Genomic DNA, 61,789 nt, shown 5'->3' with positions numbered 1-61,789 from the left:
CCTCCTCCTCTACCCTGGTCATGTTATACACCTCCCTCCTCCCTCCTCTACCCTGGTCATGTTATACACCTCCTCCGCTACCCTGGTCTGGGATTCAACCTCCTCTATCCCTACCCTGGTCATGTTATACACCTCCTCCTCCTCTACCCTGGTCATGTTATACACCTCCTCCTCCTCCTACCCTGGTCATGTTTACACTCCTCCCTCTACCCTGGTCATGTTATACACCTCTCTCCTCCCCTCCTCTACACCCTGGTCATGTTATACACCTCCTCCTCCTCTACCTGGTCATGTTATACACCTCCTCCTCTACTACCCTGGTCATGTTATACACCTCCTCCTCCTCTACCTGGTCATGTATACACACCTCCTCCTCTACCCTGGTCAGGTTATACACCTCCTTCCTCCTCTACCCTGGTCATGTTATACACCTCCTCCTCCTCCTCTACTACCTGGTCAGGTATACACCTCCTCCTCCTCCACTACCCTGGTCATGTTATACACCTCCTCCACTACCTTGGTCATGTTATACACCTCCTCCTCTACTACCCTGGTCATGTTATACACCTCCTCCACCTCCACTACCCTGGTCATGTTATACACCTCCTCCTCCTCTACTACCCTGGTCATGTTATACACCTCCTCCTCCTCCACTACTACCCTGGTCATGTTATACACCTCCTCCTCCTCCACTACCCTGGTCATGTTATACACCTCCTCCTCTACTACCCTGGTCATGTTATACACCTTCTCCTCTCACCCTGGTCATGTTATACACCTCCTCCTCCTACTACCCTGGTCATGTTATACACCTCCTCCTTACTACCCTGGTCATGTTATACACCTCCTCCTCTCTACTACCCTGGTCATGTTATACACCTCTCCACTACCCTGGTCATGTTATACACCTCCTCCTCCACTACCCTGGTCATGTTAGAGCAGTATTGATAGTAACGTTAACCGTTACCAGTGGTGTTCTTGTTTCCGTACTGTAAGCATAGTAGTACATGTTGTGCTCGAGAGGCCTTGTTTAGCAACCGTTTCTATTTCTAGAAGCTCTGCACACGGGCGAATTAATGTTTGATGACTGGATTCATAAAGGGTTCTTTGTCTCTGCGTGCCCTTCAGATGACATACTGCTCTTCACTTTCCTTTTAACCCTGTGATCCCCGTCTACGTGGATCATTTGACTGGTTCTCTGCCGCTGGCTGAGGTGGATATATGCACAGGTGCGAAAAAAAAAAAAAAAAAAAAACACATTGCAGCTCTCAGCGTGTGAATGTGTGAGGGGGGGGGGGGGGGGGGTGTGTGTCCTGCTGGAGACGCGGGACGTGTCACGCTAATGCCGAGTGGAGCCGAAGGTATGAATGTCCTCCGTCGCTCCTTCACAAGTCCAGTTACAAGAGGTGCCGTGACTTTTGACTGGAGCGTTAACCCCCCCCTGAGTGCTGGCCCTGGCTAACGGGAGCTTCTGTTTAACAGTCTTACTGTACACTGACCTGTAGAATGATCTATTCTCTCATACTGAGAAACGGAAGGCGTGCGACCGTGTGCTTTACTGTCTTTGTTTTTGTTTGGTGATATTCATCTCATCATCATGACGCAGTGTCTGCTTTTTCTCGCTTTCTAGGTCATCCTTGTGTTTTTTAATGTGACCAGTTAAGTTGTCATGGTCTTGTAGCCGTACCATGTGATTTAATTTTTTCTTCCTGATGAGAGAACGAGAGAGTAAAAAAAGACTGTTAAAACCTACTAATTATTTTATTTTCTGAATTTGTAAACCAATGTATATTTTAAAACAAAATAAAAAATATTTTAAACGTATAAAAGGTTTCGTCTGGTCCCTTCAGCAGAACACATCAGCATCTTCATTCTTACATTAAAACTGCCTTTTCAGGTGTATGTTTTTGTTTATGTTCTCTAGGAATTCTACTATATGGCAACACTGTCGCCCCACAGCTAGAAGGTCCTGGGTTCCATTCTCGCTTGGAGACCAGGTTGCCAGGTACCCAGGTGGGGTATCTCCCGGGCCTTTCTGTGTGGAGTTTGCATGTTCTCCCCACGCTCACAAGGGTTCTCCTCCCGATAAGATAAACCCAATGGAAAAACATGCAGATCGCTAACGCTGTCGCGTCCTTGACGAAGATGGACAGGAGCACTTGGATTGGTCCCCGGGCACAGCCCACGCCGCAGCCCATGTCTGCTCCCGGCTGCCCTTGGGGGGGGGGGGGGGGGGGGGGGGGGGGGAAGGACGACGGGATGGGTGAATCTTACATGTGAGACTGTACACTGAAAGGGTTAAAACAATGGGTTATTGAAATAAGGATTTGACATTCTATGAATTCTAAACCTGCAGTAGCTCTATTTCCATAGACAACTTGCCCATAGAGCATCTCTTGGCACAAGGTTACCAATTGCCACCATTTTGAATAATAAAAAAGATTAGAAAGCACACAGTAGCCTCCCTGGACACTGCCTAGGGCTCATCCTACTGATAGATTGGAACGAGTCTTCCCTTGTAATGTCCACAGGTATTGGTACTTAACCCAAGTGTGCCCCCTATTGGTACCATAGGTGCTGTGCGGTTGTGATTAGTGTGGTCATTTTCAGTCATGGTTGAAAACCTTGTCTGTGACTAAACTTGTTTCAAAGGAAGGTCTCTTTTGAAAGGAATTAGTGAAGAATAAGGCTTCATCCATGATTGTGAAAACGGCTTCATCCGGACTGTGAAAACAGCTGTATGAGTACAGTCCTACAGTGTTTAGTTGAGTACTGTAGTACAGTGTTTAGTTGAGTAGTGTTTTAGTTGAGTACAGTGTTTAGTTGAGTACTGTACTACAGTGTTTAGTTGAGTACAGTCCTACAGTGTTTAGTTGAGTACAGTGTTTAGTTTAGTACTGTAATACAGTGTTAAGTTGAGTACAGTGTTTAGTTTAGTACTGTAATACAGTGTTAAGTTGAGTACAGTCCTACAGTGTTTAGTGGAGTACAGTGTTTCGTTTAGTACTGTCCTACAGTGTTTGGTTGAGTACAGTGTTTAGTTGAGTACTGTCCTACAGTGTTTAGTTGAGTACTGTCCTACAGTGTTTAGTTGAGTACAGTGTTTAGTTGAGTACAGTGTTTAGTTGAGTACAGTACTACAGTGTTTAGTTGAGTACAGTGTTTAGTTGAGTACAGTGTTTAGTTGAGTAGTGTCCTACAGTGTTTAGTTGAGTAGTGTTTAGTTGAGTACAGTGTTTAGTTGAGTACTGTCCTACAGTGTTTAGTTGAGTACAGTGTTTAGTTGAGTACAGTCCTACAGTGTTTAGTTGAGTACAGTGTTTAGTTGAGTACAGTGTTTAGTTGAGTACAGTGTTTAGTTGAGTACAGTCCTACAGTGTTTAGTTGAGTACAGTGTTTAGTTGAGTACTGTCCTACAGTGTTTAGTTGAGTACAGTCCTACAGTGTTTAGTTGAGTACAGTGTTTAGTTGAGTAAGTAAGTAAGTATTTATAAAGCACCTTTCATACATGTCATGTAGCTCAAAGTGCTGTACACAAACGCATATATAAAGCATCACATTAATAAGACAATAGTAATAAAAGTATGGCACAGTAAAGCACAGTAAAATAACATTTCAGTAAAAGATCAATACATAAAATTTAATTAAAATTAAAAACAATAAAAACATTTCAATAAGATACTCGCTTTCCCTAAGGCATGGTACACTATTTGTAAGCTAGACTGTATAGGTACGTTTTTAATTTTCCTTAAAAAATGTGTATGGAGCTGGCTGGTGTTCCTGATGTGTGTTGGTAGTGTGTTCCATAGTGTTGGGGCATAGTTGGCAAATGCCATACTTCCGATCCTCTTTTGGTTTCTGGGTGTGTCTAATAAACCTGTAGTGGATGACCTTAGCGTTCTTGAGGGCAGATAACTAACTAGGGAATTTGCTATGTATTTTGGGCCTTGCTCATTAAGAGCTTTATATCTCAGGAAAAGGACCTTAAAATCAATTGTGAGTTATTGGCAGCCAGTGCAGTGTGGCTAGGACTGGAGTGATATGTTCTCTTCTCTTTGTACGAGTTAGTAATCGAGCTGCAGAGTTTTGGATAAGCTGAAGCTTTCCAATGGTTGCTTTGGGAAGACCAGTGAACAGTGCATTACAATGTACAAGTACAGTGTTTAGTTGAGTACAGTCCTACAGTGTTTAGTTGAGTACAGTGTTTAGTTGAGTACAGTGTTTAGTTGAGTACAGTCCTACAGTGTTTAGTTGAGTACAGTGTTTAGTTGAGTACAGTGTTTAGTTGAGTACAGTCCTACAGTGTTTAGTTGAGTACAGTGTTTAGTTGAGTACAGTGTTTAGTTGAGTACAGTCCTACAGTGTTTAGTTGAGTACAGTGTTTAGTTGAGTACAGTGTTTAGTTGAGTACAGTCCTACAGTGTTTAGTTGAGTACAGTGTTTAGTTGAGTACAGTGTTTAGTTGAGTACAGTCCTACAGTGTTTAGTTGAGTACAGTGTTTAGTTGAGTAGTGTTTAGTTGAGTAGTGTCCTACAGTGTTTAGTTGAGTACTGTGTTTAGTTGAGTACAGTGTTTAGTTGAGTAGTGTTTAGTTGAGTAGTGTCCTACAGTGTTTAGTTGAGTACAGTGTTTAGTTGAGTACAGTCCTAGTGTTTAGTTGAGTACTGTCCTACAGTGTTTAGTTGAGTACTGTGTTTAGTTGAGTACAGTCCTACAGTGTTTAGTTGAGTACAGTGTTTAGTTGAGTACAGTGTTTAGTTGAGTACAGTCCTACAGTGTTTAGTTGAGTACAGTGTTTAGTTGAGTACAGTCCTACAGTGTTTAGTAGAGTACAGTGTTTAGTTGAGTACAGTCCTACAGTGTTTAGTTGAGTACAGTGTTTAGTAGAGTACAGTGTTTAGTTGAGTACAGTCCTACAGTGTTTAGTTGAGTACAGTGTTTAGTTGAGTACTGTCCTACAGTGTTTAGTTGAGTACAGTGTTTAGTTGAGTACTGTACTACAATGTTTAGTTGAGTACAGTGTTTAGTTGAGTACAGTGTTTAGTTGAGTACTGTCCTACAGTGTTTAGTTGAGTACAGTGTTTAGTAGAGTACAGTGTTTAGTTGAGTACAGTGTTTAGTTGAGTACAGTGTTTAGTTGAGTACAGTCCTACAGTGTTTAGTTGAGTACAGTGTTTAGTTGAGTACAGTGTTTAGTTGAGTACTGTCCTACAGTGTTTAGTTGAGTACAGTGTTTAGTAGAGTACAGTGTTTAGTTGAGTACAGTCCTACAGTGTTTAGTTGAGTACAGTCCTACAGTGTTTAGTTGAGTACTGTGTTTAGTAGAGTACAGTGTTTAGTTGAGTACAGTCCTACAGTGTTTAGTTGAGTACAGTGTTTAGTTGAGTACAGTCCTACAGTGTTTAGTTGAGTACAGTGTTTAGTTGAGTACTGTCCTACAGTGTTTAGTTGAGTACAGTGTTTAGTTGAGTACTGTCCTACAGTGTTTAGTTGAGTACAGTGTTTAGTTGAGTACTGTCCTACAGTGTTTAGTTGAGTACAGTGTTTAGTAGAGTACAGTGTTTAGTTGAGTACTGTCCTACAGTGTTTAGTTGAGTACAGTGTTTAGTAGAGTACAGTGTTTAGTTGAGTACTGTCCTACAGTGTTTAGTTGAGTACAGTGTTTAGTAGAGTAGTGTCCTACAGTGTTTAGTTGAGTACAGTGTTTAGTTGAGTAGTGTCCTACAGTGTTTAGTTGAGTACAGTGTTTAGTTGAGTACAGTCCTACAGTGTTTAGTTGAGTACAGTGTTTAGTTGAGTACAGTCCTACAGTGTTTAGTTGAGTACAGTGTTTAGTTGAGTACTGTCCTACAGTGTTTAGTTGAGTACAGTGTTTAGTAGAGTACAGTGTTTAGTTGAGTAGTGTCCTACAGTGTTTAGTAGAGTACAGTGTTTAGTTGAGTACAGTCCTACAGTGTTTAGTTGAGTACAGTCCTACCGTGTTTAGTTGAGTACAGTGTTTAGTTGAGTACAGTGTTTAGTTGAGTACAGTCCTAGTGTTTAGTTGAGTACAGTGTTTAGTTGAGTACAGTCCTACAGTGTTTAGTTGAGTACAGTGTTTAGTTGAGTACAGTGTTTAGTTGAGTACAGTGTTTAGTTGAGTACAGTCCTACAGTGTTTAGTAGAGTACAGTGTTTAGTTGAGTACTGTCCTACAGTGTTTAGTTGAGTACAGTGTTTAGTTGAGTACTGTCCTACAGTGTTTAGTTGAGTACAGTGTTTAGTTGAGTACAGTCCTACAGTGTTTAGTTGAGTACAGTGTTTAGTTGAGTACAGTCCTACAGTGTTTAGTTGAGTACAGTGTTTAGTTGAGTACAGTGTTTAGTTGAGTACAGTGTTTAGTTGAGTAGTGTTTAGTTGAGTACAGTGTTTAGTTGAGTACAGTCCTAGTGTTTAGTTGAGTACAGTGTTTAGTTGAGTACTGTGTTTAGTTGAGTACAGTGTTTAGTTGAGTACAGTGTTTAGTAGAGTACAGTGTTTAGTTGAGTACAGTCCTACAGTGTTTAGTTGAGTACAGTGTTTAGTTGAGTACAGTCCTACAGTGTTTAGTTGAGTACTGTGTTTAGTTGAGTACAGTGTTTAGTTGAGTACAGTCCTAGTGTTTAGTTGAGTACAGTGTTTAGTTGAGTACTGTGTTTAGTTGAGTACAGTGTTTAGTTGAGTACAGTGTTTAGTAGAGTACAGTGTTTAGTTGAGTACAGTCCTACAGTGTTTAGTTGAGTACAGTGTTTAGTAGAGTACTGTCCTACAGTGTTTAGTTGAGTACAGTGTTTAGTTGAGTACTGTCCTACAGTGTTTAGTTGAGTACAGTGTTTAGTTGAGTACAGTGTTTAGTTGAGTACAGTCCTACAGTGTTTAGTTGAGTACAGTGTTTAGTTGAGTACTGTCCTACAGTGTTTAGTTGAGTACAGTGTTTAGTTGAGTACAGTGTTTAGTTGAGTACAGTGTTTAGTAGAGTACAGTGTTTAGTTGAGTACAGTCCTACAGTGTTTAGTTGAGTACAGTGTTTAGTTGAGTACTGTCCTACAGTGTTTAGTTGAGTACAGTGTTTAGTTGAGTACAGTGTTTAGTTGAGTACTGTCCTACAGTGTTTAGTTGAGTACAGTGTTTAGTTGAGTACAGTGTTTAGTTGAGTACAGTCCTACAGTGTTTAGTTGAGTACAGTGTTTAGTTGAGTACTGTCCTACAGTGTTTAGTTGAGTACAGTGTTTAGTTGAGTACTGTCCTACAGTGTTTAGTTGAGTACAGTGTTTAGTTGAGTACAGTCCTACAGTGTTTAGTTGAGTACAGTCCTACAGTGTTTAGTTGAGTACAGTGTTTAGTTGAGTAGTGTTTAGTTGAGTACAGTCCTAGTGTTTAGTTGAGTACAGTGTTTAGTTGAGTACAGTCCTACAGTGTTTAGTTGAGTACAGTGTTTAGTTGAGTACAGTGTTTAGTTGAGTACAGTGTTTAGTTGAGTAGTGTTTAGTTGAGTAGTGTCCTACAGTGTTTAGTTGAGTACAGTGTTTAGTTGAGTACAGTCCTAGTGTTTAGTTGAGTACAGTGTTTAGTTGAGTACTGTGTTTAGTTGAGTACAGTGTTTAGTTGAGTACAGTGTTTAGTAGAGTACAGTGTTTAGTTGAGTACAGTCCTACAGTGTTTAGTTGAGTACAGTGTTTAGTTGAGTACAGTCCTACAGTGTTTAGTTGAGTACTGTGTTTAGTTGAGTACAGTGTTTAGTTGAGTACAGTCCTAGTGTTTAGTTGAGTACAGTGTTTAGTTGAGTACTGTGTTTAGTTGAGTACAGTGTTTAGTTGAGTACAGTGTTTAGTAGAGTACAGTGTTTAGTTGAGTACAGTCCTACAGTGTTTAGTTGAGTACAGTGTTTAGTAGAGTACTGTCCTACAGTGTTTAGTTGAGTACAGTGTTTAGTTGAGTACTGTCCTACAGTGTTTAGTTGAGTACAGTGTTTAGTTGAGTACAGTGTTTAGTTGAGTACAGTCCTACAGTGTTTAGTTGAGTACAGTGTTTAGTTGAGTACTGTCCTACAGTGTTTAGTTGAGTACAGTGTTTAGTTGAGTACAGTGTTTAGTTGAGTACAGTGTTTAGTTGAGTACAGTGTTTAGTAGAGTACAGTGTTTAGTTGAGTACAGTCCTACAGTGTTTAGTTGAGTACAGTGTTTAGTTGAGTACTGTCCTACAGTGTTTAGTTGAGTACAGTGTTTAGTTGAGTACAGTGTTTAGTTGAGTACTGTCCTACAGTGTTTAGTTGAGTACAGTGTTTAGTTGAGTACAGTGTTTAGTTGAGTACAGTCCTACAGTGTTTAGTTGAGTACAGTGTTTAGTTGAGTACTGTCCTACAGTGTTTAGTTGAGTACAGTGTTTAGTTGAGTACTGTCCTACAGTGTTTAGTTGAGTACAGTGTTTAGTTGAGTACAGTCCTACAGTGTTTAGTTGAGTACAGTCCTACAGTGTTTAGTTGAGTACAGTGTTTAGTTGAGTAGTGTTTAGTTGAGTACAGTCCTAGTGTTTAGTTGAGTACAGTGTTTAGTTGAGTACAGTCCTAGTGTTTAGTTGAGTACAGTGTTTAGTTGAGTACAGTCCTACAGTGTTTAGTTGAGTAGTGTTTAGTAGAGTACAGTGTTTAGTTGAGTACTGTCCTACAGTGTTTAGTTGAGTACAGTGTTTAGTTTAGTACAGTCCTACAGTGTTTAGTTGAGTACAGTGTTTAGTTGAGTACAGTCCTACAGTGTTTAGTTGAGTACAGTGTTTAGTTGAGTACAGTGTTTAGTTGAGTACAGTGTTTAGTTGAGTACAGTGTTTAGTTGTGTACAGTCCTACAGTGTTTAGTTGAGTACAGTGTTTAGTTGAGTACTGTACTACAGTGTTTAGTTGAGTACAGTGTTTAGTTGAGTACTGTCCTACAGTGTTTAGTTGAGTACAGTGTTTAGTTGAGTACTGTACTACAGTGTTTAGTTGAGTACAGTCCTAGTGTTTAGTTGAGTACAGTGTTTAGTTGAGTACAGTCCTAGTGTTTAGTTGAGTACAGTCCTAGTGTTTAGTTGAGTACAGTGTTTAGTTGAGTACTGTCCTACAGTGTTTAGTTGAGTACAGTACTACAGTGTTTAGTTGAGTACAGTGTTTAGTTGAGTACAGTCCTACAGTGTTTAGTTGAGTACAGTACTACAGTGTTTAGTTGAGTACAGTGTTTAGTTGAGTACAGTACTACAGTGTTTAGTTGAGTAGAGTGTTTAGTTGAGTACTGTCCTACAGTGTTTAGTTGAGTACAGTGTTTAGTTGAGTACAGTACTACAGTGTTTAGTTGAGTACAGTCCTAGTGTTTAGTTGAGTACAGTCCTAGTGTTTAGTTGAGTACAGTGTTTAGTTGAGTACAGTACTACAGTGTTTAGTTGAGTACAGTGTTTAGTTGAGTATTGAGTGGCCGCCTCAGACCTACTCCTATCCAAGCTCCGGGAGGGTCATCAAAGAGAAGTCGCCTATTCTCAGTCCTTGCCCCACAATGGTGGAATGAACTACCCACCCCAGTTAGGACAGCCGAATCACGTCCAATCTTTCGCCGTCGACTAAAGACGCACTTCTTCAACCATTATCTGAAAAAAAAAAAAAAAAAAACACAATAAAAAAATCTAACCCTAACTAACCGTACTGTCATGCACTTGTCCTAATAAACTAACCTACACTGTAGCACTCAACACTTTGATGAACATTGTTGCTCAGCTGATAGAGTTGTGCCCTTCCTGATGGCTTGTCGTACAGAACTTGTAAGTCGCTTTGGATAAAAGCGTCAGCTAAATGACTAAATGTAAATGTAAATGTACTGTACTACAGTGTTTAGTTGAGTACAGTGTTTAGTTGAGTAATGTACTACAGTGTTTAGTTGAGTACAGTGTTTAGTTGAGTACAGTCCTACAGTGTTTAGTTGAGTACAGTGTTTAGTTGAGTACAGTACTACAGTGTTTAGTTGAGTACAGTGTTTAGTTGAGTACAGTGTTTAGTTGAGTACTGTCCTACAGTGTTTCGTTGAGTACAGTGTTTAGTTGAGTACAGTCCTACTGTGTTTAGTTGAGTACTGTGTTTAGTTGAGTACAGTGTTTAGTTGAGTACAGTCCTACAGTGTTTAGTTGAGTACAGTGTTTAGTTGAGTACAGTCCTACAGTGTTTAGTTGAGTACAGTGTTTAGTTGAGTACAGTGTTTAGTTGAGTACAGTCCTACTGTGTTTAGTTGAGTACTGTGTTTAGTTGAGTACAGTGTTTAGTTGAGTACTGTGTTTAGTTGAGTACAGTGTTTAGTTGAGTACAGTGTTTAGTTGAGTACAGTGTTTAGTTGAGTACAGTCCTACTGTGTTTAGTTGAGTACAGTGTTTAGTTGAGTACTGTGTTTAGTTGAGTACAGTGTTTAGTTGAGTACAGTGTTTAGTTGAGTACTGTACTACAGTGTTTAGTTGAGTACAGTCCTACAGTGTTTAGTTGAGTACTGTGTTTAGTTGAGTACAGTACTGTCCTACAGTGTTTAGTTGAGTACAGTGTTTGGTTGAGTACAGTGTTTAGTTGAGTACAGTGTTTAGTTGAGTAGTGTTTAGTTGAGTACAGTGTTTAGTTGAGTACAGTGTTTAGTTGAGTAGTGTTTAGTTGAGTACAGTGAGTACAGTGTTTAGTTGAGTACAGTCCTACAGTGTTTAGTTGAGTACAGTCCTACTGTGTTTAGTTGAGTACAGTGTTTAGTTGAGTACTGTGTTTAGTTGAGTACAGTGTTTAGTTGAGTACAGTGCTTAGTTGAGTACAGTGTTTAGTTGAGTACAGTCCTACTGTGTTTAGTTGAGTACAGTGTTTAGTTGAGTACAGTGTTTAGTTGAGTAGTGTCCTACAGTGTTTAGTTGAGTACAGTGTTTAGTTGAGTACAGTGTTTAGTTGAGTACTGTAACTGAGGGGTACAATTCCCTGACTGTATTGAGAGTATGGTATCATTAAACCACTACTTAGTTATGTACTTTAATTACTGGCCATACAGTACACGGTATATCTGGTGAACACCCACACAAGAATACGGCTTAACAAAGAAAGTTATATTTAGAAGTATTTATTATTAGAGCAGCAACAATAGGTTACAATAGAGAATTATGAATTGCGCTTATATGGCGAAGAAAACTTAAGTAGGTCAAGAGCGTAAGTCCATGAGCATATTAAGATGGGTATAACTGACACCACCTGTAGCATAAGAATTACATAAGGCACACTCGTAGTCAGCTGGAGATACTAAGGGGGTTCCCTCCGGTTGTAAGCCAGCAGGGGAGAGGAATGGTCGGGAGCAAAGTCTGGATCAACGAGGAATAAAGAGACTCCAGATACAGGAGACAGTGCAATAATCCTTTGGTCCGTAGACAAAGCAACAGCTATACTCCGGTATGCAAGACAGCATGGATGAAAGCTAGCCAGCCTCTGTCGGTCCTAGAGGCGGGCTCGACGGTGCTCCTCACAGGGTAGATCCCACACAGCAGTGGGGTAGACGGTTCTCTGCTCCAGCAGCCACAGTACCAAAGCAATATAATCCAGCCGGAAAAGGCTCTGCATTCGCCGGTGTAGGTTCTCCGGTGTACATATCCAACGGTTCTCGTCTAGGACTCCTCGGATGGCGGCACGAGTTTAGGCCGCCCAGCCTGGATAAGTGCACTAGCTCGGTACGACGAACCGGTAGTAATGCTGGTCACTGTAGAACGGTAGCCGCACGATACACTATAAATAATACAGTCCTACACTGTTTAGTTGAGTACAGTGTTTAGTTGAGTACAGTCCTACAGTGTTTAGTTGAGTACAGTGTTTAGTTGAGTACAGTCCTACAGTGTTTAGTTGAGTACGGTGTTTAGTTGAGTACAGTCCTACTGTGTTTAGTTGAGTACTGTGTTTAGTTGAGTACAGTGTTTAGTTGAGTACAGTGTTTAGTTGAGTACTGTGTTTAGTTGAGTACAGTGTTTAGTTGAGTACAGTGTTTAGTTGAGTACAGTCCTGTGTTTAGTTGAGTACAGTGTTTAGTTGAGTACTGTGTTTAGTTGAGTACAGTGTTTAGTTGAGTACAGTGTTTAGTTGAGTACAGTGTTTAGTTGAGTACAGTGTTTAGTTGAGTACAGTCCTACTGTGTTTAGTTGAGTACAGTGTTTAGTTGAGTACTGTGTTTAGTTGAGTACAGTGTTTAGTTGAGTACAGTGTTTAGTTGAGTACTGTACTACAGTGTTTAGTTGAGTACAGTCCTACAGTGTTTAGTTGAGTACAGTGTTTAGTTGAGTACTGTGTTTAGTTGAGTACAGTGTTTAGTTGAGTACAGTACTGTCCTACAGTGTTTAGTTGAGTACAGTGTTTGGTTGAGTACAGTGTTTAGTTGAGTACAGTGTTTAGTTGAGTAGTGTTTAGTTGAGTACAGTGTTTAGTTGAGTACAGTGTTTAGTTGAGTAGTGTTTAGTTGAGTACAGTGAGTACAGTGTTTAGTTGAGTACAGTCCTACAGTGTTTAGTTGAGTAGTGTTTAGTTGAGTACAGTCCTGTGTTTAGTTGAGTACAGTGTTTAGTTGAGTACTGTGTTTAGTTGAGTACAGTGTTTAGTTGAGTACAGTGCTTAGTTGAGTACAGTGTTTAGTTGAGTACAGTCCTACTATGTTTAGTTGAGTACTGTGTTTAGTTGAGTACAGTGTTTAGTTGAGTACAGTGTTTAGTTGAGTAGTGTCCTACAGTGTTTAGTTGAGTACAGTGTTTAGTTGAGTACAGTGTTTAGTTGAGTACTGTGTTTAGTTGAGTACAGTGTTTAGTTGAGTACAGTGTTTAGTTGAGTACAGTGTTTAGTTGAGTACAGTGTTTAGTTGAGTACAGTGTTTAGTTGAGTACAGTGTTTAGTTGAGTACTGTGTTTAGTTGAGTACAGTGTTTAGTTGAGTACAGTGCTTAGTTGAGTACAGTGTTTAGTTGAGTACAGTCCTACTATGTTTAGTTGAGTACTGTGTTTAGTTGAGTACAGTGTTTAGTTGAGTACAGTGTTTAGTTGAGTAGTGTCCTACAGTGTTTAGTTGAGTACAGTGTTTAGTAGAGTACAGTGTTTAGTTGAGTACTGTGTTTAGTTGAGTACAGTGTTTAGTTGAGTACAGTGTTTAGTTGAGTACAGTGTTTAGTTGAGTGAGTACTGTCCTACAGTGTTTAGTTGAGTACAGTGTTTAGTTGAGTACAGTGTTTAGTTGAGTACTGTACTACAGTGTTTAGTTGAGTACAGTCCTACAGTGTTTAGTTGAGTACAGTGTTTAGTTGAGTACTGTGTTTAGTTGAGTACAGTGTTTAGTTGAGTACAGTGTTTGGTTGAGTAGTGTTTAGTTGAGTACAGTGTTTAGTTGAGTACAGTGTTTAGTTGAGTAGTGTTTAGTTGAGTACAGTGAGTACAGTGTTTAGTTGAGTACTGTCCTACAGTGTTTAGTTGAGTACAGTGTTTAGTTGAGTACTGTCCTACAGTGTGTTCTCAGACTAAACTCTTCCACTACAAGTAAACTCCTCACTGCTGTCAGACTGAACTGAACTCAAGGGAAACTCAAACCTAGTTGTTTCCAGGGAGAGAAGCAAGTAGCAGCAGGGGTCCAATCAAAAGACAGAACCATGAAAAGAACGTCTCAAATCTGCTTCTCTTCATCCTCTGCTTTCATCTCTTCTTTGCTAACTTCCATGTTACTTGTAGGTCATTGCAGTTGTTGACTTCATGGTTGAAAGTACTTAGAAACTTAACATCTCAAATGTAATGTTATTATTAAAAGGTGCTTTAGATGTAATGTTATTAACACATTGAGTGCCACGCCCCTTCCGGGAAGTGACCCCTTCCTTGCCGTCCATTAACCCCATGTAAGCGTAGTTGTAGTTTGTAGAGCTAAACCTATATTTTATAGTATAGCTATGGGTCTAATAGCGCCGTCGAGTCTCAGTGAGTTGCTTCTGGTCAACGTGCAAAAAACAGATTTTTTTTTCCATCGGTACATTTCCGTTTTATACCGTTTTGAATATAGTTTGGTTGCTTCGGAGTAGTTCCATGGAAAAGACGCGAAAACTGCGTTTTTGTGCAATTCAATAAACACGCCATTTTTCGCCTGATTATCGGATTTCCTTAAATCGACGCTAGATCATAATTATTCCCCTCCCCCCTCCTGCAACCCAACGGCAAACAGCCATACACATAAAACACAGATAGCTTCAATCTTTGATGTAACGCAAAAAAAAATCCAATTATTTGATCGCCATTCCAGTTATCCACAGCGGTCCTGTCTCCGACATTGTTGGGCACAGCTCAGACACACCCAGAACAGTATGCACAAGGTGCCCCGCTGAATTTTCTTTTGTGTCTTGATTGTGAAGCGACCTTGGGTTCTATGAAAGGCGCTATAGAAATTTGATCTATTATTATTATTAAAGGTGATATAATATTCTTATGTAGATTAAAAATATGTAAGGGACAATGTATGACGAGGTCATTGTCGCAAAATAATTGACCGACAGAGTTTAGAACACAGAGGCGCCGCGCCGAGGTGTTCTAAACGCAGTGAAGGTGCGACAATGACCGAGTATAGCTATACATTATCCCGCTTATTACATGGCTAACTTACTAACAATATATCTAATTCATTTTACACCATCGACAAGACAAGATCAAATGCAGACGCAGTTGTTCTGTGGCTCCTCTGTCATCGCCGGCAGGTGTGTGGTCTGATTACCTGATGAGTGCAGCTGTGCATATGCTGAGCTTAGCTTTCGTGACTGTCTGCGACCAAAATGCTTGATTGTGATTGGTCAATAGCGCTGTGTTACCCGTATCAGCGGTCATTATTGCGCGTTGCCCATAGCAGCGGTCCGTTATCGAGAAATAACTGACCGCTGTCAGGGGCAACCGAGCGCTATTGACCAATCACAATCAAGTATTTTGGCGAATGTTAAAACGCCATGTAATAAATATATGTAACGTTGTGACGTCACCTCAAACTTCGATGCCCCAAGGGAGTTTCGAACACTGGTCTCCCACGCCGCATGCAACAGCACAGACCGCTAAACCAAGAAGTGAACTCACTGCTTTGTAACGTGTCCATCTGTCTTTTGAGGATGAGAGTGAGTTTAACCCATAGAGCACCGCTACTCACCCCAGCCCTTTGTGACTGCGCTTCACGATACCATCGGTTACATATATATTATTGTTGGTTCAAAATGTATGTTTACATGTTGTGTGCATGTATCCCCTCCCTACTTCCCATTTCCACATGTGGAATGCACCAGGTTGGATGAATGACATGCTGGTGCTCTAGTGTGACATCTAGTGGCTGAATGTTATCTATAGCACCTTTTACCAAAACAAATGCAAAATGTAATGTCATGTAGTTGAACAAACAGGAACTAAGGGGCCTTTATGGAAATATTCTACGTGGCTACACCTCTCATATCACAGCCCTATTCAGCAAAAATATCACCTACAGTCAGGTGATGGAAACTCCATTAATAAACTGGATCCAGTACAAATTGGATTACCCTGCCTGAGATGAGGCCTGCATTGTTGGAGAGAGTGCGATGGAAAGGTGTCTGATGACACAACTGTGTAGCAAAGCTACATTTTCCAGCTTCACAGGGTTAATGCCTGATAGTATAATCAGCCTGCAGCGCTATGGCAAATGAGCTTCAACACGGCACGACACGTCTTCAGGCAACATTCTAATCTACATTTTAGGTAATTACATTTAATTTCCTTTCCTTCAACACTTAAAGGCCAAATCAGTGATCCAAACAAAAACAGATCGATATCCCCACCAATTAAATGTGAATGGAGACATGTTTTCATTGTGTAGATGACTGACTCGGCTCTTGGACTAAATGACTGACTGCTCTTGGACTAAATGACTGATTGATCTTGGACTAAACGACTGCCTCAGCTCTTGATAGCAGGACTAAACGACTGACTCTGCTCTTTGACTAAACGACTGACTTGGCTCTTTGACTAAACGACTGACTCATCTCTTGGACTAAACGACTGACTGCTCTTGGACTAAACGACTGACTCATCTCTTGGACTAAACGACTGACTCTGCTCTTGGACTAAACGACTGACTCGGCTCTTGGACTAAACGACTGACTGCTCTTGGACTAAACGACTGACTCTGCTCTTTGACTAAACGACTGCCTCAGCTCTTGATAGCAGGACTAAACGACTGACTCTGCTCTTTGACTAAATGACTGACTTGGCTCTTTGACTAAACGACTGACTCATCTCTTGGACTAAACGACTGACTCTGCTCTTGGACTAAACGACTGACTCTGCTCTTGGACTAAACGACTGACTCTGCTCTTGGACTAAACGACTGACTCTGCTCTTTGACTAAACGACTGACTCAGCTCTTGATAGCAGGACTAAACGACTGACTCAGCTCTTGATAGCAGGACTAAACGACTGACTCATCTCTTGATAGCAGGACTAAACGACTGACTCATCTCTTGGACTAAACGACTGACTCAGCTCTTGGACTAAACGACTGACTCATCGCTTGGACTAAACGACTGACTCAGCTCTTGGACTAAACGACTGACTCATCGCTTGGACTAAACGACTGACTCAGCTCTTGGACTAAACGACTGACTCAGCTCTTGGACTAAACGACTGACTCAGCTCTTGGACTAAACGACTGACTCATCGCTTGGACTAAACGACTGACTCATCGCTTGGACTAAACGACTGACTCAGCTCTTGGACTAAACGACTGACTCAGCTCTTGGACTAAACAACTGACTCGGCTCTTGGACTAAACGACTGACTCTGCTCTTGGACTAAACGACTGACTGCTCTTGGACTAAATGACTGACTCAGCTCTTGGACTAAACAACTGACTCAGCTCTTTGACTAAACGACTGACTGCTCGTTGACTAAACGACTGACTCAGCTCTTGATAGCAGGACTAAACGACTGACTCATCTCTTGATAGCAGGACTAAACGACTGACTCATCTCTTGGACTAAACGACTGACTCATCTCTTGGACTAAACGACTGACTCGGCTCTTGGACTAAACGACTGACTCGGCTCTTGGACTAAACGACTGACTCGGCTCTTGGACTAAACGACTGACTCAGCTCTTGGACTAAACGACTGACTGCTCTTGGACTAAATGACTGACTCAGCTCTTGGACTAAACAACTGACTCAGCTCTTTGACTAAACGACTGACTCGGCTCTTGGACTAAACGACTGACTCGGCTCTTGGACTAAATGACTGACTCAGCTCTTGGACTAAACGACTGACTCAGCTCTTGGACTAAACGACTGACTCAGCTCTTGGACTAAACGACTGACTCATCTCTTGGACTAAACAACTGACTCATCTCTTGGACTAAATGACTGACTCATCTCTTGGACTAAACGACTGACTGCTCTTGGACTAAATGACTGACTCTGCTCTTGGACTAAACGACTGACTCATCTCTTGGACTAAACGAATGACTGCGCTTGGACTAAACGACTGACTCATCTCTTGGACTAAACGACTGACTGCTCTTGGACTAAACGACTGACTCATCTCTTGGACTAAACGACTGACTCATCTCTTGGAATAAATGACTGACTCATCTCTTGGACTAAACGACTGACTGCTCTTGGACTAAACGACTGACTTGGCTCTTGGACTAAACGACTGACTCGGCTCTTGGACTAAACGACTGACTCATCTCTTGGACTAAATGACTGACTCATCTCTTGGACTAAACGACTGACTGCTCTTGGACTAAACGACTGACTCATCTCTTGGACTAAACGACTGACTCTGCTCTTGGACTAAACGACTGACTCGGCTCTTGGACTAAACGACTGACTCTGCTCTTGGACTAAACGACTGACTCTGCTCTTTGACTAAACGACTGCCTCAGCTCTTGATAGCAGGACTAAACGACTGACTGCTCTTTGACTAAATGACTGACTTGGCTCTTTGACTAAACGACTGACTCATCTCTTGGACTAAACGACTGACTCTGCTCTTGGACTAAACGACTGACTCTGCTCTTGGACTAAACGACTGACTCTGCTCTTGGACTAAACGACTGACTCTGCTCTTTGACTAAACGACTGACTCAGCTCTTGATAGCAGGACTAAACGACTGACTCAGCTCTTGATAGCAGGACTAAACGACTGACTCATCTCTTGATAGCAGGACTAAACGACTGACTCATCTCTTGGACTAAACGACTGACTCAGCTCTTGGACTAAACGACTGACTCATCGCTTGGACTAAACGACTGACTCAGCTCTTGGACTAAACGACTGACTCATCGCTTGGACTAAACGACTGACTCAGCTCTTGGACTAAACGACTGACTCAGCTCTTGGACTAAACGACTGACTCAGCTCTTGGACTAAACGACTGACTCATCGCTTGGACTAAATGACTGACTCATCGCTTGGACTAAACGACTGACTCAGCTCTTGGACTAAACGACTGACTCAGCTCTTGGACTAAACAACTGACTCGGCTCTTGGACTAAACGACTGACTCTGCTCTTGGACTAAACGACTGACTCATCTCTTGGACTAAACGACTGACTGCTCGTTGACTAAACGACTGACTCAGCTCTTGATAGCAGGACTAAACGACTGACTCATCTCTTGATAGCAGGACTAAACGACTGACTCATCTCTTGGACTAAACGACTGACTCATCTCTTGGACTAAACGACTGACTCGGCTCTTGGACTAAACGACTGACTCGGCTCTTGGACTAAACGACTGACTCGGCTCTTGGACTAAACGACTGACTCAGCTCTTGGACTAAACGACTGACTGCTCTTGGACTAAATGACTGACTCAGCTCTTGGACTAAACAACTGACTCAGCTCTTTGACTAAACGACTGACTCGGCTCTTGGACTAAACGACTGACTCGGCTCTTGGACTAAATGACTGACTCAGCTCTTGGACTAAACGACTGACTCAGCTCTTGGACTAAACGACTGACTCAGCTCTTGGACTAAACGACTGACTCATCTCTTGGACTAAACAACTGACTCATCTCTTGGACTAAATGACTGACTCATCTCTTGGACTAAACGACTGACTGCTCTTGGACTAAATGACTGACTCTGCTCTTGGACTAAACGACTGACTCATCTCTTGGACTAAACAAATGACTGCGCTTGGACTAAACGACTGACTCATCTCTTGGACTAAACGACTGACTGCTCTTGGACTAAACGACTGACTCATCTCTTGGACTAAACGACTGACTCATCTCTTGGAATAAATGACTGACTCATCTCTTGGACTAAACGACTGACTGCTCTTGGACTAAACGACTGACTTGGCTCTTGGACTAAACGACTGACTCGGCTCTTGGACTAAACGACTGACTCATCTCTTGGACTAAATGACTGACTCATCTCTTGGACTAAACGACTGACTGCTCTTGGACTAAACGACTGACTGCTCATGGACTAAACGACTGACTCATCTCTTGGACTAAATGACTGACTCATCTCTTGGACTAAACGACTGACTGCTCTTGGACTAAACGACTGACTTGGCTCTTGGACTAAATTACTGACTCATCTCTTGGACTAAATGACTGACTGCTCTTGGACTAAACGACTGACTGCTCATGGACTAAACGACTGACTCAGCTCTTGGACTAAACGACTGACTGCTCTTGGACTAAACGACTGACTCTGCTCTTGGACTAAACGACTGAATCTGCTCTTGGACTAAACGACTGACTCAGCTCTTGGACTAAACGACTGACTGCTCTTGGACTAAACGACTGACTCTGCTCTTGGACTAAACGACTGACTCTGCTCTTGGACTAAACGACTGACTCAGCTCTTTGACTAAATGACTGACTCAGCTCTTGGACTAAACGACTGACTCTGCTCTTGGACTAAACGACTGACTCAGCTCTTTGACTAAATGACTGACTCAGCTCTTGGACTAAACGACTGACTCAGCTCTTGGACTAAACGACTGACTCATCTCTTGGACTAAACGACTGACTCATCTCTTGGACTAAACGACTGACTCAGCTCTTGGACTAAACGACGGACTCAGCTCTTGGACTAAACGACTGACTCATCTCTTGGACTAAACGACTGACTCATCTCTTGGACTAAACGACTGACTCATCTCTTGGACTAAACGACTGACTCAGCTCTTGGACTAAACGACTGACTCATCTCTTGGACTAAACGACTGACTGCTCTTGGACTAAACGACCGACTCTGCTCTTGGACTCTAAACGACTGACTCTGCTCTTGGACTCTAAACGACTGACTCTGCTGTTGGACTAAACGACTGACTCTGCTCTTGGACTCTAAACGACTGACTCTGCTCTTGGACTAAAGGACTGACTCTGCTCTTTGACTAAACGACTGACTCATCTCTTGGACTAAACGACTGACTCTGCTCTTGGACTAAACAACTGACTCATCTCTTGGACTAAACGACTGACTCATCTCTTGGACTAAACGACTGACTCGTCTCTTGGACTAAACGACTGACTCATCTCTTGGACTAAACGACTGACTGCTCTTGGACTAAACGACTGACTTAGCTCTTGGACTAAACAGGTAAATGTGAAATTTTTTTAATTGTATTATTTGCTGTATTTTGTGGCTCAACTACGTTGCCTCAAAGTTCTGCCCGTGTTTCATTGCTTTCATACCATCCTGTGTTTATCTGCAACAGCGGGTCAAGTAGGGACCACTTCAGCTTTAAGACCCAGAGCCTAAGATAATATACTGTGGTTGATTTAATGAGATCATTAATGCGACGAACGTGATAACCTTTGAATATTAAGTGATATTCTATACGCCGGTCCCTCTTCCAGTACCGGGCGAGTGATACATGAGTCCACTCTGTTCATTACAAAAGCATGAAATGCTGAGCTGCTGGGAAGCGGTCTTGCGTTTGTTCCTCCTCACATGGCAACTGTGGAGATTGATCCAAGACGTTCATCAATAATGAATCCCTCTCCCGCTGGTGGGCAGCTGTCCAGGACCACCATATTGTCTGACAATAAACTGCCTCCCAGCTGCCGTTTTCCTGCCTTACGGTCGATGTGTTTAAAGCGCTTGGCAACAAGGACACAGCTTCTCTCCTTCTGGGGTTCTGACTGAGGGTCGCTGCCACCTCATCACCTTCCTCATTAGAGCCCAATCCAGTCTGACTGATGAGGACAATGTTGCTCCGCCACAGAACTAGAAATACTGCCTCCAGTTTCCCCGCTTCTGTAAACCACTGATGGACCCAATGGACTTATCTCAAACCACGCCCTATTTTCTTCATCCTCCAATCACAACTGTTGCTTTCCTCTGAAGCAACAGTCTGAGGAAAGCAAGAGTTGTGATTGGAGGATGAAGAAAAGAGGGGGGAGTTTGAGATAGGCGACAGTGTTCAGGTGACAAACTGACTTGTTACGGAGATTGAGGAGTGATGAGCCTTCATCTTAGACGTGCACAGCAGAGCCTTCATCTTAGATGTTAGGGGTGACAGTGGCTCGGGAGGTAGAGCAGTCGTCTGGTAATCCGGAGGTTCCCGGTTAGATTCCTGGGCAGCGTGTCAAAGTGTCCTTGAGTAAGACACTTAACCCCTAACTGCTCCCGATGAGCAGGTCGGCACCTTGCATGGTTGCCGCCGCCGTCGGTGTGTGAATGTGTGAGTGAATAGGTCAAATGTGAGGAAAAAAGCGCTATATAAATGCAGCCATTTACCATTTAGACGTGCACAACAGAGCCTTCATCTTAAGACATGCACAGCAGTACCTGCTCTCAGAGGACGACTCCATCCTCATGAGCCTTGGTGTTTTGGTATAAAACAATCCTCACATCACAGCACTGAGAAGAACAAGGATGTTTCAATGTCCTGGCATCAAGGAGGATGTTGTAGTGACTCTTGTGGATGAGCCAGGTTGCAAACGTATAGAATTTGATGTAAACGGTTCTTAAATCAGCTTTTTGTGTGTGTGTGTTGGGGGGTGCTTCATATGGAAATACATTACACCAGTGCATTGTTGTGATCTTGCGAAATTGCTCACATTATTATTACATTTCATTGTGATTGCATAAGACAGACTGATCCCATGTGAATAATAAGGTGGTACAAGGCACTCTCTTGGGTTTAATGGTGTTGAAACAATCCCGGCCAACAGGGGGCGCTGCTGAGTCAGAAGGAGAGCTACTCAGTGAGCTGCATGCAAGGCACATTCACTGATTGCATTAATTAGCATTAACCATATTCACACACGGCAGCCATTCTGCTCTCATCGGGTAACCCGAGCGTGACATACAAGCAAAATGGCCACTGTGTGAATATTGTCAACGCGCTGCTTTTCGCCAGTCAGGAAAGGACACAGAGGTGGTGACTTTTTACAAAGATGTAAACAGGTTTATTCTGACAGACCATCACAGCAAACCTATATATAGTCAAATCATCTATCAGAGCATAACATACATTCATTTGGGTTACATTGTCTTAAATATCATCTATAAATACACTGTACATGTCTTTAGGATAAATAATTACCTATTGCCTATAAGTCACTTGGTGTGTTAAGGTATTGTGCCAGCTCCCAAACCGGACAGTTTTCTATGTACAAGTGCTACATTAGGTCATGCAAAACAGTGATTGGTTGCACGCTATTAGGTTGATGTTGCAACTTGACTTGCAGTGCGGGGGGGTGAGGGGGTGGCTGAAATCAAAACATTCAAGTCAAAACAAAAGTAAAAAGGATTTTAAAAAGGAGGCGGGGCTCACATCTCAGTCTCAGCCAATAAGCTCTCACCTAGACCTGATGTCAGCAAGACCATCTGGGGGCCGGAGTCTGTGAAGGGTCAGAGAATGGAGACGTGTTGACAACTGATGACATCATAGCTGAAGCAGTCGTCAGCCAATAAGCATGGAGTGATGAAAGGTTAGAGTGACATCTTAAAATTCTATTTGAATATTCACCCACTGCTAATACATTTGTTAATGGTTCTTCATCGACACAAATAATGGATTACTGAGTAAATGACCTGCAAAGTCTTTATAATCCGACAGTTGATTTCTGTGTCAAGCGACTCCAAAGTCAAAAGGATTCATTCGAGGCCATCGCTGGAGATGAACCAAGCAGAGCCAGAGTCGTTGGACTTGGTTAATGCAGAGAGAAGACTGGATACTTTTAAGTCTTAAAGCCCAAACACACCTATCGACTTACAAGAACTATGAGCCACAATCTGATCGTGTACCGCGTCTTTCGATATATATCGCTGATTTATTTATATATATTATTTATATTTAGCTTATCCGACGCTGCGTGCATTCAAACGTATGATGGCGTTTCGGTAAAGTACACGTTTAGAGGTTACCTTTGGTTTAGAGGTACTCCATTTCTCACTTCGAGTCCAAAAGTGTCTTGAATCAGAAGGCGGCTACGTGGCGTAGTGGGCAAGGCGCTCGCCATGAATGCAGAGACGCTGGGCTCGCCTGTTCGAGCCCAGCGCTCCACATTGCTTTCAGTTTAGCTGGTCGTTCATACTAATACACATTGGCCGTATTAGGGGGTGGGAAACTGATGGGTGGGGATCGGGCGTTGTGGACAGCGACTCCTACAGGTAGGTTGGTGCGCCTGCGCAGTAGAATCAGGAAGTGTCGGGGGCAGCGTGAGCCTCCCACGTGTTACTCCTCGCCACTGAGAGATCGAGCTGCGCAGGTGAAAAGATGCGACTGCTGTTACCTCAAGTACCGGAGGGGACTTGTGCTATGTATGACTTAGTCCACATTGCAGCCGGCTTGTGGGAGGCAAGAAACAGCGTTCGTGACAGGGGAGGGTTGAATTGGATGATACGAAATTGGGATGGGAGAAAATATAGAAAATGGGAGAAAAAGTGGATAAAAAAAAAAAAAAAGTGTCTTGAATCAGAACAGGATCATACATATAACGTTAGGTAGCCCTCATCCGTCTTCTTCATCTGCTCGGGCCAGACTATAGACGGAGCCGAATAGGTTTCCTCATCGGTCGGTTTGATTATAGTTGTTTTACGTTTTACCAGTAGTGTTTAGTCCAACAAATGCACCTTATCGTCCATAATCATCATCCATATAATCCATTCTGTCTTCTTCTTCATAATATCCAATAGTTCGCTCTAGGCGATCGCGATTGTCGAACGTGTCCTGCTCACTGCTGCTCGCAAAGAGTACCTAGTTGTTTTGGGGGCTGTTGGGACTGGTACTAACACACTAATAGCTGGCCCATGATGTTCATAAGGTGGATTTCAATCGTCATTGCAATTCCAACGTTGTGCCAGAGAGCTCCGGCTGGCTGTTTAGAATGGGGATCAACCGCTGGCAAGATAACCCGACTTATCTCGGGTATGGCGCTGAATGAGTTAATGAATAATTGCAGGTATTCTTTTTTTTTAATTTATATATATTTTTTTACTTTTCTCTTTTTTTCCGTTTTTCTCCCATCCCAATGTTAGTCGTTATGCCAATTCCCAATCCCCTACCTGGTCGTTGTGCACTCTACCCCCTACCGTCGGTCCGGGAGGGCGGAGGCTATTGCATGCTTCCTCCGACACATGTGTAGCCAATCCCCACTTCTTTTCACCTGGCAGCGCGGACTCTCACTGGGGGAGTGTAACGTGTGGAGGACACTACCTCCCCCAGGATCCGACCTCGCTGTGCAGGCACCCCGACCGATCTGTAGGAGTCGCTGTTTTACAACGACCAGGACCCACCCTCGCCGGGTTTTCCCACCTTCTAACACTGCCAATTGTGTTAGTATGGACGGTCGGCCAACCCGGAAGCACCACAGCTGGATTCGATCCCACTGTCTCTGTGGTGGTGGGCAGACGCTTAGGCCGCTGCGCCATCTCAGGTATTATTCTTATATACTTCAATGAAAGCCATAGTCAGGCGTCAGCTACCACTAGAATCCTGTTCAACTGCCTTCACCTTCAGGCGTCGCTATAAAACAACCCAAAGGAGAAAGTCCTGCTCTGTGCAACACCTCAGAAGGTTCATATTATGTCCATTTATATATAGTGAATAATAAACCACACATTTAAAAGATATTTAGCTTGTGAATATCTGGCACTTGTTACGTATAGGCATCTATAGGCTCATTCAACATACAGATTCAACCGTGGATTATAGACTATTGTAGACGACCACAGACTACTGTAGACTACCGCAGACTATTATAGACTACCGCAGACTACCGCTGTAGACTACCGCAGACTACTGTAGACTACCACAGACTATTATAGACTACCGCAGACTACCACAGACTACTGTAGAATACTGTAGACTACCAGTGCGAGACACGTGGAAAAAACCTACGGAAGATTATGAGAGATTGTCAGCAGACAGCAGGCTGATAGGTGCGTCTGGGCCTTTGGGAAAACTGTTGAACCCAATTGTATTAGAAGACCTGAGCTCCAGATACGAGGCCTGGGTTTACAGGCAGGGAGGGAAGATAATGCATGTTACCCTTTTAAAGAAAACTGTCATTTACATTTGAATTGCTGGTTTAACATGGAAGAATGATGGGATTTGGATCACATGGTTTAAAAATGTAGATCAGAAGACAGAATTATTTCCCTCCTATATAAATCAGACCAGGAGATCAAAGATCAACACAGTTATAAAGCAGCTTTGACAGGAGAGAGGATCAAGAAATGACCGTCTTTCAAAAACAGAAAAGACCAGATCAGAAGACGGGAAGTATTCTATCTAGAAGATCTAGTCTTTTTCCCCCCACGCCGTGGTTAGTGAATTTGGCCAATCAGCAACACCGGACCTCGTCATAATTTTCACCTAAAAAAGGTAGTTTATAAACCCGATCCGAATAGAGATTATTCAATTTTTTTTCTTTTTTTGTGATCATTGCTTTTTAAAGTTTTCTGCAACCAGGGCTTGAGAAGATAAATTACATCTAGATGATGATCAGGGTTGGGATTGTTACTCTCAAAATGTAATCCTGTACAGAATTTTTTTTAATAATAATGATACATATATACAGCCTATACAAGAGTCCACATCACTTAGATCCATCAGCTGGTCTATCAGATGGTGTATCAGCTCGTCTATTAGGTGGTCTATCAGATGGTCTATCAACGTGCCAAATTGCATAAAAAGTGACTCATGCATTGAGGTACTGAATAATAATAAGATAAGATAAGATAAGATATTCCTTTATTAATCCCCTTGGGGAAATTCGTGTCCTATTATTATTCAAATTAAAATAAAAGCACCCATTACAATAGGGCTTAGTCCCTTCGGGATTTGCACCCTAAAGAGAAGAGAAGCTCTTTACTTAACATTAGATTAACGCAGCAATACAATCTGATTATTAGTGACTCTTGGTTCGCTTTGCGTCCAAAGTCATATTTAAAGGGAACTTCATTCCAATTTACAGACTGCAGTTTCGATGGCCTCGTTATTATCATCATCAATAAAGTTGTAAAAAGTCATGTTTGCGTCTCACGAGCATTCGAAGGCTTTTCACCTTCAGACATGTTTCCGAGTCCGTTCAATAATTGCACACATTTTCAAACGGATTTGTAAGCCGTCTACTGCCTTTGTTCCCAGTAACTGACGGACTACAAGTCACCGTAAAAAGACAAGAACGAAGGTCAGATTACTGACTCCAACCCTGACGATGACCTAGGCCGGAGCAAGAGCAGGGAGGGGTTGGTCCAGTCTGACCGCTAACACAGACAGGACAGAGACGGAAAGAGAGAGGACAGACATGTCTCTCCTGTCCCCATCTAACAACAGCACACAGAGAGAGAGGACAGACACATCTCTCCTGTCCCATCTAACAACAGCACAGAGAGAGAGGACAGACATGTCTCTCCTGTCCCATCTAACAACAGCACAGAGAGAGAGGACAGACATGTCTCTCCTGTCCCATCTACAACAGCACAGAGAGAGAGGACAGACATGTCTCTCCTGTCCCATCTAACAACAGCACAGAGAGAGAGGACAGACATGTCTCTCCTGTCCCATCTACAACAGCACACCGAGAGAGAGGACAGACATGTCTCTCCTGTCCCATCTAACAACAGCACACAGAGAGAGGACAGACACGTCTCACCTGTCCCATCTACAACAGCACACCGAGAGAGAGGACAGTCAGACACCCAGGCTACCTGAATTCTTCCCCCAATACATTTCCAGTTCCGTGTTCGTGTTCTGCGCTCTGATTGGCCACTGACGTTTCTGGTCGTGTGACATCTGCGCCAATCGTGTGACGCCGGTTTCTTTCACTGGTTAAGCTTAGGCGACTCTTTCGAAGTTGGTTAAGGTTAGAGTTTGTCTTAGAGCATGGCGATAGAACACCAGCCCTGATTCCAAACTCTAACCTTAACCAACCTTAACCAGTGATAAACTAGGCGTTAGGTAGTTTGCTGCTCTTCGAGGCGGAAATGGGCACGTCACGCGATTGGGCGCACATGTCACATGACCAGAAACGTCAGTGGCCAATCAGATCGCACCAGAAACATCTGTGGCCAATCAGATCGCGAACGCGGAACTGTATTGGGGAAAGAATAGACGCACCCAGGCTACTACTATAACGAGAGGGACAAGAGGAAGGACTCGTGGCGAGTGTCTGTCTAGACCCGTTAGAAGGCTGTGGGAGGGGAGGAGAGGAGGGGGCGGGGCGGGGTCAACCCTTACTGCTGTGGGGGAACCAGGCGGGGGGCTGACGCTTGTCCCTGGTGGGCATCACGGGACCCGTCTCCTTGTCTTCGTCCTCCTCTCCCTCCGACAGCAGGTCACAGATCTGCTGCTGCAGCTCGGGGCTGATGTCGTTCTCCACCAGCACCAGCACTCGCAGACAGGTGGGGTAGTTCTCCACCATGTCCAGGAAGACCTGCGGGGCGGGGAGGGGAGGAGAAGTGTTACCTTGTTACCTGTATTATTCAGAACTGTAGTCTGGTGCAGGGGAGCGTTCTAACAGAACTGTAGTCTGGTGCAGGGGAGCGTTCTAACAGAACTGTAGTCTGGTGCAGGGGAGCGTTCTAACAGAACTGTAGTCTGGTGCAGGGGAGCGTTCTAACAGAACTGTAGTCTGGTGCAGGGGAGTGTTCTCCTAACAGAACTGTAGTCTGGTGCAGGGGAGCGTTCTAACAGAACTGTAGTCTGGTGCAGGGGAGCGTTCTGACAGAACTGTAGTCTGGTGCAGGGGAGCGTTCTGACAGAACTGTAGTCTGGTGCAGGGGAGCGTTCTAACAGAACTGTAGTCTGGTGCAGGGGAGCGTTCTGACAGAACTGTAGTCTGGTGCAGGGGAGCGTTCTGACAGAACTGTAGTCTGGTGCAGGGGAGCGTTCTGACAGAACTGTAGTCTGGTGCAGGGGAGCGTTCTGACAGAACTGTAGTCTGGTGCAGGGGAGCGTTCTGACAGAACTGTAGTCTGGTGCAGGGGAGCGTTCTAACAGAACTGTAGTCTGGTGCAGGGGAGCGTTCTGACAGAACTGTAGTCTGGTGCAGGGGAGCGTTCTGACAGAACTGTAGTCTGGTGCAGGGGAGCGTTCTGACAGAACTGTAGTCTGGTGCAGGGGAGCGTTCTAACAGAACTGTAGTCTGGTGCAGGGGAGCGTTCTGACAAAACTGTAGTCTGGTGCAGGGGAGCGTTCTGACAGAACTGTAGTCTGGTGCAGGGGAGCGTTCTGACAGAACTGTAGTCTGGTGCAGGGGAGCGTTCTGACAGAACTGTAATCTGGTGCAGGGGAGCGTTCTGACAGAACTGTAGTCTGGTGCAGGGGAGCGTTCTGACAGAACTGTAGTCTGGTGCAGGGGAGCGTTCTGACAGAACTGTAGTCTGGTGCAGGGGAGCGTTCTGACAGAACTGTAGTCTGGTGCAGGGGAGCGTTCTGACAGAACTGTAGTCTGGTGCAGGGGAGCGTTCTGACAGAACTGTAGTCTGGTGCAGGGGAGCGTTCTAACAGAACTGTAGTCTGGTGCAGGGGAGCGTTCTGACAGAACTGTAGTCTGGTGCAGGGGAGCGTTCTGACAGAACTGTAGTCTGGTGCAGGGGAGCGTTCTGACAGAACTGTAGTCTGGTGCAGGGGAGCGTTCTAACAGAACTGTAGTCTGGTGCAGGGGAGCGTTCTGACAAAACTGTAGTCTGGTGCAGGGGAGCGTTCTGACAGAACTGTAGTCTGGTGCAGGGGAGCGTTCTGACAGAACTGTAGTCTGGTGCAGGGGAGCGTTCTGACAGAACTGTAATCTGGTGCAGGGGAGCGTTCTGACAGAACTGTAGTCTGGTGCAGGGGAGCGTTCTGACAGAACTGTAGTCTGGTGCAGGGGAGCGTTCTGACAGAACTGTAGTCTGGTGCAGGGGAGCGTTCTGACAGAACTGTAGTCTGGTGCAGGGGAGCGTTCTGACAGAACTGTAGTCTGGTGCAGGGGAGCGTTCTGACAGAACTGTAGTCTGGTGCAGGGGAGCGTTCTAACAGAACTGTAGTCTGGTGCAGGGGAGCGTTCTCCTAACAGAACTGTAGTCTGGTGCAGGGGAGCGTTCTGACAAAACTGTAGTCTGGTGCAGGGGAGCGTTCTAACAGAACTGTAGTCTGGTACAGGGGAGCGTTCTCCTAACAGAACTGTAGTCTGGTGCAGGGGAGCGTTCTGACAAAACTGTAGTCTGGTGCAGGGGAGCGTTCTAACAGAACTGTAGTCTGGTGCAGGGGAGCGTTCTAACAGAACTGTAGTCTGGTGCAGGGGAGCGTTCTAACAGAACTGTAGTCTGGTACAGGGGAGCGTTCTCCTAACAGAACTGTAGTCTGGTACAGGGGAGCGTTCTAACAGAACTGTAGTCTGGTGCAGGGGAGCGTTCTAACAGAACTGTAGTCTGGTGCAGGGGAGCATTCTGACAGAACTGTAGTCTGGTGCAGGGGAGCGTTCTGACAGAACTGTAGTCTGGTGCAGGGGAGCGTTCTGACAGAACTGTAGTCTGGTGCAGGGGAGCGTTCTGACAGAACTGTAGTCTGGTGCAGGGGAGCGTTCTGACAGAACTGTAGTCTGGTGCAGGGGAGCGTTCTGACAGAACTGTAGTCTGGTGCAGGGGAGCGTTCTGACAGAACTGTAGTCTGGTGCAGGGGAGCGTTCTGACAGAACTGTAGTCTGGTGCAGGGGAGCGTTCTGACAGAACTGTAGTCTGGTGCAGGGGAGCGTTCTGACAGAACTGTAGTCTGGTGCAGGGGAGCGTTCTGACAGAACTGTAGTCTGGTGCAGGGGACGTGAGGAGGAGACATGAGGAGGAGACAGACGTGAGGAGATATGAGGAGACGTGAGGAGGAGACGTGAGGAGGAGACATGAGGAGGAGACGTGAGGAGATATGAGGAGACGTGAGGAGGAGACATGAGGAGGAGACGTGAGGAGGAGTGAGTGGCGGGGCTGTCAGGTCACTAGACTAAACAGATGATCAAAGAGGAGGAGGCGGAGCTCCAGGCCGACCTGCAGGTCACTAGACTCCGCCTCCACCAGTGCTGTCGTCTCTACACTCACCTGACATGAAATACCTGTTTCAGTTGCTAACATGGAGTGGATTGACTTCATAATTAGACAAACAAGTGAAGGGGCTCTGATGCTGGAGGTCTGCTGCCCTGCATGTCAGTGGAGGATCTTAGGTACAACAGCACCACCTGGTGGAGTTACACTGCAAGAGTTCAGCTGTGGCTTAAGCTTAGTGATAAGGTAGATGAAACCAATAACAATGTAAATATCACATTGCTAATCTCTCACATCTTGGTTTCTAAACAACCAATAACATGTCATCATCATGACAACCATGGCCAAAGAGCTGTTAATGGCATGGCAGAATACTAGTAGGAATGCATCCCATGTTATGAGAAAACAACAAATACAGTTTATAAGGCCAGTGGTATTTAAACTGCGGATTAGATATTCCATAAGAAAGCAAGTGTTGCCAAATTGAATGGAACTAAACATTAACATTTCTCTCATGGGCTTTTGCTGTAGTTTGTCACATGGTCCAGACCTGTGCCGACTGATTGGTGAGTCCCGTTCCTTCCAGGTCCAACACCTCCAGAGTTCTGCTGGACGCCACGGCAACCGCCAGCATGCCTGCTACCTGGTCCCCTGGAACCACAGAACAGCCCGTCAGAACTACAGCAGAAGAGAACCACTCTCTGATCCTGAGTGGGGTATGAGGTTGACGTGTTTATTTTCTTCATTCTTCCCCGCTTCATTTTATCATTACTTACAGGGAAAATTCACAGACAAACGTGTTTCCCTTATGACTCCCCCACCCCTTCCCCCAGACTGATTAAATGTTCATAAAAAATTAATTTATTATAGATGTGTTTTATTACAGAACTCCGTCTGTAGATGTGTTATTACAGAACTCAGTCTGTAGATGTGTTATTACAGAACTCTGTCTGCAGATGTGTTTTATTACAGAACTCTGTCTGCAGATGTGTTTTATTACAGAACTCTGTCTGCAGATGTGTTTTATTACAGAACTCTGTCTGCAGATGTGTTTTATTACAGAACTCTGTCTACAGATGTGTTTTATTACAGAACTCTGTCTGCAGATGTGTTTTATTACAGAACTCTGTCTATAGATGTGTTTTATTACAGAACTCTGTCTGTTTTATTACAGAACTCTGTCTGTATATGTTTTATTACAGAACTCTGTAGATGTGTTTTACAGAACTCTGTCTGTACTGTAAAGGGGGACATTGACATTTACATTTAGTAATTTAGCTGACGCTTTTATCCAAAGTTTTGTACAACAAGACAGCAGGAATGGTACAACTCTATCAGCAGAGTAACAATGTTCATCAAAGTGTTGAGTGGTTAGTATATTAGGACAAGTGCATGACAGTAAGGTTAGTTAGGGTTAGATTATCATTATAATTTTTTATTTTCAGATAATGATTGAAGAAGTGTGTCTTTAGTCAACGGCAAAATCTATTTCGGGTGTCGGCAGTCCTAACTGTGGTGGGAAGGAGACATTGTACATTGAGAGGAGAGAGTGACGCCTCATTGTCATTGTGTTCCTTATGGAGGACATCTTAACTATTCTATGTGTTGTCCTGCTCGTCCACATGCAGAGGACATCTTAACTATTCTATATGTTGTCCTGCTCGTCCACATGCAGAGGACATCTTAACTATTCTATATGTTGTCCTGCTCGTCCACATGCAGAGGACATCTTAACTATTCTATATGTTGTCCTGCTCGTCCACATGCAGAGGACATCTTAACTATTCTATATGTTGTCCTGCTCGTCCACATGCAGAGGACATCTTAACTATTCTATATGTTGTCCTGCTCGTCCACATGCAGAGGACATCTTAACTATTCTATATGTTGTCCTGCTCGTCCACATGCAGAGGACATCTTAACTATTCTATATGTTGTCCTGCTCGTCCACATGCAGAGGACATCTTAACTATTCTATATGTTGTCCTGCTCGTCCACATGCAGAGGACATCTTAACTATTCTATATGTTGTCCTGCTCGTCCACATGCAGAGGACATCTTAACTATTCTATATGTTGTCCTGCTCGTCCACATGCAGAGGACATCTTAACTATTCTATATGTTGTCCTGCTCGTCCACATGCAGAGGACATCTTAACTATTCTATATGTTGTCCTGCTCGTCCACATGCAGAGGACATCTTAACTATTCTATATGTTGTCCTGCTCGTCCACATGCAGAGGACATCTTAACTATTCTATATGTTGTCCTGCTCGTCCACATGCAGAGGACATCTTAACTATTCTATATGTTGTCCTGCTCGTCCACATGCAGAGGACATCTTAACTATTCTATATGTTGTCCTGCTCGTCCACATGCAGAGGACATCTTAACTATTCTATATGTTGTCCTGCTCGTCCACATGCAGGATCCAGTAAGGCAGTAGAACTCCATGCAGCTCCCCGGACACCACTTTGAGAACCACTGCCTTACTGGACGCCTGGATGTGGACAAGCAGGGACAACATGTTCCTCAAATGACCCAATTCATCATCTGTGTGTGTGTGTAGGTGTGTGAGTGAGTGAGTGAGTGAACAGCCATCCGTTGTCATGGAGACAGTTACATGTTAACCGACTGGAACAAGGCAGGAGGTGAATGACCAATAAAAAGATGATTAACCTCTGAAGACGATGTCTATGTATGCATGTGTGTATGTATGTATTCATAAATGTGATTAGGCGTGTGTGTGTGTGTGAGATGTACGATGTACCAGTGATTAGGCATGTGTGTGTGTGTTTGTTCATGCATTAGACGTACCAATGACGGGTCGATTCATTGGAATACAGTTGTTTTGCAGCAGGATAACCCAGTTTCTATTATTAGAAGACCACTGCTCTGCGTTAAGAAGACCAGTAGTAGCAATGTAGTCAAGGAGATGAAGGTCAGAGCTATTTTCTTGTTTCAGGATACAGTATGTACAGGCCTGTGCCATCCCAACATTTCTAAACCTGTACAAGTGAAACAGTTCTCCTGTACAAGTGAAACAGTTCTCCTGTACAACTGAAACAGTTCTCCTGTACACGTTAAACAGTTATCCTGTACACGTTAAACAGTTCTCCTGTACACGTTAAACAGTTCTCCTGTACACGTTAAACAGTTCTCCTGTACAAGTGAAACAGTTCTCCTGTACAAGTGAAACAGTTCTCCTGTACAAGTTAAACCTTACAAGTGAAACAGTTCTCCTGTACAAGTGAAACAGTTCTCCCTTACAAGTTAAACAGTTCTCCTGTACAACTGAAACAGTTCTCCTGTACACGTTAAACAGTTATCCTGTACACGTTAAACAGTTCTCCTGTACACGTTAAACAGTTCTCCTGTACACGTTAAACAGTTCTCCTGTACAAGTGAAACAGTTCTCCTGTACAAGTTAAACCTTACAAGTGAAACAGTTCTCCTGTACAAGTGAAACAGTTCTCCCTTACAAGTTAAACAGTTATCCTGTACAAGTTAAAAATGTCTTCCCCTATTTTGCTATTCCTTTCACTATTTGGGCAATTTTACACAATTCCTGTGAGTCTATGACTTCCTGTTGTCTTTGACTTGATTCAACAACAAAGCAGTCGGGGCAATGGCAAGCCGAAAATGGTCGAAAGTGTAGTTATTTGAAGTTTGGATTTTTTTTTTACGACTGAGGTTGGTAGATTAAATTTTTTGAGATTAAAGTACCGAAAAAAAGTACCGTTTGGTACCGGTATTGATTCACAGGTACCGGTACCATATCGGTTCAAATGTGAACGGTACCCATCCCTAGTGAGCGCGCGTGTGCGTGTGTGTGAGCGGCTCGACTCGCGATTGTGTGTAAATGCAGGGGGAGACAGAGAGCCTCTCCGTATGAGAGCCTCTCTCTCCCTCTCTCTATCTGTCTGTCTCTCTATCTGTGTCTCTCCCTCTCTCTCTCTCTTCAGAGGAAGTGACAGGGAAACCGCTTCCGCATTATTCCCACAGCTCCGTTGTTGAGCAAATTGTTGATTGTGGGCTGTGGCTTCAACCACAGAGGGGGCTTAGATATGCAGATCAGCTCCTTGCTACGTAGGATAGCAAGTCAAATCAGAATGGCTTAGTTCACTGGGGGAGGATCTTGTCTCATCTGAACTGGAGCAATCCGCCAAAATGAGAATCTGAGACACAGACATTGTTGATACAACCCCACATTGCTAGAAAACAATGCTAAACACTGGAAAAGGCGATTTATAAGATAGTTCCCATTTAAACATTTCTGCAGCACTTAACTCAAGTTAAACATGAAAACAGAACAAGTTGAAACATGATTAAACAAAGTAAACTGAAGCTTTTTGACTGAGTGTCTTTCTCTCCTTGACTACCATAGGAATACAAAAAGATAAATCAATAATACATGGAGTGAATGGGGGGGAGGGGGGGGGGGGGTACATGTCCGTCAGCAGGACAGACACACTGGCAGATGTAACAAACTGTTGTGGATCTCAAAGAAATATCTAATGGCACAAAAGAAAATGCTGTTGGTCATAATTATAAATAAAAAGATTGGGTAAAAACCACCCATCATCTACAGTGTCAATAACAGTTCAAGATAATTGCAGCACCGTCTAATAGAAGCTTTAACATACTCATTATATAGAGTTCATTCTAACTCAATATATAATATAGAGTTCATTCTAACTCAATATATAATATAATAGAGTTCATTATAACTCAATAAATAATATAGTGAGTTCATTATAACTCAACATATAATATAGAGTTAATTATAATTCAATATATAATATAATAGAGTTCATTATAACTCAATATATAATATAGAGAGAGTTCATTATAACTCAATATATAATATAGAATTATAATGCACTCCTCCATAACCAATAAGCACCCAATTTATAATGACCCAAGACATGTTTCCCGCCTCTGTAATTAAACACACACACACATATACATACAGGTGCAGCTCGATAAATTAGAATATCGTGGAAAAGTATATATTTAGCTGTATTGATGCAGTCATTTGTGCAAAAGGAGCCCCAACCAAGTACCGAGTGAACATACATGAACATACTTTTCAAAAGGCCGACATTTCTATATACAAAAGAAAAATACATATATTTAAAAAAAATTATTGGTGATACAGAATTTTGGGCTTTCATGAGCTGTAACTTAAGACAATCATCCAAATTCAAACAAATAAAGGCTTGAAATATTTCACTTTGTGTGTAATGAATCTATAATCTACGAGAGTATATATATATTGTGGCAGATATCACCCCCCGTCTCATGGATATGTGAAGGACGGGAGGTACTACTGCCACGGGAGGAGTAGAAGCAATTAGGTAGCTGATTAGTACTGATAGAACACACCTGTGCATAATTAGATCTAGGCAACCTTTTTAAACAAACTATTAAAAAACATTGGCATCTTCTGAGTTCTGATCCAACATTGGATAAATCTTTTCAGATCCCCCCTAGACTAGTCTACTAGAGCACATAACATCAGAGACATTGTGGTTAAATCAGACCTGCCTCCTAAAAAAACACACACTTTTTTAGATTACCTGCCAGATGGAAACCGACGTTGTGGCTTATGTGCTCAATGTCACTTTACAGAAAAATGCACTGTTTTCTATCACCCAACAACTGGGAAAGAGATACAAATAAGAGGCAAAATAACATGTACAACTACCAATGTAATCTATATGCTTAAGTGCCCATGTGGTAAGGCATATGTCGGTAAGACAACACGTGCTTTAAAAACACGTATTGCTGAACACTACGATACAGAATGGGAATGAAAAAAGCCAAGTAGCTTTACATTTTAAAAAGGCACACCACAATGTCTCATCACTAAGATACCTTGGAATAGAGAGAGTGCATCTTCCAAGACGAGGGGGAGATATAGATAATCTCCTACTGAGGAGAGTATCCTCAGTATGGTGGATCCATTATCTTAAAACTATGGCACCAACAGGACTCAATGAGGACTTTGACATTAGTCCTTAATTGTAATTGTAACTTATAGAGGGAGACAGTCAATAGACTTTGTTTTTTGTTTTTGTTTTCAGTGGCTAGGACTTGTACCTTACACACTGCTGCCTATCTGTAAATTATGTCTTAATACTGTGTTTAATATAGATATTTCTAAAAAATATATATAATAATCTCCTAAAAAATGTCAAATGAAAAGATAAATTGTTACCTAATCATGTATAAAATGTATCAATCATGCAAGTCTTGGGACCGCCCCTGATCACCAGGTGGGGCTGATATTCAATCTATTTCACTTCCTGTATAAAAATGTCATTTTTGTGTTGTATTCATGCTTGAAGAAGACTGGAAATGTCGGTCGAAACGTCGCATCTACTGCCTTTTTGTCAATTAAAACACCTTGGAACAACAAGTGAGTTGCGAGCCCCGCTTTGTCTTATGTACTACTGTTTTTACAGTTTGGCTTAGCACCAACAAACGGAGGATGTGCGTTATTTATTTTTTCTGATTATTTTTTCATCATTAGATCAGCCACATCCCACACGCACACACCCCAGACACACACACACTACAAATACACTAGGACAGAGAGAGTTGGGTTGAGAGGAGGTGAGGTAGGAGTTGTTGTATTGAGAGAGATTGTTTGTGTACGGAGTTTTGCGAGGTGAGAGGTAGTGGAGAGGAGAGGTGAAGACGAGAAGGTGTTCATTGTGTACTGGACCCTAGACTGGCTGAGAAACCCCCTTGTGTACTGACCCTGGACCGGATGACTAATCTGAGTATTGAACAATCCCTTTTTTGTACGAGAGCCTGTTTTGTGTTTTGGACATCGGACTGTATTACGACCATCCTATTTGCCCATCGGACTATATTCTGCCTATATTCAATAAATATTCGTATTGATTGATATTGCACTTATATATAGGTGCTTACCCAGCGGGTTGTAGTCCAGGTTGAGAACACGGAGCTGGGAGCTGTGGGCCACAGCGATGGCTAGGCGTGCCCAGCCCTTGGTGCTGATGCCTGGGTTAGCGCTCAGGGTGAGCTCCCTGAGACCTGTGGAGATCAGTTCAATGGTAAATAGGCTGCATTACAACAGCTTTAATCCAAAGCGCTTTACAACTTCTGCCTCACATTCACCCATTCACTCACACAACGACGGCGGAGCCAAGCGCCTCAAATAACTGTCCAGAACAGAGCATACTTAACAATAAACAGCAGGTGAAAACTAGACCGGTGCTTAACTAGCTGCATGGTTGCCACTAGTTAGCTTAGAAACTGATATATTTATGAAAATATGACACGCAATACAATAATAATAAATTATAATAAGCAGGACTTCACAGGACTAATAGTAATAACAATAACAATAATGACAATAGAAATGACAATAGAAATAACAAATAATAAATACAGAACATAAAAAACTAAATCAAATTATATTATCACAGACCCCAAAAGACATTTCCTCCCCCACACCCCGACCCCGCTCCGCTGCTAGATTGTGGCTTTAACTTTCTCGGCCATTGAGACCCAAAGTTCAATGCTGGCTTGTCCAACACCAATCACACGTGCAGTAGAGATTTCCATATAAATGACAGTGTCAAGAGACCAATTAATCATTGTGAGTTTCTCAGGTTGTTTCCACCTCATGGCTATCAGCTTCTTGGCTGCAGTAACGCCCGCCAGAATGATAATTTTTTGTTGTATGGATCCCGGTAGTAGCGATATATCGTTTAGGAGTAATGTTGCTGCTGAAAATGTTTCACATTATTTTATTGTCACAGCTTTTGTAAATGTACATGCATTCAGAAAAGCGCGAGATGCTAGTTTTTCCCGGCTCTTCAACCATAGTAGATTTGTAAACAACAATATACAACAATCATTCTATACAATACAAGGTAAATGTATTTTTTTGTACAAGGTATAAAACTGCAGATAAAATATTAAAAAAATAATTATTAGTGCAGCAGTTTGTGTGTGTGCTTGTGTGGTGTGTAAGTCACTTAAGGTGCTTTTGTGTGTATGCTAGGGTGACCAGGTGTCCCACTTTTGGTTGTACTGTCCCACCATTTAACCGAATGTCCCGCGTCCCACATATTGAGAGGATGTCCCTCTTTTTGAAGCAAAAAAAAAACATTGGTCTAAAAGCCCCTCCTTACAGTAAACGTAGCAACCCGCCTCTTGTCCAAACACATTGCTCTGCTCGTGACGCTACCTCATATCGCAGATCTGATTGGTTAGGTAGTAATTTAGTGCTCAGCTCGTGAGATTCGTGACGCTACCTCATATCGCAGATCTGATTGGTTATAGTAATTTAGTGCGCTGTCAAAATGTAGCGCACTGTCAACGTTTAGCGAGCTGTCAAAAAAGAAAACACAACAACATTACAAGCGAACTATGAATCAAGATGGAAAGCAGTCAAAAGAAACGGACCTGCAGTTACAACCAAGACTGGCAAACGACACATGCCTGGGTGAGGCCGATGTCAGGCAATCCTCAGGGAGCTTTCTGTGTTTTGTGTCATAGTTCGTTTTCAATTGCTCATGGAGGAGAATACGACTTGAAGCGCCACAGTGGACGTGAGTCTCACATGAAAGTGGCTCACCAAAAAGAAACATCCAGATCTATGGATATGTTTCTTCTTAAACCAAAAAATTATAGCCAGACGGACAAGGTCACTGCAGCGGAGATAACAAGCGTCTATCACACTGTACAACACTCCCATTCATACAGGTCAGCCGACTGTGGTAGCAAGCATTTGGCCAGACTTGGATATTGCAAAACAAATATCGTGTGGTCGTACAAAAGCTACATCCATAGTTAGCCATAGTTATTCTAATAGAGAAACACAATTTATTTGTATTATTATTTTTGTTCCCTAGTGTTCCCTAGTTCTGTGTTAACAGGGAATATCGAACACAAGACATTCCTGTCAAGTGATAAAGTTTGAATATTTAAAACAGATGTTAGGTGGTAACAAGCCGGCTGCCAGTGCCAAGATGAATGTGGAGAGATATAATTCTGTATTTAATTTGTATTTATTTTGATTTAACCTTTATCTATTCGGTGAAGACCAATTATTCTAATAAAAAAAAATTACATTATCTATCTGTCCCACTTTGTCCCACCAAAATCTTACTGTTGTCCTGCTTTTGGACTTTTTGCATCTGGTCACCCTAGTGTAATGTATGCTGATGTGAGGAGAGTCTTTCCATAGATGTTTCTAAGCTATACATACATATATATAGCCAAAGGTGCTTTGCAGGTGTTTATATGACAGTTGCTTTTGATCAAGCAATTTGAGAGTCTTGTGTTTGCTGTAACATCAAGAGAGGCTAGCAGTTGGGTGGCTGATTGGCGCAGTGGGCAAGGCGCTCGCCTCTAACGCAGGAGACGCTGGGTTCGAGCCCAGCTCTCTGCGTTGCTACCGGCTTGGCCGGTCGTTCATACTAACACAATTCACAAGTGTTAGAGGGTGGGAAAGCCGGTGGGTGGGGATTTGACGTTGTGGACAGCGACTCCTACAGGTTGGTTTGGTGACGCCGGTGCAACGGAAGCAGGAAGTGACGGGGCAGCGTGAGCCTCCCACGCGTTACTCCTCGCCACAGAGTTTGAGCTGCTGCGGCGAAAAGATGTGACAGGCTGCCTCCTCGTGTACCGGCGGGGACACGTGATGCAAGGCTTCTATCCTCACTACAGCCGACCAGTGGTCCCGTTCAAGACAGGGGAGGGAAGAATTGGATACATGAAATTGGGATGGGAGAAAAATAGAAAATGGGGAGAAAAAGTGGATAAAAAAAAAGAGGCTAGCAGTTGCTTAGCAACGCAAACCTACAGAGCTGAGTTAACTCTTCATCAAAAGCTGATATTTCAGTGTTTCTGTCGAGTCTGAGATTCTATTCTTATTGTATTTTAGTGGTGAGAATCTCACGGTTCAGCATCACTTGTCGGGTCACAATTCTATTTAAAACGGATTCCCGGTTCGTCACTATCTCGGCAAATCCATAGATTCGATTCTAGATTGCCATTAATGTTTTTTGGTTACAAAGCTTGTATATTGTGTGAATCTTTCTGCTTGGCTAATCTTGGCAACCTGTAGGATTTAGCAACCTAACGACTTATGGTCATGAGAACATTGAAACCATATCTGAGAGACGTAACAAACATTGGGTTTTAATCTATAACAAAAGAGAAAACTACCATGTTACGCTACTTTAGGTCCCAACCTGCTCAAGTGACTGGATTATGTTTCAGGAACCCAGTCTCAAACTACTACCTTTCAGGGTGTAATTCTCTATTTCTCTCTTGTATCCATTTATTTGGTCTCATTTATTTAACTTGTCTGTGTATCTCATCACTGCAACTACATCACTACAACGACATCACTGCAGTGCAACCACATCACTGCAAAGGAGGGAAAACTTAAAGGGTGAATTAATAAATATCTTGAAAACAGTGTTGCAGAAATGTTGTTGCAAAATGAAAATAACTTTGACTCAATGAGAGCAAATACTTACTGTAACGCAGAAAACAACGAATACACATATACTGCAATACACATATGCAGAGAATAAAATTACAAATTACACACAACAATAGATTGATGCTCATAGCATCTTAATTTGGAGATTCGATGCTAAAGAAGATGGTAGAATCAAACTACCTAATGTTGGATTGAGACCGATTATTTTATAGGTTTGGGTCGGGTTGGGATAGAGCTGTTAAGCACCATAGGACTAGGAGTCAGGTTGGGATAGAGCTGTTAAGCACCATAGAGCTAGGAGTCAGGTTGGGATAGAGCTGTTAAGCACCATAGGACTAGGAGTCAGGTTGGGATAGAGCTGTTAAGCACCATAGGACTAGGAGTCAGGTTGGGATAGAGCTGTTAAGCACCATAGAGCTAGGAGTCAGGTTGGGATAGAGCTGTTAAGCACCATAGGACTAGGAGTCAGGTTGGGATAGAGCTGTTAAGCACCATAGGACTAGGAGTCAGGTTGGGATAGAGCTGTTAAGCACCATAGAGCTAGGAGTCAGGTTGGGATAGAGCTGTTAAGCACCGTAGGACTAGGAGTCAGGTTGGGATAGAGCTGTTAAGCACCATAGAGCTAGGAGTCAGGTTGGGATAGAGCTGTTAAGCACCATAGAGCTAGGAGTCAGGTTGGGATAGAGCTGTTAAGCACCATAGAGCTAGGAGTCAGGTTGGGATAGAGCTGTTAAGCACCATAGAGCTAGGAGTCAGGTTGGGATAGAGCTGTTAAGCACCATAGAGCTAGGAGTCAGGTTGGGATAGAGCTGTTAAGCACCATAGAGCTAGGAGTCAGGTTGGGATAGAGCTGTTAAGCACCATAGGACTAGGAGTCAGGTTGGGATAGAGCTGTTAAGCACCATAGAGCTAGGAGTCAGGTTGGGATAGAGCTGTTAAGCACCATAGGACTAGGAGTCAGGTTGGGATAGAGCTGTTAAGCACCATAGAGCTAGGAGTCAGGTTGGGATAGAGCTGTTAAGCACCATAGGACTAGGAGTCAGGTTGGGATAGAGCTGTTAAGCACCATAGGACTAGGAGTCAGGTTGGGATAGAGCTGTTAAGCACCATATGACTAGGAGTCAGGTTGGGATAGAGCTGTTAAGCACCGTAGGACTAGGAGTCAGGTTGGGATAGAGCTGTTAAGCACCATAGGACTAGGAGTCAGGTTGGGATAGAGCTGTTAAGCACCATAGAGCTAGGAGTCAGGTTGGGATAGAGCTGTTAAGCACCATAGAGCTAGGAGTCAGGTTGGGATAGAGCTGTTAAGCACCATAGGACTAGGAGTCAGGTTGGGATAGAGCTGTTAAGCACCATAGGACTAGGAGTCAGGTTGGATAGAGCTGTTAAGCACCATAGGACTAGGAGTCAGGTTGGGATAGAGCTGTTAAGCACCATAGGACTAGGAGTCAGGTTGGGATAGAGCTGTTAAGCACCATAGAGCTAGGAGTCAGGTTGGATAGAGCTGTTAAGCACCATAGAGCTAGGAGTCAGGTTGGTTCCATCATCTGCTAGTTTGATTTCTGGCACCAAATGGTCCTCTATCTTCCACATAGTACAGTACAGCTGTCATATTATCTCCCCAAATGAAATCTGTTCTGGACCCATGATGTCATCTAGAGGTAATATCAGAGTAGCACCAACATCCCCCGTGTCTCTTAAAGCGTTCTCATGCAGAGCACAGCACACCCAGGGCAGATGTTTGAGAGAGGACCCCCAAAGCTCTTTACTATTTTATTATTACAATATTTGTTCCTCACATTTTACCTATTCACTCACAGACTCACACACAGATGGCGGAAGTAACCATGCAGGGTGCCAACCTGCTCATCTGTAGCAATTATGGGTTAAATGTCTCGCTCGAGGACACTTCGACACGCTGCCCGGGAGGAGCGGGAATTGAACCGGGAACCTCCGGACGACTGCTCAACCTCCCGAGCCACTGTCGCCACATAAGATTGTCGGAACTCTGTTTCAGAGGAGCCCCGGGAGCCTCCACTCCCCTCTCCTCCACCCACCTGACTTAGCTCCGTCCGGGGGCAACATTCCACAGATGAGGCAGAGCGCCTCGTCCCCCAGCATGCAGTCTCCCAGGTCCAGAGACACCAGGGAAGGGTGGGTAGACAGGGCTGCGTTCAGAGTCACCAAGCCTGCGTCCAACAGAGGACTCCCATGGAGACTATAGAGAGACCGAGAGAGAGAGAGTCAAGATTTAAGTTGCAAATAAAGTTATTAGTTGATGAATGATCCTGATCCATAGTAATGGTGAAAATAAAACGACTAACCTTCGTACCGTCTTTTACTGAATGAATGAATGAATTTATTCACACACACACACACACAATATTACATGTACATATCTTCATGTGAAAACAACAACGACGAAATTGTGTGCATGTGCCAGGTCTCCCAAGAAGCTATTTAAAGCTTTTGGAGGGAGCCTGATCACAAATATAAACAATATAAACAAACAGAAACATACAACGTGGGTAGGCTTACACACCTACCTACTAACAAACATACAACATACAGACAATTTATATACCTAAGTATGGATTCTATTAAATAGAATCCATACTTAGGTATATAAATTGTGTGTATTTATTTTAGAGATATGATTTAAGCAGTTCCTCTTTCAGTGATTTTTTTGAAGGTTGTGATGGATTTTGACAGTTTCAGACTCTCGTCGATAATAATATATTACTATTATGCACTTTGCTACTAAGGAATCTACCTTGCCTTTATTACTACCTGCTACTTGTCAACCATGTGCCCCCTAGAACATTACGATCAGCTACTACGGGTTTATTGAAGGTTCTCAACCACAGCCAAAAGAAAATTGGGGACGCAGCCATTGCGAATTATGCACCAAAGCTATGGAACACCCTGCCTATGGACATTAGACAGGTTAGATAATACTATGGAACACCCTACCTATGGACTTTAGGGAGGCTAGATAAAGCTATGGAACACCCTACCTATGGACTTTAGGGAGGCTAGATAAAGCTATGGAACACCCTACCTATGGACTTTAGGGAGGCTAGATAAAGCTATGGAACACCCTGCCTATGGACTTTAGGGAGGCTAGATAAAGCTATGGAACACCCTACCTATGGACTTTAAGGAGGCTAGATAAAGCTATGGAACACCCTACCTATGGACTTTAGGGAGGCTAGATAAAGCTATGGAACACCCTGCCTATGGACTTTAGGGAGGCTAGATAAAGCTATGGAACACCCTACCTATGGACTTTAGGGAGGCTAGATAAAGCTATGGAACACCCTGCCTATGGACTTTAGGGAGGCTAGATAAAGCTATGGAACACCCTACCTATGGACTTTAGGGAGGCTAGATAAAGCTATGGAACACCCTGCCTATGGACTTTAGGGAGGCTAGATAAAGCTATGGAACACCCTGCCTATGGACTTTAAGGAGGCTAGATAAAGCTATGGAACACCCTACCTATGGACTTTAGGGAGGCTAGATAAAGCTATGGAACACCCTGCCTATGGACTTTAGGGAGGCTAGATAAAGCTATGGAACACCCTACCTATGGACTTTAAGGAGGCTAGATAAAGCTATGGAACACCCTACCTATGGACTTTAGGGAGGCTAGATAAAGCTATGGAACACCCTGCCTATGGACTTTAAGGAGGCTAGATAAAACTATGGAACACCCTACCTATGGACTTTAGGGAGGCTAGATAAAGCTATGGAACACCCTGCCTATGGACTTTAGGGAGGCTAGATAAAGCTATGGAACACCCTACCTATGGACTTTAAGGAGGCTAGATAAAGCTATGGAACACCCTACCTATGGACTTTAGGGAGGCTAGATAAAGCTATGGAACACCCTGCCTATGGACTTTAGGGAGGCTAGATAAAGCTATGGAACACCCTACCTATGGACTTTAAGGAGGCTAGATAAAGCTATGGAACACCCTACCTATGGACATTAGGGAGGCTAGATAAATCTATGGAACACCCTACCTATGGACATTAGGGAGGCTAGATAAAGCTATGGAACACACTACCTATGGACTTTAGGGAGGCTAGATAAAGCTATGGAACACCCTACCTATGGACTTTAGGGAGGTTAGATAAAGCTATGGAACACCCTACCTATGGACTTTAGGGAGACTAGATAAAGCTATGGAACACCCTACCTATGGACTTTAGGGAGACTAGATAAAGCTATGGAACACCCTACCTATGGACATTAGGGAGGTTAGATAAAGCTATGGAACACCCTACCTGTTACAAAGGGTCAGATTAAACCGAATATATATATTTATTGCTTGATATCCCTTGTATAATATTTGTATATCGTTTGATATCCCTTGTATATTCTTTGTATATATACACGGAATATCCCTTTACCTGGGTACAAACCAGACCATAATATTCGTTCTCCTATTGGACAGCGACCCCTAGGCGCCAACGGCCATACCCCCAATGGCAAGTTCAAAGGCAACGCCAAGGCATGTCTCAACATGTCCAGGTTTGCGCAGTAATACGAGACAGAACTGAGGTTGGCACTAGATTATTCACCTTACCTATAAATACCGCGCAGGTGGAAACAGCAGCAGTTCGTTCATTACTAGTAAAGCCTTCACCACGAGTCAACGACCAAGTGAAGTGAGCAACTTTGCGTCTAAATAGAGCACTTATAACATGTGCGAATAAGATAGTAAAAGTGTCAGAGTTTAGTGAAATAACGTCAAGTTCGACCTAGTTAAATGTGAAGGATAGTGCACAGGAGAATCTACACCGGCGAATGCAGAACCATTTTCTGGTTGGATTATATTGCTTTGGTACCGTGACTGCTGGAGCAGAGAACCGTCTACCCCACTATCGTGTGGGATCTACCCCTGTGAGGAGCACCCTCGAGCCCACCTCTAGGACCAGAGGCTGGCTAGCTTTCATCCATGCTGTCGGGCATACTGGATTATAGCTGTTGCTTTGTCTACGGACCAAGGGAGTACTGCACTGGCTCCTGTATCTGGAGCCTCGTTATTCCGCGTTGACCCAGACTTTGCACCCGAACATTCCTCTACCCTGCCGGCTTACAACCGGAGGGAACCCCCCAGTGTCTCCAGCTGACTACTAGTGTGCCTTACGTAATTGCTATGCTACAGGTGGCGTCAGTTATACCCATCTTACTATTCTCATGGACTTACGCTCTTGACCTACTTTAAGTGTTCTTCGCCTTACAAGCGCAAGTATAATTCTCAATCTGTAAACCTACCGTTGCTGCTCTAATAATAATAAATCCCTCTAACTAGAACTTTATGTGTCATTGCCGTATTCTTGTGTGGGTGTTCACCAGATATATTCATGTACTGTATGGCCAGTAATTAAAGTACATAACTAAGTAGTGGTTTAATAATACCATACTCTCAATACAGTCAGGGAATTGTACCCCTCAGTTACAATTGGTCCTTCGAGCCGGAGTGTATCAGTGTAATATCTAATATAATATTGATATTAACCATGGCCAGCGGTGAACACTCCCCAAACGGCTCTCCCAAGCGAGAACGCCCGCAGCGCAAACGTCAACCACCTCCCTATCTGGAGGAATACGCTGTCGGTCTAATACCTAGCTTTAAACAGACGTTAAATGCGGATAAAGCGGATAGTCAAAGCATGTCAAATCCTACCGACCAGGCGACCCTGCGAGTAGAGACCCCAGTGGGTTCAGACCAAACCGACTCAGCCCACGGGGGGACCAGGTGGGACATGACACGACTATACCTCCAGACAGCGTCGCCGGGATGGTCCCCGGAGAGCTCCAGGATAAAGAAAGCGCTCCAGGGACAGAACCCGACACACGACCAGAAGAGAAGCGCGCCCAGGAGATGGACCCCGGAGCGCGCCAGGAGAACAGATCTCCAACAAGCCCTGTCAGAAGCCGATCACCTCCGTCAGTGTCATCCCCCAGCGAGGCGGACCAGATGCTGGCGCAGGCCTTCATCGCCACTCTGACAGCCTCCACCGAACGCGATCGACTTCAAGCAAAGACGCTTAGTGAGCGCGAACACTCCGCCACGGAAAGAGAGCGCCTCCAGGCGCAAGAGCGCGAACACGCTGCCATGGAACGAGAGCGCCTTCAGGCTCACCAGACGAGCGAGCGCGAACAACGAAAGCGCCTCCAGGCGCAACAGACGAGCGAGCGCGAACAATCAGCAGCGGAACGAGAGCGCCTTCACGCGCAACTCCAAGCGCAAGCCCTCAGTGAACGCGAACACTCTGCAACCGAGCGAGAGCGCTTCCAGGCGCAACAAAGGAGTGAAGACGACCGCATAAGACTGGAGGAGAGACGCCTTCAGACGGAAGAGAACATTGAAAGAGACCGCGCCAATGCACAGCGCGACGCCGCCCATGCCCAGCGCGAAGCAGAGCGCGACCGGCTGCAGGCGCAGATGATAGAACAATTGATTGCCATGGCGACACCCCCTCTCTCCGCACGGAGCTCCCGGAGATAATCACGACAAGGGTCTAGGGCACATTCCCCTACCCGACGAAGCGACCCGGGACCCGGCCAACAAGAGGATCCTGTCTACGTCTCCGACCCCCCTCCCCGACCGGTCCATACGAGACCCAGCCACCGGGAAGAACCGGCCTACGTCGCCGAGAGACTGACTAGAAGACTCAAGGACCTAGAAGAGGAAGAGGAAGAGGAGGAGTGTCAGGCCCACCAGCGGCAACGTGCTCTGGACCAGGAGGCCCCGTACAGCCCCGACCAGCAGCAACGTACTCTGGACCAGGAGGCCCAGTACAGCCCCGACGTCAGCCCCGAGTCACTGCACTACAAACCCCCGACCCAACTCACGGGTGAGTTTGACGTACAGTCAGCACAGAAGAACAGCACCTGGGTACCCGGCCCCTGGTACCCACCAAGTACCAACCCACAACAACACGTACGGGGAGACTCGCCCAGGAGGCCTATTCCCCTACGCTCACCAATGTGCCAGCCATCCATGGCATCGTACCTTGGCACACCGACGTTCCCAGACTTTACGCGCGAGGACAGAGCACAGTACACGGAATTACGGATGTGCTTGGAGACTATGATGTCCGACGTCCCCGATGAGTCGTACAAATATGCCATCCTCCTCAAGCACCTCAAGGTGCCCAGAGCGCATAATATAGCGCTGGCATATTCCAACTCAAGCACCCCATACTCCGCGGCTCTAGTGGCCCTCGACCAGCGTTATGGACGCATATGGGACTACGTGATACAAGAAATAAGAGATATCGACCGCCTCCCCCCAGCCAAAGACAATAGAGCATTGGATGACCTCTCTATCAAGGTACAATCCCTGGTAGGGATGCTGGGATCCCAAAAGGAGAAAGGGAGACATGAACTATATGCTAACTCTAATGTAGAACGAATACTAGAGAAGCTCCCTCCAGCCCGCCAAGAGCGCTTTCGGCGGCAGAGAGACCACCGCGACCCCAACGGCCCAGAAGCATCCCTCCTAGACCTAGCTGATTTCCTCGCCAGGGAGGTCAGCAGCCTACGACTGGACACGTTCGTGTGGAGTGGACCAAGCCCAAGGGATGGACCTCGGAGATCTGATGATAACCGCCGGTCAGTGACTGTTATGCACCAGGCCGAGTCAGTGCCGCAGCACGAGAACCACAGCAACCCCCTGACCAAAGGGGAGTGGAAGATTGAATGCCAGTACTGTGAACAGGAACATCGGCTGTATCAATGTGACACTTTCAAGAAGCTGACCACTGACGAGGTGAGTCAGTGGATCAAAGCCAACCGCCGCTGCTTCCGCTGCGCGCGCAGCCATATGGCAGCTGAGTGCCGTTTAAAGAAGAAATGCAGCAAGTACGACGGCGCCCACTTGGAGGTCCTGCACGACATCAACAAGCGTCCGCCAGGAAGCCAAAGTGGGCCCGTCACGGTGATGTATCAGGCCGAGGCGGTGGCACCACTACCGAAGATCCATAGGACCGCCCCCTGGTGTCCTGACTGCTGCAGCAGACACTGGGAGTCACGGTGCTACTCGGACGACCGCGAGTCGGCACCACTAGAGAAGATCCAAGGCAACCGACCAACAGGAGTGCTCCACATAGACCAGCATAGCGGGAGCCCCCGAGTGCTCATCAAAGTGGTCAGAGTGCTCCTGAGTTACTAGTACAAGGTCCTGGACACTTACGCCGTCCTAGACGATGGGTCTGAAAAGACTCTCCTCCTCGCTTCCGCCGCAGCCCAGTTGGGCCTGCGGGGTGCCAAAGGAACAATGACAATCCGTACCATTAGAAGAGACCAGAAGACCATAAAGGGTGAAAATGTCTCCTTCACGATAGCAGCGGTCGAGCAGCCCGAGAAGCAGTATAGTATCACTAACGTCTTCACCAGCCACGACATAGGCCTGTCACAGTACACCTACCCCATCCCACAGCTGATGGCGAAGTACGTGCACCTACGTCAACTACCTATACCGCTCATCGACGGCGCCACACCGACCCTGCTCATAGGCTCCGACCACGCGGACCTCATTCTCCCAATTGAGGCGGCCCACATCGGACCCAAAGGATGCCCAGTCGCGGTTCAGACCCGACTGGGGTGGACGCTCCAGGGCCCCCTCTACGGACTTGACAGTCAACCCACGTCTACGCGCTGCCTGCACACAAAGGTGAGCGACACAAGCCACTCTCTCGTACAGCCCGTTGAGAGGCTATTGACATTAGACGAGAGGCCTGTGAGAGAACCGTGGGCCCAAGAAGAGGGAGTTCCGAACTCCACCCCCCTCAGCTGCGCTCCAAGCGACGTAGCTGACCTCGAACCCAGCACCCCAAACGACTTCTTGATGGGGCGGCCGGAACCGGCCCCTCCTCAGACGGGGTACAGACCAAACAAGAGGAACAGACGGAGGATGTGGAGATACAGCCGAGCACAGCCCAGTATACCCAGGAGGGCCGACCTGCCTCACCGCCACACCCGACCCGTGGCGAGGCTGATAGAGTTGCCAAGGCTCCCTGACTCCCTTGATGACGATCATGACCCACTGACTTTGTAGATTGCCCTACCCCCCACAACAGACATTGAGTAGTTGACAGGACTATTAATCTGTCTTTGCTTTATCTAATTAGGTGCGGACTAATTAGGAGGCGGCTGTTACAAAGGGTCAGATTAAACCGAATATATATATTTATTGCTTGATATCCCTTGTATAATATTTGTATATCGTTTTATATCCCTTGTATATTCTTTGTATATATACACGGAATATCCCTTTACCTGGGTACAAACCAGACCATAATATTCGTTCTCCTATTGGACAGCGACCCCTAGGCGCCAACGGCCATACCCCCAATGGCAAGTTCAAAGGCAACGCCAAGGCATGTCTCAACATGTCCAGGTTTGCGCAGTAATACGAGACAGAACTGAGGTTGGCACTAGATTATTCACCTTACGTATAAATACGGCGCAGGAAACAGCAGCAGTTCGTTCATTACTAGTAAAGCCTTCACCACGAGTCAACGACCAAGTGAAGTGAGCAACTTTGCGTCTAAATAGAGCACTTATAACATGTGCGAATAAGATAGTAAAAGTGTCAGAGTTTAGTGAAATAACGTCAAGTTCGACCTAGTTAAATGTGAAGGATAGTGCACAGGAGAATCTACACCGGCGAATGCAGAACCATTTTCTGGTTGGATTATATTGCTTTGGTACCGTGACTGCTGGAGCAGAGAACCGTCTACCCCACTATCGTGTGGGATCTACCCCTGTGAGGAGCACCCTCGAGCCCGCCTCTAGGACCAGAGGCTGGCTAGCTTTCATCCATGCTGTCGGGCATACTGGATTATAGCTGTTGCTTTGTCTACGGACCAAGGGAGTACTGCACTGGCTCCTGTATCTGGAGCCTCGTTATTCCGCGTTGACCCAGACTTTGCACCCGAACATTCCTCTACCCTGCCGGCTTACAACCGGAGGGAACCCCCCAGTGTCTCCAGCTGACTACTAGTGTGCCTTACGTAATTGCTATGCTACAGGTGGCGTCAGTTATACCCATCTTACTATTCTCATGGACTTACGCTCTTGACCTACTTTAAGTGTTCTTCGCCTTACAAGCGCAAGTATAATTCTCAATCTGTAAACCTACCGTTGCTGCTCTAATAATAATAAATCCCTCTAACTAGAACTTTATGTGTCATTGCCGTATTCTTGTGTGGGTGTTCACCAGATATATTCATGTACTGTATGGCCAGTAATTAAAGTACATAACTAAGTAGTGGTTTAATAATACCATACTCTCAATACAGTCAGGGAATTGTACCCCTCAGTTACACTACCTATGGACTTTAGAGAGGCTAGATAAAGCTATGGAACACTCTACCTATGGACATTAGGGAGACTAGATAAATCTATGGAACACCCTACCTATGGACATTAGGGAGGCTAGATAAATCTATGGAACACTACCTATGGACATTAGGGAGGCTAGATAAAGCTATGGAACACCCTACCTATGGACTTTAGGCAGGCTAGATAAATCTATGGAACACCCTACCTATGGACTTTAGGGAGGTTAGATAAAACTATGGAACACCCTACCTATGGACTTTATAGCAGGGATTAAAGCAAAAAAATATCTCCTGACTGAACTTTTTTCAGGCCAAGTCTATTCTTATTTTAACCTCCACTGTATTTTTTTTAATAGTGTTAGCGTTTTAAGGGAGCCTACTTGTAGAGCCTACTGTCCTGACTGTGACTATAGACCCTACTGTTGTGGTTGTTGTGCCAGGCAGGGAGGCTGTGTGCTGGAGAGCGTGAATGCAAGTCTTGTGGCTAGCTTCTGATTGATGGCGAGCTAGCACCCTTTTCCCATTACTTTGAACCATGAACTAAAAAGCTTGTTATCATACAAACAAGGGACTAAACACGTTTCGCAATTATGCCACTACAATGTGGAACGCCCTACCCACAGCCGTAAAAAAATTTGAATCCTTAGTGTTTCCCACAGGATTTAGTGAGACTGTGGTGGTGGGTGAACCTCTGCCCCTCCAGAGGGGTCCGTGGGCATGCCCCCTCAGATTTTTTTTTACATTTTAAAGTTAAATGCATCAATCTGGTGCACTTTGAGAGCAAAATTAAGAGGCTAGATCTATGATGATCTTTGTGCTCAAAACACAAAATCGACTAGACACTAGACTAGAGCATACATTTGAGCAATTTTTTTTTTCTTCTAAAAAATGAACTAATTAAGCAAAAGCTGTGTTGAACTAGTTTATTTTTTAGAAAACAAAAATAGACTGGATTACTATTATGACTACTACCAGTGCCAATACTACTGAAACATCCCTATTGGCAAACTTTATATTAAAAAAAAAATGTAATATCAATTAAAATATTATATACATATAATCAAATAGACGGAAATCCGTCTCAAGACGGAACGCTTTAATGCCTGACTTTAGAGAGACCAGATAAAGCTATGGAACACCCTACCTATGGACATTAGGGAGGTTAGATAAAGCTATGGAACACCCTACCTATGGACTTTAGAGAGGCTAGATAAAGCTATGGAACACTACCTATGGACATTAGGGAGACTAGATAAATCTATGGAACACCCTACCTATGGACATTAGGGAGGCTAGATAAAGCTATGGAACACCCTACCTATGGACTTTAGGGAGGTTAGATAAAACTATGGAACACCCTACCTATGGACTTTAGAGAGGCTAGATAAAGCTATGGAACACTACCTATGGACATTAGTCACTAAATATTTTCAAAAGTAAGCTAAAAACTTATCTCTTCACCTTAGCCTTTTAATACACTCTGCTGCTTGGACTCATTGCATCCAGACTGTGATTGTTGTACTCTAGATGAGAACTATTTTATTGCAAGGCACTATTGCATCTGTTTTATGCTAATTCTGTATTTTTATACTCATTCTATGTCTGCACTTTATGCATTGCTTTTATTTTGCATGATTCCCAATACAAGTGGGGTCTCAGACCCTGGAGGTGGGCGGGGCCTCAGACCATGGAGGTGGGCGGGGCCTGAGACCCTGGAGGTGGGTGGGACCTATGCCAGGAACCCCTCTTGGGGTTGGACATTTTAACTAAAAAATCTATCAAAATCTTTCTTATAGATTTGAATGACAGAAATCTATTAAACCTTTTCTGGGAGGTTTTCATATATTCTCTGCTCATTCTCTATAATCTATATTATACAACAGGTAGTTACGACCACGCATTGTAATTGGTCGACAGCGTTCTAAACAGTGAGTATATTCTTTTCTTTTCTTTTTTATATATGTTTTTGTAGATTTTTTTATTGGTTTGTACTACCGGGCAGTCCGGTAGAGAGAGAGAGAGAGAGGAGGAAATGGGAGACAGAGCAGGGGAAGACATTCGGCAAAGGACGCCGGGTCCGGGAATCGAACCCGGGTCGGCCGTTTCACGACGCAGCGCATTACATGGTGTGCTACTAGAGCGCCCCAGTGAGTATATTCTTGATATACTCACGGTTAATCACCATGAATATACCACTGTGCTGGCTTTAGAATGTTGTAGAAAGTTTCAACTGCCATTCATCAAGCGGAAACTGCATCAACATGACCTACTCCGCGGACAACGTTATGTTTGATTTAACGTACCCGTTAATCATAAATGAGTGGATAAAGAGGACGGGCCTACATCTACTGGTATTCAGAAAAACAGCATTTTTAGACATATGTCAATCCAACAAAAGACGATATGAAATCAACACCACCAAGTCGACGGCCTGGGCATTGAACTGGCCCAACTCCCGGAACTGTCCAAGGTGCTGATGACTTTCTCTGACTTTCGCTTGATTAGCCCAATACCTCATTAGTTTGCGTTGCCAAGCTGGTCGATAGCCTACTCCATATGAAATTCCATAGCAACGAGACATCTTTAGGAACTATTTTTCTACGCAAAGTTCCCTGAAATCGATATAAAAGACCCTAGAAGTGTCTGTATTCATCCTATATTTTCCCAGGTGCAACCTGCTGTATAAAAGCAATAATACACTTGGAAGCCTGTGGTATGTCAGACTCATGAATATTGCTGTGGCTGTGATGTGACTCGAGCTTCGCTCTCGTGCCTGCAGGGGCGTCACAGCCATGGCAATATTCATGTCATACCAAGGCTTCTCGTGTATTATTGCTTAAGTGTATAATTATAAAAATGCTCATTTTATGTTATGCTCATTTTATGCCTATGTCTATTTTTATTCTACATCACTGCTGTGAAGCACTTTGGGCTGCAATTATTGTATGCAAGGTGCTGAGATTATTATTATTATGACCTACTATGCTAATAGGTCTATAATACAATGCACTCAAGACTGACATTCAACACTGTTTGAAGAGCAATCTTATTGACAGAGTTGTACCCTTCATGCTGCTGACTTGTTGTACACAACTTGTAAGTCGCTTTGGTTAAGCGTTCAGCTGAATAAGTAAAATGTTATAAAATGTGTGATGGCGTGTAGGTTATGGGTGGTCATGTGCATTTTGGAATCCTTTTAAATTAAAGGTGTATGGTGACCTAGGATGGTAGGTATACAAACGTATACAATACAGCTGCAGCTTCTACTTTTAATGGATCTTCAGTGGATATTCCATAAGAAGACAGAGTTTGATAGAGACATGAATGAATCCACCATCTTTTATAGACTATGTCCAATTTAAATCCCATTTCTGGCTACGGCTATGTTGCCTCAAAAAGTTATAAACGCCAGAATACCATTGAATTTAGGCCCTTCGAGCAATGAGACAGTGTCCCACTTTAGTCTGTACTGCTGTCTCCCTTCAGTCTGTACTGCTGTCCCTTTAGTCTGTACTTACAACAGAGTCTGTACCGCTGTCCCACTTCAGTCTGTACTGCTGTCTCCCTTTAGTCTGTACTGCTCTCCCTTTAGTCTGTACCACTGTCCCTTTAGTCTGTACCACTGTCCCTTTAGTCTGTACCACTGTCCCTTTAGTCTGTACTGCTGTCCCACTTTAGTCTGTACTGCTGTCTCCCTTCAGTCTGTACTGCTGTCTCCCTTTAGTCTGTACTGGTCTCCCTTTAGTCTGTACTGCTGTCTCCCTTTAGTCTGTACTGGTCTCCCTTTAGTCTGTACTGCTGTCCCTTCAGTCTGTACTGATGTCCCTTCAGTCTGTACTGCTGTCCCTTCGGTCTGTACTGCTGTCTCCCTTTAGTCTGTACTGGTCTCCCTTTAGTCTGTACTGCTGTCTCCCTTTAGTCTGTACTGGTCTCCCTTTAGTCTGTACTGCTGTCCCTTCAGTCTGTACTGATGTCCCTTCAGTCTGTACTGCTGTCCCTTCGGTCTGTACTGCTGTCTCCCTTCAGTCTGTACTGATGTCTCTTCAGTCTGTACTGCTGTCTCCCTTTAGTCTGTACTGCTGTCTCCCTTTAGTCTGTACTGCTGTCTCCCTTCAGTCTGTACTGCTGTCTCCCTTCAGTCTGTACTGCTGTCCCCCTTCAGTCTGTACTGCTGTCTCCCTTTAGTCTGTACTGCTGTCTCCCTTTAGTCTGTACTGCTGTCTCCCTTCAGTCTGTACTGCTATCTCCCTTTAGTCTGTACTGCTGTCTCTCTTCAGTCTGTACTGCTGTCTCCCTTTAGTCTGTACTGCTGTCTCCCTTCAGTCTGTACTGATGTCTCCCTTCAGTCTGTACTGATGTCTCCCTTCAGTCTGTACTGCTGTCTCCCTTCAGTCTGTACTGCTGTCTCCCTTCAGTCTGTACTGATGTCTCCCTTCAGTCTGTACTGCTGTCTCCCTTCAGTCTGTACTGCTGTCTCCCTTCAGTCTGTACTGCTGTCTCCCTTTAGTCTGTACTGCTGTCTCCCTTTAGTCTGTACTGCTGTCTCCCTTCAGTCTGTACTGCTGTCTCCCTTTAGTCTGTACTGCTGTCTCCCTTTAGTCTGTACTGCTGTCTCCCTTTAGTCTGTACTGCTGTCTCCCTTCAGTCTGTACTGCTGTCTCCCTTCAGTCTGTACTGCTGTCCCTTTAGTCTGTACTGATGTCTCCCTTCAGTCTGTACTGCTGTCCCCCTTCAGTCTGTACTGCTGTCCCTTTAGTCTGTACTGCTGTCTCTCTTCAGTCTGTACTGCTGTCTCCCTTCAGTCTGTACTGCTGTCTCCCTTTAGTCTGTACTGCTGTCTCCCTTTAGTCTGTACTGCTGTCTCCCTTCAGTCTGTACTGCTGTCTCCCTTCAGTCTGTACTGCTGTCTCCCTTCAGTCTGTACTGCTGTCGCCCTTCAGTCTGTACTGCTGTCGCCCTTCAGTCTGTACTGCTGTCTCCCTTCAGTCTGTACTGCTGTCTCCCTTTAGTCTGTACTGCTGTCTCCCTTTAGTCTGTACTGCTGTCCCTTTAGTCTGTACTGCTGTCTCCCTTCAGTCTGTACTGCTGTCCCCCTTCAGTCTGTACTGCTGTCTCCCTTTAGTCTGTACTGCTGTCTCCCTTCAGTCTGTACTGCTGTCTCCCTTCAGTCTGTACTGCTGTCGCCCTTCAGTCTGTACTGCTGTCGCCCTTCAGTCTGTACTGCTGTCTCCCTTCAGTCTGTACTGCTGTCTCCCTTTAGTCTGTACTGCTGTCTCCCTTCAGTCTGTACTGCTGTCCCTTTAGTCTGTACTGCTGTCTCCCTTTAGTCTGTACTGCTGTCTCTCTTCAGTCTGTACTGCTGTCTCCCTTTAGTCTGTACTGCTGTCTCCCTTTAGTCTGTACTGCTGTCTCCCTTCAGTCTGTACTGCTGTCTCTCTTCAGTCTGTACTGCTGTCTCTCTTCAGTCTGTACTGCTGTCTCCCTTTAGTCTGTACTGCTGTCTCCCTTTAGTCTGTACTGCTGTCCCTTTAGTCTGTACTGCTGTCTCCCTTCAGTCTGTACTGCTGTCCCCCTTCAGTCTGTACTGCTGTCTCCCTTTAGTCTGTACTGCTGTCTCCCTTTAGTCTGTACTGCTGTCTCCCTTCAGTCTGTACTGCTGTCTCTCTTCAGTCTGTACTGCTGTCTCTCTTCAGTCTGTACTGCTGTCTCCCTTTAGTCTGTACTGCTGTCTCCCTTTAGTCTGTACTGCTGTCCCTTTAGTCTGTACTGCTGTCTCCCTTCAGTCTGTACTGCTGTCCCCCTTCAGTCTGTACTGCTGTCTCTCTTCAGTCTGTACTGCTGTCTCCCTTCAGTCTGTACTGCTGTCTCCCTTCAGTCTGTACTGCTGTCTCCCTTCAGTCTGTACTGCTGTCCCTTCAGTCTGTACTGCTGTCTCCCTTTAGTCTGTACTGCTGTCTCCCTTTAGTCTGTACTGCTGTCTCCCTTCAGTCTGTACTGCTGTCTCCCTTTAGTCTGTACTGCTGTCTCCCTTCAGTCTGTACTGCTGTCTCTCTTCAGTCTGTACTGCTGTCTCCCTTCAGTCTGTACTGCTGTCCCTTCAGTCTGTACTGCTGTCCCTTTAGTCTGTACTGCTGTCTCCCTTTAGTCTGTACTGCTGTCTCCCTTCAGTCTGTACTGCTGTCGCCCTTCAGTCTGTACTGCTGTCTCCCTTCAGTCTGTACTGCTGTCCCTTCAGTCTGTACTGATGTCTCCCTTTAGTCTGTACTGATGTCTCCCTTTAGTCTGTACTGCTGTCTCCCTTCAGTCTGTACTGCTGTCCCTTCAGTCTGTACTGATGTCTCCCTTTAGTCTGTACTGATGTCTCCCTTTAGTCTGTACTGCTGTCCCTTCAGTCTGTACTGCTGTCTCCCTTTAGTCTGTACTGCTGTCCCTTCAGTCTGTACTGCTGTCTCCCTTCAGTCTGTACTGCTGTCCCTTCAGTCTGTACTGCTGTCCCCAGTCTGTACTTACAACAGGGTCTGCAGGGATCTGTTGGTCCTGAGCGCCTCTGCCAGCTGCTTGCTCCGGCTGCTGCAGGATACCACCCCCAGGTTGAGGTTGAGCTGCGCCAGGGAGCAGGACTCCGCCACGCCGCGACACACCCGCCCGAAGTCCCGGTCCGACAGCTGGCAGCCGCGCACCGACAGCAGCCTGACACTGTTCTCCTTCAGGCTCTCGCAGATGTCCTTGATCTCAGCGCCGGACAGAGACTCCCCCGTTATCTGGATAGAACCCGGCAGCATGTTTGCTTAAATATATATATATATATATTTTTTTTTAAGAAACTCTGGTAATATTTGTATAATATTCTTATGAGAACATTCCAGGTCCAGCTGAGGTCGCCTGCATGGTAGGTAGGTGCAACACTAAATGCTCAGCGGTGACATGTTTATATGGGCAAAACGTTAAGCGTGCATTATTTCACATGTGGCAGATGATAATAAATGAGCCTGTGTGAGTTATTGATCTGCTGGAGGGGATGGGGGGGGGTCCTCTCCTCCTAATCAATCGAATGGCCTCCTGCACCGTTCCACGCCGTGACGTCATATGTTGCTGCTAATCCTCAGGCCATGCGCGGGGATCAATACCACGGTTTGACACACGAATCGAAAATCGATTTAAGGTTTTACCGAATAGCAGTTGTCCGGGAGAGAGAGTCCCGTTCATCAGATACTACACCGGTGGCGGGGGTCCCCGACGTGTCGCTCCATGTCTCTCTCTGTAAAGAAGACGGTGGTTTGTTTGGTCCGTTGCCGCTGCAGGTGTCGGTTACTATGGACACGTCGTCACCGCCGCGAACGACCGACACACACGACTAGCAAACGAGTCCCTTTTTTTGGAGGCGGACAGTAACGTCACATTAAAACAAATCTTACAACAGAAATGAGAAATGCGCATTCTCGGTGTTGTCGTGGCTCCTCTCTGAACGGTAACAGAACCGCCCCCGCGGTGTGTGTGAAGCAGCGCCGCTAGTTCCTCCGGAGAACCGGAGCCGTGATGATGACGCGTTGAGCCTCTGGTGGTCACGTGTCTGTTATTAATTAGAGGGACTTCCTCCTCACCTGAGTCTCTGGTCACGTGTGTCTATGTCTGCACTTCCGCGTTACATGGAGCTCGTGAGAGTGTTGACGTTGATTAGAGCCTTTGATTGATTGATTGATTGATTGATTGAAAACTTTATTAACAGATTGCAGAATGGGTACAGTACAGTACAGTTCAATACACACAATTGTTAAGGGGATGCAGACCAGAGAAAGACTTTCGTCTTGTTTACATCAGGGTCCCCCATTTTCAATTCATCATAACATTATGACATACACAATATACAGATAGACAGTACTGCTACATACATCTTGATACATTTATGACATACCAGATTTGCAAATACAGTACTGTTTGTGATACAAAAAGAGTTTAAAAAAGAGTACATTTGACGTAGAAACTGTACATTGGAGGAGGTATGGTAGGGGGAACTGTACATTGGAGGTGGGTGGGGGTAGGCGGGGTGGGGGAAACTGTACAACTGTACAAGCAAAACTGTACATCTGGAAAAATCTGCATATGGCTTGCTGATAACAAACTATCATTACACATGGGCAAAACAGAGTCCATTCTCTTCGGTTCAAATAATAAACTCAGCAAGACCGACAGTGTCAGTGGGTTACAGTGGGTGACAATATCAGGGTCTGCAATTCGCAATTCGAAACTGGCCCCTGTAAATGTCCTAACCCAACCCCCTCCAATGTACAGTAATTTACCTAGTATGGGTTTGTCAATATTCCAATGTACAGTTTTGCTTGTTTGTACAGTGTCCCCCCCCCCCCCCCCCCCCCAATGTACAGTTTAGCTTGTTTGTACAGTGTCCCCCCCCCCACCCCCCTCCAATGTAAATTACCCAGTATGGTTGTCAATATCCCAATGTACCCAACCCCCCCCACACAACCCCACCCAACCTCCTCCAATGTACAGTTTTCACGTCAAATGTATATACTCCCTTTTCTTGACTCTTTTTGTATCACAAACAGTACTGTATTTACAAATCTGGTATGTCATAAATGTTTTTTTTTATCCACTTTTTCTCCCATTTTTTCTATATTTTTCTCCCATCCCAATTTCGTATCATCCAATTCAACCCTCCCCTGTCACGAACGCTGTTTCTTGCCTCCCACAAGCCGGCTGCAATGTGGACTAAGTCATACATAGCACAAGTCCCCTCCGGTACTTGAGGTAACAGCAGTCGCATCTTTTCACCTGCGCAGCTCGATCTCTCAGTGGCGAGGAGTAATGCGTGGGAGGCTCACGCTGCCCCCGACACTTCCTGATTCTACTGCGCAGGCGCACCAACCGACCTGTAGGAGTCGCTGTCCACAACGCCCGATCCCCACCCATCAGTTTCCCACCCCCTAATACGGCCAATGTGTATTAGTACGGACGGCCAGCTAAACTGAAAGCAATGTGGAGCGCTGGGCTCGAACAGGCAAGCCCAGCATCTCCGTCATTCGTGGCGAGCGCCTTGCCCACTACGCCACGTAGCCGCCCTGGTATGTCATAAATGTATAGATGTAGCAGTACTGTCTATCTGTATGTCATGTATGTCATATATAATATGTCCTGATGAATTGAAAATGGGGGACCCTGATGTAAACAAGACGAAAGTCTTTCTCTGGTCTGCATCCCCTTAACAATTGTGTGTATTGAGCTGTACTGTATTGTACCCATTCTGCAATCTGTTAATAAAGTTTTCAATCAATCAATTCAATCAATCAACATTGGTCATTTACTGTACATTGGAGGGGGTTGGGTTATGCCATTTACAGGGGCCAGTTTTGAATTGCAGTCTCCCGTATAGGTGTTCTTTGAGCGTGGTTTTGAAAGTGGGTAGTGATTCACATTCCTTTACAGCTGTGGGTAGGGCGTTCCACATTGATGTGGCATAATTGCGAAACGTGTTTAGTCTGTTTGAGCCGAATCTGGGTTTAACATGATTTGTGGAGCTCCCTCTGGTGTTATGGTCGTGGTATTCACTGACCTTTGGGAAGTATTTTGACATGTACATGGGTACCTTAGTCGTGTAGTGTATCTTGTAGACCCGGCCCATTGCAAGTTGCTGCACTCTGTCTTCTAGTCTAAGCCATTCTAGGTAGTCAAAGTGGGCAGGGGTGAGGTGGGTTCTAGGAGTAAGGTCAAGTAGAAGTCTGACCAGTTTGTTTTGTGATGTTTGTAATCTTGTTTTTAGCGCCTTGGCGTAAGTGGTTGTAGCTACGGCTGTGGGGGTGCTGGAGACATGAGCCAAATATACTTTTTATACACCCTAGTCTCTGCACTTTCCCGCACCTACTCCCCAGATTGTCCAGGTATTATATATACCGTATACCTTGGGGGACCCTGGTATAAACAAGACTAAATCTAACCCTAACTAATCTTATTGTCATGCACTTGTCCTAATATACTAACCTACACTGTAGCACTCAACACTTTGATGAACATTGTTACTCAGCTCAGCTGATAGATTTGTGCCCTTCGTGATGACTTGTCGTACAGAACTTGTAAGTCGCTTTGGTCTGCATCCCCTTAACAATTGTGTATTGAGCTGTACTGTATTGTACCCATTCTGCAATCTGTTAAAACAAGTTTTCAATCAATCAAGATATATATATATTTATAGCATGTATATATATACATATATCCATATGTCTGAATTAGGGCTGACCCCTATTAATCGATTAGTCGACTAATCGGTCGAAAGGGGCCGTAGTCGACTGGCCAACCTCTTAGTCAAATATATATATATATATATATATATATATATATATATATATATATATATATAAATAAAAATAAAAATTCTTTATAATTTTTTTCAAAAGAAAAGAGGCATAGAAGCGTGGCTAACG

The 61,789-nt window shown here is 44.4% G+C and overlaps 1 protein-coding gene across 1 annotated transcript; it reads right to left on the bottom strand.

Annotated features, from left to right (window-relative positions):
• Window positions 1–22,541: 22,541 nt before the first annotated feature.
• On the bottom strand, window positions 22,542–58,270 carry lrrc73 (leucine rich repeat containing 73). Its single transcript, XM_084322289.1, has 6 exons — window positions 57,867–58,270; window positions 43,049–43,209; window positions 37,439–37,561; window positions 31,045–31,145; window positions 27,721–27,916; window positions 22,542–22,876 (listed from the first exon to the last, which is right to left on the bottom strand). The coding sequence occupies exons 1-6, from the start codon at window positions 58,136–58,138 to the stop codon at window positions 22,806–22,808; spliced, it is 924 nt and encodes a 307-aa protein (XP_084178415.1). The 5' UTR covers window positions 58,139–58,270; the 3' UTR covers window positions 22,542–22,805.
• Window positions 58,271–61,789: the final 3,519 nt, after the last annotated feature.

The sequence above is a fragment of the Notolepis coatsorum genome (assembly GCF_963971535.1).
Source record: "Notolepis coatsorum genome assembly, chromosome: 9".
NCBI classification, from domain to species: Eukaryota; Metazoa; Chordata; class Actinopteri; order Aulopiformes; family Paralepididae; genus Notolepis; species Notolepis coatsorum.
This window is presented reverse-complemented; position numbering and strand designations above follow the sequence as displayed.

Coding starts and splice junctions, on each gene's coding strand:
- lrrc73 (XM_084322289.1), bottom strand. CDS start 58,138: ATGCTGCCGGGTTCTATCCAGATAACGGGGGAGTCTCTGTCCGGCGCT. Junction 43,210..57,866: donor AGATCCCTGCAGACCCTGTT/GTAAGTACAGAC, acceptor GTCTCTCTATAG/TCTCCATGGGAGTCCTCTGT. Junction 22,877..27,720: donor CGCCTGGTTCCCCCACAGCA/GTAAGGGTTGAC, acceptor GACCCTTCACAG/ACTCCGGCCCCCAGATGGTC.